Genomic DNA, 62,816 nt, shown 5'->3' with positions numbered 1-62,816 from the left:
CAGCCAACCAGGCCCCCCAGCTACTGCCGCATGCAATGGGGCAAAGCGGAGCTCACGGGCTAAGGTCTCCTCTGCGCACCAGGGGACGTGGTTACAATGCATTTAAACGCGTACGCACCGAGTCAGGAGCTAAGTTGTTTCCAAACCCAGGCTAAAGCTTTGGCCCGGCCCAATCAGTGCCTGGCTGCAGGGGTTCACCCTCACCCCCCCAGGGTAGCTGTATTGTAATACATCAGGGACAAGTCTCTTGTAACTTGGGCTCCTGCCCACGGCTTGGTCAAGGCTTCAGTGTAGACAAGGCCTCCCTCTCCTGCCGCAAGCACCGAGGCTAGGGCTGGACACTTTAAAAAGAAAAACAGCAACAGAGAGAAGAGCGCTAGGATCCTCATGGAGGAGCTGCAGGTGGAAGAAAATCAGTCACCGAAAACCACCCCGGAGACTTGCGACGAAAGGGTTAGATTAGAAGCCTGCACCTGCCTCTTACTGCGCTGGGTTCCCGAGCACCAGCAGGGGGCTGGTTGGTGGACGCCTGCCCCCTGCTGGAAGGGCTCAGGACTGTTTTGACTGTGCCCTAGGCCTAGACCCTAGCAGCTCATGGAGAGTCCTCGTCACACCAAGCAGCACAGTCTGTGTATTTGTAGTAGCAGGATCCACAATCCTCCTCCCCACTTTGTGTAACGTAGCTGCCGGGGAGGCAACACCTTCGGCACATTACAACCAGAGACCTGCACCATGGAGAAACTCAGCATTCAGCAGCAGCCGGAGCAGGGCCCTGCCTCAGAGGCGGCCTCCTGCATATGTACTTTGTGGTTTCCAGCTCTTGGGGACACGGATTTGCCTCAGCTGGTGCGGGGGCAGCGGGAGAGAGGACCTCACTCCGTAGCCCTGTGACAAACCTGTGACCGTGGGGCTGAGTGGTCCATTTCACCATGAGGGAAAACAAACCACGTAGGGGGGGAAAAGAAGAACCAGCCTCCAGGACCAACAGAGCAAAACCCCCCCCACACAAAAATCACGCTGAGGGCCCCACCTAGACTCGACAGGGCTCTGAGGACCTCTGGTGGCTTCCTCTGGTTAGGACAGACAGACATTTCTGGGGCATCTCTTGGTTCACAGCCAAAGTCCAGAGGCCCCCAGCAGTGGCCAAGACCCACAATGAGGCAACGATCCTGAGAGCTCAGTTACTCTCCTGCCTTTAAAAGAGCAGAATCTACACGCCATCCCTCCCTCGCTAGATTTCAAGGGGATTAACCAGGAAGGCAGTCTGAGGCTCTCAAGAAGAATCGCATTGTTTTCAAGAGTCTGTTGAAACTCACTGCCCCGCTGAGCTCCCTTCCATGTGCGTGGGGAAGCGGATATCCGGACACTGCAGCACTTTCTGGCTTGGCGCTGCTGTGCGTGGCGGTTCCTGGGAAGCCCTGCAGTAGACGTTCCTCAGAGCTGCCCAGAAATTCCCCGGGGGGAAGGCCTGCCCCACAAGGGAAGCTCTCCTTCAAGTTCTTCCTTAAGCAATTCCGCCGCTGTAAAGTCTCAGAGCCGGGCTGTCCGGCCTGCAGAGAGCCGAAAGAGAAAAGCCAAGCCAACAGATGAGACGCTAACAACTACCGGCAGCAGGACCTCTTCAGGTGGAGACACCCCCTTGGGACAGAGGAGAAGGTGTACCCTTCCCCCACTCCCATGCAAGAGCTGCCATGACCAGGCCCCAATCCTTCCTCTCCTGCCCCCGACGTGTTCCACCTATGTGGATCACATGCCGTTTACTGAAGCTGCATGGATGTAGACTGTTCGTATAGACTGTTCGCTGACCCCTTCAGATTAGTATGGCATGCCTTGGAGATCCATTCAGGATCTCCTCCTATGGCAGTCAGCTATACACGGGATTCATTTTGTCACACACCTAGGAATTACTGATATAAGATGTTTCTGAAGGAGGAAAGATGGCCTTTGGATTCAGTGCCTCAACTAGGACTTGGACGATCCACGTCTGAGCCCTGCTGCATGTGAACCTCAGGCAAGTCACTGGCTCTCGCTGCGTCTCCGCTCCACAGCCATAAAATGGAGACAACGCTGCCCTACTTCACAGAGATGCTAGGAGGAGAAGTTAAAGGAGGGGTATAAGGACACCCCCCCCTTGCAAGTGTGTCGGGGGGTGATTACAGAAGAGACTACCTAAAAGGGAAGTGAGGCTCTTCTAAGGAATCCTCTCAGCCCTTTCCCCAGGCCCACCAGAGTGTCCCATCGTCCTCTTTCAATGCACCCACATCCTGGACCAGTAACAATAAGGGTAGCAACTTAGAAAACAAAACACCCCCCCCCCACCCCCAAACAACAAAAACCAGAAGTTAGGCTGGAATGTCTATTCACTCTTCCCCCCCGGACCAACCCTGGTGGGCTTGATCCATCCGTTCATCCAAAAGAGCTATCTTCTTTGCCAGTCTGGATCCACTTCTCTTCCCTCCCGCTGCCTAGGAAGGGGCTCACAGCCTAGGAAGGCCCTGACCACCAAGGGCACACGCCCGCAGCTATCCCCATCCACTTTTCTCTGCCGGTGGCCTCCAGATCAGTGATAGGTTGGGACCGGTGTCATACAGAGAACCCGACAAGCACCCACACGGAGATGGAGGCAAAAGACACAAATAAACAGGACTGTAATGTTTATTTTGACAAAAAGATAAACCGGATTCAGAAAGCACCAATCCCTCACACAGCCCCCATCCTGCCGCCCCATCGCACACAGGACCCTGCAGCTGGGCAAGCCAGCCCGTCCCTCACACAGCCCCTGTCCTGCCACCCCATTACACACAGGACCCTGCAGCTGGGCAAGCCAGGGCTGGCCAGCCCCACGGACCAAGCCGGATGGACTGGGGCAGTCAGGGGAGAGAGAGAGGCACACAACAAAAGAGGCTGACAGCACGAAGCTGGTAGTTTTCAAGGAAGGAGGGTAAGAAAAGTTTGACCCATCGAGGTGCTGCAGAGCCAGACACAGTGTAACCCCTTTCCAGAGTCAAATCCTGTTACAACTGAAGGCAACAGGACATTAGCTTCTATGGGGCAGGACCCAGACACTATCAAGTGAAGTCAATCGGGCCCTTCCATTTTTTTCTGTGCATTGCAATGCCATTGGTTAGAGCAGAGGGGTAGCCGGCTTGAGAAAGATTGATTAGAGGAGGATTCCCGCAGCTGTGGCCTTTGCAGGACGAGGCCAGGTAGTAAGAAAAAAAGCCAGGAGACACCAGCAATCAAATCACACTATTTCAGTGGGCAAAGAACCAGCTTGAGTTGCCTTCTTCCAGCTTCTCTGCTCCACAAGTTTAAACCGATTACAGAACAAGAGTGGAATTAGCAGCAGTTCAGGGCCAAAACCCACAAGCAATTGTAAAACAAGGGAGGGGCTTTATTTCAAAGTTTGTCTGCAAAAGGCAGCCGGGGTGGGGGGGTGAGGGGGAATTGGGGTTCTTCGAGAGAAAAGGAGTAGGATACCTCCAGCCTTCGAGCATCACTCCGGGGTTCAGAACGGTCACTGCACACCACCAGTACAGGAGATCTGCAGCAGCCCACACTTCATCCCCAGCAACCTGCCCCCCAGACACAGGTCTCTCTCCACTTCTTGGAGACGCAGCGGCAGACACAGCACTAGGGGGACTTTCCGGGTCTCAGCAAAGTACGCTACAGAGCATTCGCTGTGGCAGAGCACAGTTAGCACTCACGGTACATACGCTGGGTCGATTTTGTGTGCGCATTTCCTTAAGCGTTTGCAAAAATCCCCCATCACCTGTGCTTGGGCTTCCCAGTTTAACCCAGTGAGGTACTGCTGTACATTTTGGGGGTGAGAAGAGAAAAAAAAGCACCAGAGGCCATCATAACCCTGCCAAAGTCAACTGGCCAAGGGAGAACGGAATGGAATAATGCAACACCCCAACATCTGCTAAGTGGGAAACCCCACTCTGACAGCAATCCCAAAAGAGGACCCCAGGTGCCTTCCTGGTTCAAAACCTCATCCCTACGGTCGAATAAATAAATAAGTTATGTAGCGTTATATGCAGGAGACTCCCTGGGGATCGGAGGCTCATCTGAGGTGGGTTTCGATCCGCAGTACAGCCAAGCTGCTTCTAATGATCACTTGGTTTTCATCACACGCGCCTTTAAAATCATCAGGCCCCTTTGACGCTCCTCCCCCTTCCCCGTTGCCACAAAATGCGGATGGCCCCAGCCACTCAGCCAGGGACCGTCCCAACGTACCTGGAAACCATGGCAGCAGAGAGGGGGATGCGCGGCGAACATCAGGCCAGCGAAGAGAGCAGAATCTTCTACAAACACCATGGGCAGCGGCAGTCCAAATGCCCCACGGGTTTGACCCATTTGACCCTTGACCTTGCAGCCAAGATGGCCAGTTGTGAGTGATGTGGACGCCAGATCTGCCAGCCAGCCAGCTTGCATAGCATGGGCCAAAACAGCCAGCAGCTGGCAAGGACTGTGGTCCAGACCTCAAGATTATTTAGATGCCTAACTCCCATTGAAACCAATGGAAGTTAGGCACTTGGTCTTGGCCCTTATCCCTGCATGCCTGGGCTGCAACCAAACCAATAATCCTACAGGTCTCGTTCCTGAGCCCCCAGCTCTCCTCGTCCCAAATTATAGTGCATTGGTGCTCTGCTCACTGCCATCTGCCTCCAGGTCTGCTGCCAGTAAATGCACTGTCTGGTTAGCTTTGGGGCTGGAAGCCAGCCCGGGGAACTGAAGTGCTGAGAGTCTGATTCCATGGAGCAGAGGCACAGGGGAGTGCCTGATCCAGGCGCCGTCTTTCCCACACTCGGAGCCAGAGCTCGAACAATTCAAAGGAGAGCTCCCGGGGTGGGGGCCTTCCCCTGCTCCTCCGCCCAAGGAGGAGGCAGCTCGAAGAGCTGCTCCTGCAAATCTGATTGGCAGGAAGGTGGTGGTGGGTGGGAAAAAAGAGAATCATCTCTATATAGGCATCGACCACAGGACGGAGACTTATTGGACTCAGATCAAACTGGAACGTGGTGGCATCACTTGCTGGGCCACTCCCAGCTCCCGCTGGCTACAGCTAGGGGGGAAAATCTACAGGCCGGGTTCACTCATCCCACCCCGCCCTGTGCGACCTCCGCACACGCAGAGGGGAGTGGAAACCCAAACCCGCCTCGTCCCTGAATGTCTTCCCTTTCCGTAGCTTCAGTCAGGCTGGCAGGGCTCAGGGTCAGAGGGGCAGCCACTCCCAGCCCGAGAGCAGCATCCCATAGCCGCTCCTCAGAGCCAGCCCAACCTCGCTCAGCGCAAGGGGGGCTGAGAGTGCCCGGCAGGGTGGGCGAGTACCACCGGGAACCAGTAGTGATCACAGCAGGACATGGCCCCCTCCAGCACACGGGGCCTGCTGCAGCAGCTGCCTGTGATGGAGTTGCTGGGCTCCCAACCCCCTTGCTGCCGTCTTCCCTTTAAGCTTTGGGCAGCAAGCGATGGGCCCACGTGCAGGCAGGGGCTGCTCTTCACACACCAAGGCAGCGTCCGCTCTGCAAGGCTCCTTCACCCCCTCTCCAGCTGGCTCCCATCTCTCTGCTCTGGCACCACGGCCACTGGGAGGCTAATCCGGGCCGCTCGCTGGCTGCCACGCATGAGCTTGCACTGGGAAGAGTCACGACATCGGTGGCCGGGCGGGGGCGCCTTGAACCCGGGTCTCCCACATGGCGCCATCCACTGATCCGTGCAGTGGGGGAGGGAGGGAAGAATTCCATTTAAAGAGACAGGCCACATTTCCCCTGATCCTTCTTCCTCCGGATGCCGTGAGCTGGGCCCAAGGCTCTGGCCCTTCCACCAGTGACATCCCCAAACCTCTCTCGAGCTGGGCTGTACCAGGTTCCTTCTCTGCCCCACAAACCAGGCAGAGGACAGGGCATTTCACCCACCTTGGCTCAGACGCCCAGGGTACCACCGGCCCAGGGCAGAGCCGTCAGAGGGGCACAGGCCCCGATGGAAAAGCCAGGCACAGGGCGAGCCAGCCACACAAGAGTTAATAAATAAAGTCTGGCCTGAGGGCATGGGCACTTCCTGGGCTACAAAATCCCCTCCCACCCCACCGTGGGGCAGAGAGAGCCTTAAAGGAGCCGGTGCATTTAAAATGCCTCCTCCTAAGGAGGGGGGCAAAGTTAGTAAAGAGTCAGTGTTAAAAAGAGAGCCCGTGTGCATGGGCGGGCGTCACATCCTACAGGGCAACGCTGCGAGGTCCCACAGCGACAGCAGCCAGTCCCCAGGCAGGGGCGGGGTCCTGTGCCCCGGTTTCCGTCCGGGGAGCACATGGGGCACAGCTGAAGTCCCTACCCCATCCCCACTGGGAGTACCCAGCCTCTACCAAGTGCTGCCCCCTCTCCTCTCTGCGTGCGGTGGTGCCGTGGAGATCTCTCCGGCTCACGTCTGCTCTGCTGCTGCCACCTGCCCGGCCACCTCCTCCTTGGCGGGGGGCTCCATGAAGATCGGGGTCACCGCAGCGGGCTTCTTCGACCTGCAGGGACCAGCCAGGAGCAGCTGGTCAGACGCGGGAGCACTTGAGGGGCTGCAACTCCCGCGCTGGGTGCTGTACAGGCCCGGGCGAAAGGGGCAGATCCCTGTAACCACAGGGAGCAGCTGGGATTCTGCTCAAGAGTGGTATTTACTGGGTTAATACGGAGCCTTCGGCTCTAAGAGGTTGGAGGGGGTTTTCCCCTCTCCCCAGGCAGGGGCCCACCAGGGTTTCCTTTGCAAGAAGACCCAGCCGCAGGCACGAGCCCTGACTCGTGCCGGGTGCAGGAGGGGAGCCCGCTAGCCCTGCGATTTCATGGGGCGCTGCAGGGATCTTGCACCCCCTCCTCCGGGCCCCTCCCCGGGGGGCGTGGCCATACTCACGAGTAAGGGGAGGCGGGCACGCCCACCACCAGGATGTGGTTCTTCTTGCGGAAGAGACGCCACAAGCCTTTGTGGTTCCCGCGGACGTCCAGGTCCCAGACGTGAAGGCACTAGGAGGGGGAGCAGTGGACAGAGAGCTGAGGACATGTACCACGGCCCACCCTGCCACGCTCCGCCTGCGGCTCTGGGCCGGTCCGGGCTGCAGATTTGCTCGGCGGAGTGATGGAAACACTGACCACGCCCTGGGCTCAAAGCGCTGCAAATCCCACTCCTTCTCCCACGGCTGCTTGGGGAGAGCCCAATGCTCCCTCCCCTTCCCCTCAGCAGCCAGCCAGTAACCCCACGGCAGGGCAGGCTCTTGGCTCCTGATGCGCGAGCCAGCCCGATTCACAGGTCGAGGGGAGACTGCAGGGCCGGGGAGCAGAAACCTGCCTCCTTCTCCCAGGGACCTGACCACACATGCTCTGGTACCTTTGGTGCACAGTCAACCCCGGAGTCACCGTGCAGGCTGGAGCCCCAGTTTAAGGCTCGGGCCCAAGTGAATCGGCCAATGGGAGTTGGCGCTAGGGGCCAGCTGAGCGCCAGACAAAAGTCGGGCATCGTAGCTTGAATCTCCGCCGCCATGAAAGCCACAGCTAAGAATGTTGGGAGGGGGCTGCAGTCACCCGGGGACCAGGCAGGGAATCACCTTGGCGAGTTGAGTCCAGGTGGTGAAGTCGGCTTCCTGCTCCATCCTGATGTACATCACGTAGGTCTTGCCCTCGGTGTCGGGCAGGAAGGAATCCTCGCACGGGTTCTTGCTGTGATCCAGAACCGCAGCCTCGCTGAAATGGGGCACAGGGCTGGTGAGTGGGCAACCAAGGGTGCCTACCCACCCCCTGGCATGCGATACACATAGGGTCCCAGCCGATGCCGGAGGAAAGGCTAGGACCACATTAGGACCCATCTGTCCCTCCAATAGGAGGCATCAGATATACCCCTGTGAATCCCAAAGCACTGGCAGGCCCTGTTACAGCCCTGATCTTTCAGGGCATGGGACGCAGAACACACTTACCCCAGGAGCCGGTGAATTTCAATCTCGTAGGCGTCCTTCTTTAAGCTGCATGGGAAAGACAGAGCGTAAAGGGCCAGCGAATGAGGAGGGAGGTTCTGTGAGATGGGCCACATGCCACGGATGGACGGCCACACACTTCATCTCCCAGCCAGGTCCAACGTCCCCAGCGTCGCAACAGGGGAGAACAGCGAGTGCCGGTGACCTGGTTCCTGCACCAAGCGTTCAGCCCCCTGGTGCTTTGGCTTAAGTGACATATGCCAGTGGGCATCTGATCCAATGCACCTTGTGTCACTCTCTGCTCGGCAGGATGGAAAGCTACTGGAACAGCTGTGGGGCACGTCCGTTCAGAACGGAGGGGCCCTGGCAGAGCTACACGCAGTGGAGAAGGGGGAGCTCGGAGCTGGAATAGGGAAGCTGCAGTGGGGTGGGATAGAATTAAGAGGTACAAGAGACAAAGCCCTTTATGGTGCAGCAGGCTCTGGGTGACCTCCAGTCGTTCCTTCGCAGTGGGCTGGCACTCACCTCTCCACGTTTTTGAGCTGCACATTCGGGACGGTGTTGAATTTGTGCTTCTTGAAATAGGCTTCCTGGGAACCAAGCGCAAAAAGGGACTTGTCAAAGGATCACCGCTCATCCAGCTCACCCGGCTCCATCCTTTGGAGCCAAGACAACGCTCTGGCTCACGCCCCTTCCCCGACTGATGCACCTCGCGAGCCCAGCGCAGAGGTCAGATAACAGCCCAAGGCAATGCCCAACGGGCAGTCTCTGCACCTCGAAGCAGGGAGGGGAGCCTGTCTACCTGCCCGCCCCCTCCCCACCTCCGCGGGAGACGGCACTTGGCATCACTCACGTGGAAGTAGCCGTTCATGTTGAGCCCCACGATGCCGAAGTGGTACGAGCGCGAGACGTCGGGGATGATGCATTCCCGGCCTTTCCGCTGCTCCGGCATCCGCATCCACATGTCCCAGTCCCACAGCTGGAGAGGGGAGAGGATGCTGCGTTAGAGTGGGAATCTGGCTGCTGCACTGGGTGCTTGTCGCTGATCACGCTGTTCCTTAAAAAAGCCCCTTAGCCCCTGGAGATGGAAATAATTCTGTGCCAAAGACTCCCTCCCCGGACCTCCATGCCTCCGGGCATGTTATTGCAGGTTGCTCGTGGACACTGGATGCTGTACGCAGGCAGCCATTGGTTATGGCCAGAGCCCACATGGCACCCCCTGGTGTTGGTTATTGTAGGGCTTCTCAGACAGATTTCTGGCAGAGATGGACGTGTTTTTAGACAGAGCACTGGCTTTACCCAGGCTCTGCAGACAGCGGGGTCGGTAACCCCTCGGAGCTGGGGGCTCGGAACGTGGACGCCGTCCCTGTATCTAAAAACCTAAGAGCAACATGCGTCGCTTGCGGGCGCCCACAGCCCGGATGCTTCACGGCGGCTCCTCTGCTAGCCGCCCACCAAGATTCACAGCCCCTGCTCCCCCCATACCCGCAGCAATAGGGGCGCCAGGGCTCCTACCAGGCAGAGCGGAGGGCACTGACCTTCTCTGGGGTTGGCCATTTCGGCTCTAGTTCGTCCTTGTAGAGGCTTTTGCTCAGCACCCAGCCCAGGCCGGGCATGGTCTCGACGCGGTACAGGAGCGAGGGGTCCTCGGCTGTGTGTTCGTAGCCCTGCGGAGCCAGAGGGCAGCGTTCAGCGCGCCCTCGCCAGGATGCCGACAGGGGGCCACGGGGACCCCGGGAGAGCAGGTACGCCAGGAGGAGGCGTTATTCCCAGCACAGGAAGGCCAGTGCTTCGCCCCTTCCTTTGGGTGGGGGTTTCCTCACCAGCCTCTGGAAGGGATTAGCACCTGCCTGCCCCACCCGCCCTGAAGCCCTTCACTTCCCCTCCCACCCCCGCCCTGAGCTCCGCAGGGTCAATTCCGGGCCCCTCAATATCAGGGGGCCGACTGGGCGAGCTGAGAGGGTCTTCTCTAGCGATGGCTGCAGCCAGTGCACATTGGCCCCCGAACCGAGCGGCGTCGTGACCTGGTGCCTGGGTGAAGGGGGCGGGGGGCGGGGGGGGGGGCGTCGCGGCCCCACTCAGGTTTGGCCCGTCTGCTCTTCCGTCTCCATCTGTGGTGGGACGGATGAACCAAACCCCCAGGGGCCAGGTCGTAACGCCTAGGGTGGGCACAGGACGGTCTCGCTCTCCCACCCAGCGGGGGTGGAGCGTGGCACAGACTCGGCGCTGGGGCCAGCGGCTGCAGGGGGGGCCATCTGGGATCTCCTCAGCTCACATGGTACGTCTCTGTACCGCGTGAAGCATTTCTGGGGCCCCCCCCAGCCACCTTTGCAGAGGGAAGAGCGTGCTGCAAACGGAGCCGGAGGCAACAATCCCCGCCAGACGGGCGGCAGGAACCAACGCCTGGAGGAGACGGAGCACAGGGACGCTGGACTGCATCGGAGCGGGTCTTGCTGTGGGGTTACAGAGGCAGGAGAAGCGAGTATCCATGAGCCTACCTGATCGTTCCAAGCCGAGATGCAGTACAGGCTGTCGTCCTCCTCCAGTAAATAGATCGACTGGCTCAGGAAGCTAGAAACGAGACAGATTACAGACAGGACTGGCCGCACCCCCGGGTGCCCAGCTCACCCTGGAAAAGGATTCTCTCCCACCCACTGCTATGAGACACAACACCTCGATCCTAAATAAGCCCCTCCGTCCTCCAGCTGGGCAGAGGAGGTAACAGACGCCTAGGAACCCCCAGTGCGCCCATCCGTCATGGAGGCTCTTTGCTCAGACCCACTAGGCAGGCAGCTCCCACCCTCACAGCCAGAGAGGATGGTGGGGAGAAGTTAAGGCAGGGGCCAGAGGAGAGGGACAGTTGCCAGCCTCAGCGCAGGGCAAAATGTGGGTCAGCTGGGGCCAGAGGATGCTCAAAGCATTTTACTACCTGCGGGAAGTCACTTAAAGCAGCCTTTGACCCAGCGATCAGGGTTCAGCAAAACAGATCAAAACGACAGTGGGCCAGATCCTCCACTGATGTAAAATCAGTGTAGCCTTGCTGCCTGCAATGGAACTACAAGTGCTTACATCAGCGGAGGATCTGGCCCAAGTTGTTTCTAGTCCCTGTAGTAATTCCTCTGCCGGCACCGGCCCTCGACAGCTCCCAGAACCAGCCTCAAATGCTCATATATTAATTAAGCTTCCGGACCCCGCTGTTAGGTAGGTACTGCAAGTAGCGAGCCCATTTTACAGACGGGCAAAACAGAGGCATGACAAATTCCAGTGATGTCCCCGCGTGAACTCCCAGTAAGTCAACAGAAGAGCCAGGAGTTCTAGCAGCACTGACCTCTCACCATCGAGGAAGCTGTCGAGCAGCTAAAACCCTAGGACGGATGGAGATTCTGACACATGCCCTCTTTGTAATCAGAGTTTGGTTGTGGATAATAGAGTCACCCCCATCCCAGCATCAGCAGGATGCTCCCACGTCTCTCAGGACCATCCTGCAGACCGTGGTGCACCAGTAGAGCGAAGAGCCACTCGTTTCTGGTCTGGCAAGATAGACGGATGTGGCTGGGCCTCCGAGACGACAAGGGAGCTGCAGGGCCAAGCAGAGGGCCTGATGTCAGCATGTTACAAGCCTCACCTGAAGAAGTCGATGGAGATGTCCAAGTCTTCTTCCAGCACTACAGCAAACTTGGCATCCTGGGAGGGAAACGAGAGACATCAGCAGGACGAAGGGGACTAAGGACAGACCAGAGACATCTCACAGCATCCCCTTGTCTACGCTACTCTCCGCGCTCGGCCCCAACAAGCCTCGCGGACGTGATTTGCACCAGGCCCGTCTCGACTCAAACCCAAAGTGGTGGTGCTTGGCCATGGATGCTATCTCACAGGCAGCCATTTTGCTTCTCAGAGGACTTCATTTCGCAGCCATCGCTCCCGTGAGACGGGCATAAGGGAAGTGGGTTCAGTGACACCAGGGAACTGCGGCGTTCCCAGCGCCAGCAGGAAGGCACCCAAGCTGCTGCCCTGAGTGGGTTTCCCTCCTTCTTCCCCGCCACGCTCCTGGATGCTGCGCCATGATGAGAATTTCTGCTCCTGTCAGCAGGCACCGCGGGCTTCGCTCTCCTGATGCGCAAGTGCCCAGCTCGTCCCCGAGTGGGTCCCCAGGCGCTCATTATGGGGAGCGGAAGTGCCTGGCGCTGAGAGCGGAGACAGTCAAGAGGAGCAGGGACTTGCTCACCGGGTGCAGGTTGAAGGTTGCAGTCAGACTGGCCTTGTAGTGCTGTGGGAAGAGACACGGGCGTTAGCAAACACCACCACCGAGGCGTCTATCCCCTCCAGACACCGATTAACGGTCGCTATCGGAGGGCGCCCCTGTGGGAAGCATGGATCCAGTCCATGTAAGAGTCTACTACTGCTGCCAGGTCCATGACCCACCCTTTCATTCAAGCAGTGGAAACTCCTGCTTTTATTGCTCTAGGTCAGGGGTGGCCAAACTGTGGCTCACAAACCCACGGTTACCATTGAAGTGTGGCTCGCGGAGCCCCCATGTTCCCCCCTCCCGCCCATTCTCCACCTACCAGACTTGGGAGGAGTTTGGGACCCCTGTCTTGCAGCAGAGTGGTAGGGTAGGGGCTTCTGCCCAGTGGGGCGGGGGGGGGGGGGGTCTCGGCGCTTCAGCAGGAGCAGGACTGAAGCCCCGAGCCCTGGCAGGTGCGTCCTGGCTCTCAAACTTCTGAAGGTTGTCGTATGCGGCTCAAAGGATCAGTAAATTTGCCCCCCCCGCCCCGCTCTAGGTCCTAGATTCAAGCCCCACTGCCGGTCTGCGTGGGACGCACGGTGCACCAGGAAGAGGGGGGAGAATTTCCCCAAGTGGGGCCAGAGAGGAAAGTAGGAAGGGTCCCTCACCTGGGACACTCGGGCATTTTTAATGCTGATCGGAGTGTGCTGGATCCCTTTCAGGCCAAACAACTCCACCACGTCCATTGGCTCCTGGAAGAGAAAGACACGAGACTCACTCACCGCACAGGCCCCAGATCTGTCTACACCTCTACGCTCAGCCCCTTCTCTAGCGCGCAGGGTTGGCAAGCCTAGAGATGGGGCAAAGTCTCTGATGGCATCTGATGCTTCAGGCAAGTGTGGGAAACACCCCACAGTGGGCTTAACTGTGCAGTGCTGCGCCATGGTGACCTAAGGAAACAGCAGGGAGGCCTGACCTCAGTGGATAATCAGCTTGTGCCCTGAAGCATGAGCATAGATAACCCCTGTAACGGTTAACCCAGCTTGTTTAACTGAAGTCCTGCTTTGAGCAGGGTGTTGGACTAGATGACCTCCTGAGGTCCCTTCCGACCCTGATATTCTATGATAAGTGGCACATTAGCCATGCTCACTCATGCAGGTGTCTAATCCTTCTTCATGTGCATGCTGTAAAGAATGGGGGGGTAGCACGTTCCATGGGTACACGCAACAGCTGTGTTTTATACACGTACACCAGAGAGAGGCTTCCTTTACCATCCGGCATGAAACCAGGTCACCTCTCCAGCTGACCAGTAATCCCATTAGAGAGCCCCTTAGTCATCCCAGGCTCTGTGCACCCAGAGTCTGGCCCCCCCTCTCCCCCGCCCGCAGCTCCCTATTGTAACCGGGGAAGGGAACTCGGATTGCATCAAGCACCAAGGGTTCATCCTCCCCCGGACACCCCAATAAAATGACAGCACGGTGCTCAGCATCTCCTGTTCCACTCATGAAAACAGGCCCAACGTTCATGCTGCTCCCTCATAGGCCAGGGAGCTGGCTTCCCATTGCCATGGCAACGGGATGCATCCAGCATTATCTGCTCTCACTTACAGAGCATTAGTCACTGTGGCAAATGTCTAAAAGAAGAGGATTCCTCCCCTCCCCCCCACCACAACTGGTTTAATTCATGTTCTTCCTCGCCAAGAAAAAGCTCTGCTCATCTCATTCCCTCACGCCGACACTAAATGGAGTGGTGCTGTCTGAACAGGAGAGACAGAATCGCTGGGTCTGATGGAGGGGGGAAAAAAAAAAAAAAAAAGATAGTCACCCTTACCCTGCAGTACAGTCCAGACCCAGTAACGGTGCTTGCAATCAACGCCCACTAGACAGCATGTCCTAAGCCCCTTAGACTACTAGCCAGGTGCCAGCCTGGGAATTGCAGGGGAGGGATCTGGGTTCTGCTCCAGGCTCAGTCATGGTGTGACTTTGGGCAACCTCTGCACCTCGGGCACCCCCCGCCCAGCTGAACCACGGGGATATAATGCAAAGCGGAGTCACCAGCAAAGCGCTTGGAGACCGAAAGAGGTGAAAAGTTCCACACAAGCATTCGGGTCATCTGGCTCTGTCCACAGCAAGGCCTCAGCTTACAGACAGGGGGAGAAGATGAGGTTTACAGGGAAAGGCCAACCGAAGGCAGGTTGTTTTAAGCGGCTGTGGGGGGGGTCTGACCACTGCCCCCCTCCCCCCACTAACGCTAGGACTATGCAGTGTGACGGCTTCAAAAGTCACATCCAGTTGCAAGTCAGAGAGTCTAACCCAGGTTCCAATCTTGAGACAGATTTGTGGGGCAGGGGGTGTTTATTTTGGCTGTGGCGCATCTGGTCAAGCCTGGACTGGAAGGGGTCTGATGGACATAGGGGTGCTTGGTGGGGAACATGGAGCTGCACCCTACAATATGGGTTATGTATAGGAATCCTGAGGTCCGGGGGAGCAGAGTTTCAGCACTCCAAACACAAGGCCCGTGACTGAAAGCCATTAAGGCTAAACAGGTCTAACTTCCAGACAATGGAGCAGCCATCATGGGGGCTTCTCCTTACCTGGCCTGGCCGGTCAAGTGGGAAAAAACAGTTGGAGAGAAATGGAAGATTGCACCCCTGGCCCTGTAAGAAAGCCATTCAGGGTGTGTCTGTTCTGCACTGTAAACCGGGTCTGTGGGAGTGTCCACACTGCATTGTAACCCCGGGTTTACAATCGCCACACCTGGGTCTCCCAGGCCTGTTAATGTGTCCGTACGGCGCTATGCAGACCTTCTGACGCAGGTCTGCGGCTGGAGCCGTGATCACGCTGCAAAACGACAGCGCTTGGACCAAAGTCTCTGTGGGACTGGGGCTCTGACCCACGCTCTCAGCAGGTTGCTAGGCCCCGGGTCCTGTGCGTGGACAGAAGTGGGGCTTGGGCTCAAACCTGAGTCAGTCTAGGATCAGCGGGCAGCGTAGACGGACTTGGACAGATGGTAAGTGGGGTCTGGCTTATGCAGGGAGGAGAGGATTTTGAGAAATGGGTTTCCCTGGGGAGGGAATCACTCTCTGGAAGGCAAACGGAGACCAGGCTGCCTCCCAAGAACTTTTGGGCTTGCCAAGAGAACACGCTGGGTCCATTCGGTTCCTCTAACTGGTGGGAAGCCCGTCTAACTGAGCTTGCAGCGAAGCCTAAGGTCAGATGGGTCTAGACGAGCGTGGCAGCTGACTGCTGTTTTAAAGTCACTGTCTCCAATGCTTCGCTCCATTTGCTAAATAAACCCACTTGATTTCAGAAGGCTGCAGGTGACCGCCGGTCGCAGGATCTCAGAGGGAAGGAGCACGAGGGAACAGGCAGGCCTGGGAATAAGTGGGGCTGGGTGACTAACTGATTCTGTGGGTCACTGACCAGTCAAAACCCAAAACAAAAAGAGGCAGTTTGGGCCGACCTGAGTCTCAACTTTTTCAGAGTTTTCAGGGAAGCAAAAAGAGTTGGCAAAAAATTTGATTCAAACAAAACAGTCAGTTTTCAGGCATTTTTAAAGGGTTAGATTAATGGGGGGAGGTGAGCAGATACAAATTCCCCCTCGGGAACAGGGATTTGAACCCAGATCTCCCCTTTTCCAGGTAAGCATTCAAATCACCAAGCCATCAGCTACCCTGAGGTGGGGCTCCTAAATTCTAATCAAACTATACAGTGGAGCAAGGACCTGAGTCTAGGCTTCCACCTCTCAGGCGAGTGCCCACCCACTGGGGGAGGACTGCCACACTGCCACCTCCTTCTCCACGGAAAGGTCCTCGCGAATCTACCGTGAGCCAGGGTTTGGGGCTGAAACTTGTTCAGTGAGTTCATGTCAAATTCGACCCAAAGTCGCGAACAGTTCCACGTCCAAGGACACTTGCGTTCGTCAGTGAATAAAGGATTCATCCAAAAAGGTTTCGCTTTCGTACAAGGTTGGGTGTCGTACCCAAGTCTTGGTCAAAGAGTGGGAGAACTATGAAATTCTACCCCAGGACAAGATCTCATGGCCGCTGTCCACGTAAAACATACTGGCCACGGTGAAGTCCCTAGTGGAATTTCTCGCTCTTTTCACAGCTCGGAAACTGGGAGAAAGATCTTCACGTTAGAGGGCGCGCTGGGTTCTCTTTCACGCCCCGAAGCTCTGCGACAATCATGGGGCGCACCCCCAACAGTCCACCCCTGAGCAGCCCCTCTCCCCCCTGGACACTTGACGCCAGACAGCACCATTCAGTTGGTTTATTTCAGCAGGAGTGGGAGGGGGGCTGCAGACAGGGGTTGGTCAGAATGTGGACTCCAGAGGGTGCCGACACCTCTTGCCCCCTCTGGTCTAGCCCCACAGCCTCAGGGCATTTTAAAGATGCAGAAAATAACTCATTTGTATCAAGAGCCCCAATCACTGACTAGGACCCTGCCGCGCTAGGTGCTGTACAAAACCCAGAACAAATACGTGGCCCATTCCCCAAAGAGCTTCTGATCTAAGCCTGAGACAAGAGATGATGGCCAGTGTGACACGCAGCCGTCTCAACACACCAGCAGCCCAACCGTCGTCAAAACGAAGACGCCCAATGGGAAACAGACCAACGAAATTGCTCTGTCCCAGTGAGCCGAGCGGGAATTTCAGAGCCTAGTGAGGAGCCTGCCCCAGGAGCTGTCCTGGGGGGTGGGCAGAGAGGGGACAAGGACAACAGCAGCTGCCCCCTCCCGCATGTTCAGAGACAGTGTGAGAAGCCCCCCGCCCCACCGCAGGGGGAGATCTTACCTCATAATATCCATCAATAAAGACCGTGATCATCTGGGGGTTGACCCCTTGAGCTGACAGCAGGGACCGCAGCATCCTGGGGGCCAGGAGAGGAGAGAGTGAAAATGTGTTTGCTTGAAAGTCTGGAGTCTCTTTAACAGACTGAATGCCATGGTAACCGGGAAGGGGGGTGCCATGCAAGAGCCTTGCACAAGTGTCTTCTCTCTCAGATGGAGGGGGAAGCGGGCCCTCTCAGACCCCAAGGTCAGGCCCCTGCTCTCTTTCCTGGGAGTGTCCAGCCCTCCTGCAGAGGGCACCGGGTGAGAGATGGTCACCTGGCGACATGCTGAGCCAGTGATGAAACTTGCGCAACAGAAGGAGGAGACGGTTCAACACTCAAGTGAGGCCTAGATCCCTTGGGTGGGGGGTGGTGAGGTCCTTGCAAACCCAGACATTGCCCCATACTCCCTTCCCATGGCGAAGCTGGGAGGGTAACGCCTATCATCACTCAGAGTTGGCCAGCAGGGATGGAGAAAAATCCCTTGAGGGCTACACAACACACTAACCTGCCCCCAGGACAAAGCCACATTCAGAATCCCACCACTACCTGCTCCCGCAGCATTTTGTGGCTGGGCTACTCACGAGTTGGCCAGTAGGAAGACACCCTTGAAGCATTCTGGGAAAGCAAAGGAGACTAGCAAGCGACTCCTCCGGCTCATGACATCAGAGAGCAGGATCCCCAAGAAGAACGGGAGTGCCTGCATTGCCCGGGTTATTCAGAGCCAGGACTGGGTACAGAAGCAGAGCTGTTCCCAGTGCTCATCTGCACTAGCTGGAGATGGAGTGATCTCATGGGGCTTCCCCAGCTTGGCTTTCTCATGGACCCTGCAAGAGAGATCCAATGCTTTCCCCGGGACATCCCTCCACAGCCCATGCAACGTCCCGCCAAGCACTCACCTGTACAGGTAATTGGGTCTGTTCCCTGCAATGACAGCCACAGGCACATTAAAGACTTTATTGTCCTTGAGCTGGAAGAGAAAAATGTTTGTGATAAGGGCTTTGGGAAGCCACTAGGAGCCACCCGCCCAGCCCCGGGCCCCGACAGCCCTGAGAGGAACCAGTGACGTCTGCAAGGTTTACGAGCCCTGCCCACAGCGAGGGGATCTCATGGGAGTCAATTCACCACCCAGCTTCCTTCCCCTTAGGGGCCGGGCTTTATTTCAAGAGGGGGGACAGCACTGTTCTCATCCAGCCTTGAAACAGAGCAGAGACCCTTTGCCCACAAGGAGAACCCTGGTGCAAGGATGATGGCCTCATTCAGTCCATCTTAGACACCTTCAGATGCCCTCCTGCCCCACCACGGCAGGCTGGGATCCGGGCAGGGCAGGGCTGGGCCTGGTCAGTACTTGGCTGCGGGACAGCTAAAGAATCCTGGGGCTGCAGGGGGGAGAAAAAAAAAAATCGCATGGTGATTGTTTCGGCAAGGTTCTCTCTTCAGGACTGATCCCAGGCCTCAGCCTGGCCTGAGAGGAATGCCAGGTGACTGGAGATGCCAGCTGTCAGGTAAGAGATGCCACAGGGGTCCTGCCCGCTTGCTGCCATTTCGGACCCAAGAGCACTTTTTGCTAGACCGTAACAGAGCCCTAGTCCAGAAGGGAGTGCCAGACCAGGAGGTCATCACTGACCACCACCCGGCCACCCCACACCAAGCCCGACAGTTACAGCCCTCAGGAGGCTGGACTGAGGTGTGCCACGGGCAGGGAACAGAAGAGACGGCAGCGTCAGGAATGCTCCAGGCCCCTGCCACGGCAGGGAATGGACGTAGCGAGATCTACCCTGGTGTGTACGAACCCTCGTGCCCTAGCTACTCTACCACAGTCGTCCCTGGCCGTTTCTGAGAGACACTGCAGCATCCTTCCCTTCCCTTCCCATAGCCAGGTGCATTCTGGGAGCCCGCTGGAGGCGGCGTGCCGCGCAGAAGCAGGCCGACGTGATTTCAGCGGGAGCCCTCTGTGCTCCGTCTATCCCGAAGCCTCCTGCAGACGTTATGCCAGGCGAGGGCCACGCACCGCTCCATGCTCAGCTGGAGGCAAGGGCTTCCCGCTCCCCTTCCTCCGCTCGCGCTTGGAGGGGAAGACGACCGCTGGCCGTTGCGCACTCACAGGATCAGGGTTGAACTCGATGGGCGTGGGGTCTTTGCAGCTGCAGACGCTGCCGTAACCTTCCACCTTGGTGCAGAACCTCCACCGGCGGCGGTTCAGCTCCGTGTCAGGCCAGCGGCACTCGGCATCTGCGGGGGAACGGGAGACTAGCCGAGTTCAGACCACTGCTCGGGGCGGGAGGGGAGAAAGCAGGCAGCTCACCCCTTTGTGCCAGGGCACAGCCCTGCTGCCCTGCCACTTCACTGCCCCCACCTGCAGCCTCAGCTGTCGCGCCATGGCTTACTGCCGTTGGTGGCCACCTGGGCCAAGCGGATGCCTTCGCAGAAGTGCAGTCAGCCTCTGTCCGCTGCCCTGGGTGGGCACCCAGGCTCAAACCCTACAGGGGCACAGAAGGCCCTGGCAGCTGGATGAGCGCAGAAGGAATGGCAGCTCTGAACGGCATGGTCCAGAGAGATTTCTTCCAACTTCTATTTTAAGACCCACCCTAGGCATTCACAAACAATCCCTTGGAAGCAGGAAAAGGAAACCCACTCCTTTATCTCCTCCCCTCCTCCTGGCAGAAGCATGCTGGTTTGTTATTGTAGGGTTGCTAAGAAAAAAGAGCGAGCACCGGATTTACAACAGAAGCACCAATTCCGTTTTAACGCCCAGTCCTGTATTAATGAGGTCGGCGGCTTTAAAAAGGAAGAGAAAAAAAAACAACCCCAAACAAACCATCACTTCCTAGCCCCCAGAAACGGCCCTGTCAGAACAATGCAGCCTGAAGTCAGCTCCCATCACCTCCCAGTGCAAATTCCTCACCAAGGGGCTTGCACACAGCTCTGCCTCACCCTCCCAGAAGAATACCATCCCTGAGATATGGGAGCACAGGTTTGAGAGAGAGACCCCAAACCTCCCCATGCCCTCCAGACCTCCCCATGCCCTCCAGAAGGCCTCACAGTGCTGGCATCTGATTACTTGTAGGCCAGCAGCACCTCCAGGCCACAGCTGAGCTCAGAACTCCATTGTGCTAGGCGCTGTACGGCCATCGTGAGAGCCAGCGCCTGCCCCACAGAGCTTACAAAGTGGGGGGCACAGAAGGGCGAGTGGATGTACACACTATCAGAGCCAGGAATAGAATACAGGTCTGAGCCGAGAGCCCCATCCACTAGGCCACACTGCCCCTCCTCCCCAATCATTTCTCATTTCCATGGGGTCAGATTTACAGCAGAATCTGGTTTCCCACCCCCCGCCAACCCCTCTCAACCCCGCCCTCCCACCCGCCCCCACTGAGAATGGGGGTTGATCTCTTCTTGAGAGGGGTTCTCCAGCTGCAGGTGCTGAGGCAGAGCCAGGGTCTCCCCGCAGCGTCCGTCTCTCTCCTGCAGCCCTCACCTCTTATCCAAGTGAGGCGTGCGATGGGGCGCCCGCCCACCCAGCGGCTCTTTGCCCCGGTCTGGAGGAGCCCCCCCCGATTCACCTACCTTCCACGGAGGTCAGCTGGACTTCGGTCTTCAGCAAGACGGGGTCCCCCCATGTGGAGAGCGCCGGAGACTTGGAATGCTTCTCGCCATACACCTCGCCTGAGGGGTGGACGTGCAGTCAGACCCAGGGTGCTGCCGAACGGCACTCAGATACCCAACCATGCCCGTCCCCCTGGCCGCTGTACAGAGCCAGCCAGAACCCACGTCATCACCGAGAGACCAGCTGGTACCTCCTACCCTCCAACAATGACAGGTGCTTGAGAAGGAGACGTGTCTCTCTCCCCCCAACACTCAACCTGCACCCAGGGCGCAGGCCCCCATGGCCAAAAGATGTCAACTCTGCTCGGACACCGCAGGGTAAGGACGGGGTTTGTGGGATTACCCCCCGTGCCCCCACTCACTGAGGGGATGCCATTTCCGTCCAGTTAGCCAGAGTCCATCCCTTCTGTCTCCCCTCCCGTCTGGCCCCGGCCGGAGCAGGGCTCTCACCTCCTTTCTTCCCCACAAAGCTCCACATGTCCCTCCAGCTGAGGGACGAGGCGACCTGGCTTCCCAAGCTCTTCAGGAGGCTCTTTGCCGAGTCTTTAAGGTGGAAGGAGCCTTCGTCCTGGAACGGAACAAAACACATCGTGAGGTGGCATCTTCCCCTGCTCTGAACCGGCAGCATCCATCTCCCACTGCAGCCAGCAGGGTGGTCTTCCCATTGTCCCCCCTCTAAATCCCACTGGAGCCTCAGCCCCAGAGAGCCACATTTCGGAGCTGGCGGTTGGAAGGCCTCTTCCACTCACTCCCCCCAGCAGAGCTCGCTGATGCGCACCGGCTGCAGGGCGATTCACCTCCCTGCGAATTGAGGGCGCTAAGCAGACCCACAGGGAAGGTCAGAGCAGCCATGCGTTTCCGACTCAGGATCGCTGCCCTTGCAAAGATCAGACAGAAAGAAAGACGTTGCCTCTAGGTCACAACGCATAGTAAGTTGCATGATGGATTAAAAAAAAGTTTATCTTAATTCCTCTGGAGAACGTATCTTCCAAGCTATTTCCCACCTGAGACAGGCGATGCCGCATGCAAGTGTCAGTCAGAAATCAGGAAATGGAACAGTTTAAATAGAAAGGCACAGGGAGTTTTGGACGTAGAGCGTTTCAGAGAAGCTGTAGCTGAAGGACGCTTTATAGGACAGAAAATGCACAAACCCCCAAGAGTGACAGAAAACAATGGGGGAGGAAGACACCCATCCAGATGCTCTTCCCACTCATGCTGGTGGGAGACAGGAGTAACCCCATTCTGCTCAACAGCGGTACCCTGCGGTCACATTTAAGTGTTTTCAAACAAACACCCTTTTGCTTTCTCCAAGTGTGGGGGGGGAGGGGGGGAAGACGGGGCTATCTGAAAACTCGCGCACGATCCTCCTTCAAAACTCCCCTTTGCCAGGATGCCTACAAAAAAAACTTGACAACGGTTCGACTGCTGGTGTGCTGAGACCACTGCCGGTCAGGCTGACCAATACGGCCACAGTTTCCTTGGGCTTCCCTGTCCATCTATATTCATTTGATACCTCGTCTTATACTTAGATTGTAAACTCCTTGGGGGCAGGCACTGTCATTTTTTTCTGCATTTGTATCGCGCACAGCAGAGTGGGGTCCTGGCCTGTGATTGGGGCTCCTAGGTGTTACTGTAATAAATAAGGTACGGATTCCCTGGCATTCCCATCATATAAATAATGAGCTGGAGGAGAATGGGGCTCACTGTCTGACATGTGTTAGAACGTGCATGAGACAAGACTGCAGGGAAGCAGAACCAGCCTGGGCCTTGCTAGAGCTTGATCCGCGTCAGTGACGTGATCTGCAGTCTCCCTCGGCGTCAGACCCACCTACCTTAATAGAGAAGATCAGGATGCGGCCACGAGCGATCATGTTGAGGAAGAGGACCATGGCTTCGTCTTCATGGGGTGAGTAGGTGTCAAACACCCTCTTGGCCATCACGTGACCCTGCAGATGTTCAAACACATGGCACACCCTGCATGATGCACGTACACCAGGCCCCCGGACACGAGCACCACCCAAAACTCCTCACTGGAGGAAATTCAGGAAGGACAAATGCCAAGTATTCCACTTATGAAGGCCCAATCAATTGCACAAGTACGAACTGGGAAAATGACTGCCTAGGAAAGAGTACTGTATAAAGGGATCTGGGGGTCGTAGTGGATCACAAGCTAAATATATGAGTCAACAGGGTAACCCTGTTGCCAAAAAAAAAAAAAAAAGCGCAAACATCATTCTGGAATGTATTAGCAGGAGTGTTGTAAGCAAGACAAGAGAAGTAATTCTTCCGTTCTACTCCGTGCTGATTAGGCTTCACCAGGAGTATTGTGTCCATTTCTGGGGGCCACATTTCAGGAAAGATGTGGACAAACTGGAGAACGTCCAGAGAAGAGCAACAAAAATGATAAAAGGTCTAGAAAACGACCTATGAGGGAAGATTGAAAAAACTGGATTTGTTTAGTCTGGAGAAGAGAAGACTGAGAGGGGACATGATAACAGTTTTCAAGTACATAAAAGGTTATTACAAGGAGGAGAGAAAAAAATTTCTTATCAACCTCTGAGGCTAGGACAAGAAGCAGGGGGTTTAAATTGCAGCAAGGGCGGTGCAGGTTGGACATTAGGAAAAACTTCCTGTCAGGGTAGTTAAGCAGCAGAACAAATTGCCTAGGGAGGTTGTGGAATCTCCATCATTGGAGATTTTTAAGAACAGGTTGGACAAACACCTGTCAGGGATGGGCTAGTTATTATGTTGTCCTGCTTTGAGCACAGGGGACCGGACTAGATGGCCTCTCGAGGTCCCTTTCTGTCCTACGATTCACCAACCTTTCACCAGCTGTAAGGGTGAGCGACAGGGGATGGGGGAGGAGTGAGTTTGGGGGTGGAGCCTCAGGGGAAGAGGGAGCATGGGGGGTAGGGCCATGGTTTGGGTGCAGGTAGCTCCCCCCCCCCTTTTAGGAACCTTCCATTGCCCCTGCATCCTGGCACTCTGGAAAGCCAAAACTAGAGTTAAGTCTGCACTACATGAGCCAAAGCCCATCAATGCCAATGGAATGACTCCCACTGAAGTCCGTGGCCCCACCTCCAACTACTTCCAACCAGGGCTTTCCCAAGGCATTTCCTTTGAGGCTGCAACTTCCCCAGGCCGAGGCACCCAGCTCCCGGGGCTGAAGCATCCAGCTCACACACGGGTTCATCTGTTGCCAGATATTCCAAGGCAGCTCCACTTTTGTGAGCTGGGCTAGCAAGGGAGAAACCCACCCAGTGCTTTTGTACCATTGCAAGAGAAGGGGTTCAGAGATTTCTCTTTGGCCTGGAGAAATGCAAGACTGGCTTACGCATGTAGCTAGCCCTCATTGAGGAACAGTGTCACTGGGCAGGAACACCAGACAGCCCTGCCCGAACACATGCAGGGACAATCGGTGCGATTTACCGTAGCCTGATTTAACACAATGATGTGGATCCCTCTGCCCTGCTCTCGAGCGTCATCTTCCAAGACCTGCGGGAGGGAGAAACGTTGTTGCAATCCGCCAGGCCTCCCCAATTCTTTCCCAGGAACTCCTCCACCCCAGTGGTGGCAGCTGGGTTTGTCACACAGCTGCTCCTACAGCGGGAGAATTCACTAAACTTCAAATTCCAGGCCCTTCGCTGGTTTCTCCAATTCGCGGCAGTGGGCCACCTGCTACCACTGTACTCAGCACAAGCCATCCTCAGAAGAAAGAAAGAGAGGGTGGAGAATTAGACGCTAAGCCTTAGTCTGATCCTAGCTCATTGAGTCAATGGGAGCTTTACCGTTGACTTCAATGGCAGCAGAAGTAGGCTTACACTCAAGCCATTCAATTGTTGAGCATGGCAAAGGCCTGAGCTGCATTCTGCTCGGACGAGGAGCTCCAGGAAGAGCTTCAGTTCAAGGTCTGGGTGACGGAGATCAGGTCTGTTCTGGTTCCACCCAAGCCAGTTCTCCCGCCCTCGGCCCACGTGGGTAACCTGCAGCCTCCTGTAGCAGCCACTCACCGTCGTCCCGTCCACAGCCACGTAGACCTTCGACCGGCTGGAGTACACCTCGATGTCCAAGACCTTCCTGGTGCTGGTGGGGCGGCGCAGGCTCTCCAGATGCTGCACACCTTCATCTAAGGAGAGAGGGGTGCCCGAAGACTCAGCCCTACCTGCCTAGTTGTGGCTCAGTGCAACGAGGACCAGCGGGTTCCCCTCAGTGGATGGGGGAGATTCCCAACCTATCAGCACAACACGTGCTTTCTTGCCACTCCCAGCAGGCTGCAGCATCTCTCTTTACAGATCTGGTGGGATGTTCCAAAACATCCTTCCACCAAGCGCAGCTGACATGGCCCCTAGTGCTTGAGAGACCAGGTGGCAAAGCTTGAGGACCTCCAGCTCTTTAATTACTCTTGATGAGGGAGAAGGGGAGGAAGTGCCAGCCTCACCCACCACCTGGCCTTTCCCAGTTGGGGTGTCAGTCCAGCCCTGGGTGGACAGAAGTCCATGTCTCCAGAACCACCGTGGCTGGCAGTCTGAACAGAGCAGTCAAGGCCGGATAAGGTGGCCATGCATGCATTCCCAGAATGCCAGACTTTCCAGTACTTCTGGGAGTAGCGTGGGCCCACCCCTGCCGGCATGACCTTGCTTGCGTGGTGCGTACAATGTCACACTGCACAGAGAATGCAATTTGGAACAGCACGCCACTCCACCCTCTGTCTGGTTTAGTCTCAACACCGGATGGGGGACAAACCACCCAAAAGAGAGGGCTATCTGGTCTAAAGCCGGATGAACGGCCTAGCAAAGGATGGAGCAGACCTAGAATGACGTATTATCTCTAGCAGCATGCAGAGGGTTCATTCAACGTCATGGCTAGGGCTGGTCAAAAGTTTTCCATCAAAAATTGTCTTTCCAGCAGATAAACGGGGGTTTCGGTTACACAATTTCCCTCCCCCTCCCCCCACAAAAAGGGTTGCTTTCTGGAAAAGATTTCAATGCTTCCCTCAAAACCACCAAAATCCTGAAAGCTGAAATATTTCAGTTTTGACATATCGCCCTAGTACCTCATGGGAGTTGTAGTCCTGTTTCCTCTCATCCCCATTCTCTTCTATAGGCTGGGCTCTCTAGACAAACTTGATGTCTAGTTGGCAGCCGGTATCAAGCAGAGTGCCCCAGGGGTCAGTCCTGGGGCTGGTTTTGTTCAACATCTTCATTAATGATCTGGCTGATGGGATGGATCACACCCTCAGCAAGTTCACGGATGACACTAAGCTGCAGGGCGTGGGTGGGTGGGGTAGATAGGCTGGAGGGTAGGGATTCCCAAACTGGCGGATTGGGTCAAAAGAAATCTGATGAGGTTCAACAAAGACAAGGGCAGAGTCCTGCACTTAGGACGGAAGAATCCCATGCACCACTACAGACTAGGGACCGAATGGCTCGGCAGCAGTTCTGCAGAAAAGGACCTGGGGATTACAATGGATGAAGCTGAATATGAGTCAGCAGTGTGCCCTTGTTCCCAATAAGGCTAACAGTAGTTAGCTGCATTAGTAGGAGCAGTGCCATCAGATCGAGGGAAGTGATTATTCCCCTCTATTCGGCACTGGTGAGGCCACATCTGGAGTGTTGCATCCGGTTTTGGGCCCCCTACTACAGAAAGGATGTGGACAAATTGGAGAGAGTCCAGCAGAGGGCACTGAAAATAATTAGGGGTCTGGGGCACAGGACTTACGAGGAGAGGCTGAGGGAACTAGATTCTTTAGTCTGCAGAAGAAAAGCGTGAGGGGGGATTTGATAGCAGCCTTCAACTACCTGGAGGGGGTTTCCAAAGAGGATGGAGCTTGACTGTTCTCAGTGGTGGCAGATGCCAGATCAAGCAGTAAGGGTCTCAAGTTGCAATGGGGGAGGTCTAGGTTGGATATTAGGAAAAACTATTTCACTAGGAGGGTGGTGAAGCACTGGAATGGGTTGCCTAGGGAGGTGATGGAATCGCCATCCTTAGAGGTTTTGAAGGCCTGGCCTGACAAAGCCCTGGCTGGGATGATTTAGTTGGGGATTGGTCCTGCTTTGAGCAGGGGGTTGGACGAGATGACCTCCTGAGGTCTCTTCCAACCCTAATCTTCTTTGATTCTATGAAACTACATCTCCCAGGATGTACCAGGTCAGGGGACTCCCCATGATGCAATCGCTGCCCTTCACCATGAGGTAAGACCATGGTGCACCATGGGAGATGTAGTCCCACAAGGAGCCTAGCCTATACAGTAGAAGAGTAAGCGCACATGGCACCTGAAATACAACTCCCATAAGGCACCACGGCAGCATTTCCAACTAAAAATATTTTTGGTTTAGATTTTGTTTGCCAAACAAAGTGGACGTTTTCCCCCCCATGGAAAGTTTTGACAAAGCCTGTTTTCTAACTAGCTCTGGTTACGGCACGGCCGCACGCATTGGCAAGGTAGCATGGGAATGCGTCGACTGCTGCCGCCTTGACCCAGGCCCCTCAGACTCACCATAGTCTTGGGCAGACTCCTCCTCCCCCTCGCTGGCAGCTCTTCTAGTGTCCAAGATCAGCTTAATATTCACAATCACAGTCACAAGCAGAAAGAGGATGGCACTCATCTGCAAGGCAAAAAGTTCTGGGTCAGTTACACGCCGCACAACAACGTGTTAGGATAAACCACAATATGATCCTCACAGAGGATCTCAGATAGCCATAGTTTTCCCTAGCACACAGAAGAAAGGGTGGTCCAGTGGCTAGGGTGTTTGTGTAGAACTTGAAACACCCAGGTTCTATTCCCAGTTCTGCCACACTCTTCCTGTATGATTTGGGCTAGTCACTTAGCCTTGCCGTGTCTCAGTTTCCCCACCTGTACCATGGGGATAACACCCCTGCCTCACAGGGGTGCGTGAGGAGAGGAAAAATCAACCACATTAGAATAGTGCAAACGTCAGGAGATTCAGAATTACACCTCTGACAGAAACCTTAACTTCCCCTGCATTACGATCTGGGCGCATGAATCGCTGCAGAGATGAGCGCAGTCAGAGGTCTAGGGGAAAGAGAGAAGAGCAGTATTTTATTTCCTCTGCCTGCCTGGAGACAGCAATGCAGTCACCTCCATGACACTGAACGCTGCAGAGAACGTCACATGGCCCAGCTGCCTGTGATGCTATCGTAATGAAAGAGCCCATCGTAAGGCAGACCTACGAGGAGACAGAGGTCTCTCCTGGAACTTCAGGGGTGAGCTTCCAGTATCAATTGCCTTCCCTACTCCAATGCAATCCTCCCCCAGTCACCTTTGGGCTGAGGATACAGCAGGAGATAGAAATGACCTTTCAGGGCTGAAACTGAGACAGAAAGGGTGGCCAGTCCCCTAACCACAGGGACTGGGGCTCTGGCGATCTGAGTTCAAATCCTGGTGTTGTCATGCTCCCTGCGTGACCTCGGACAAGTCGTAGAATGACTCTCACCATGTTAGTGTCCCTCCCATCTGTAAAAGGAGGCGGATACCCCTCATTTGGGGTAGGGACGGGTTTAGATGCTAGGGGGGCTATATACATAGTTTGAGTCACAAAAGCTGGAAGTCACTAAAGTAGCTGATCACATTCCCACTGGAAGCAATACTCCCATGCTCAAAGCCATGGGAAAGAGCAACAAACAAGAGACAAGGTTCCTTTACTCTGCTACATACTCTGGTGCCCGGCCTGCCAGCTTTAGCTCTAGTTAATACTCAGAGAGCCTTCCACCAAAGCAGCCGGCACCAGATTATTTATGACTGCAAGGTTGGAAACTGACCAATGGAGAATGCCACTTGCTCACTGGGCACCGAATACGTCTATCACACACTCAGCAGATGGGGGGGCAGGTCCACTGAGCCACATGGCCTCAGACCAGCCTGGAGTTTTGTTATTGTCTACCGCCACTTGACTTCTATTAGCAACTGCCTCATTATACCAGTGGAGCTGTGTCTAGGAGCCAGGCTATGGGGAAAGACAGCAGATAAAAAACAAGAGCCGATTAGTTGGTTAAGCCTGTTGGAGAGGAGCAATCCAGCAAAAGAAAGCCACCCTCCCAGCTACCCCTTCTGCTCCAGCTTGTCATTGAAGCACCCAGAGTTTTTCCTCTCGCTGGTGGTAGCCAGAGTAGGCAAGAGCAGGCTGGTTCCAGGGAGCTCGCTGCACAGTGCGCCAGCCCAGATTTTGTTACTGACGCCAACAGCGTCGTTACATTGGTACTGAAGAGCCTTTAGATAGCACCAGGGTCTTATACAGCTCTGCACAGAAACACGTTCCCTTCTTGTGAAGACTCACACACACACACAGCACAGAGCACAGAAAGGGCTCCCATATAGGCCACATGGGCTGGGAGGATGCCACTCTCCTGCGGAGCGGCTGCGAGGCTACCTAGACTAGCGGCCATGCAGCAAGATAGAAGGCGCATCCATGGGTTTGAATGACTGGATTTCCATTGCAATGCCCATCGAGCTAGAATATCAATCTCAAGGGCTACGGGCCACTGATTACATTCATCAGGACAGCCTAAAGGTGTGCTGCTTTTGGACAGGAGGGACAGACACAGGAGCAGATCCTGCCTGACACAGGGGTAAAGGGCTTGTTTAACAGAAGAGCAGCGCCACCAAATCAGGGTCAACAATGCACAGGTAACAGGATGGGGAAGGGGATGCAGAGCGAGCAGCCAGCACAGGCTCCGTGGGTCTCTGACACGGGAGCAATACCATCAGTTTCCACCCACCCCACTGCGAAAGTGCTTCTTAAAAAGGTCCCACCCTTGTCCAATACAAATCAGAACCCGACTGGTTCACACCTGGCCATTTGCTTTATCTACAAACTGAAGCAGCTGTAAAGCTTGCCACATGCCATATACTGAGGAGCTATTCGACTCCCAGGCCCCCTGTTTGGGTTGTTTATTAGCCAGGGCTTATCAACAGAAGCTATAAATATCCTTAGCTGGTGGTGGCAGTAGGAGCAGCTAAGGCATCGACTCTGGGTTCTGTCCCTCACTCCACCACTGACTCACTGGGTGATCTCAGACAAGTCACTTCTTTTCTCTCTTCCTGTTTCACCATCTGAAAAATGGGGCCACACCAACAGCACTAGGGGCTGGCAAAGCTTAATTTTCTATGGAGGTTTTTCAGCAGCGCCCATCACAGCAGTACTCAAGCCCCGATCAGGCCACGTCAATGTACAAAGCATAGATCATAACAGATTCTTCTCTTCACCTCTCACCAAGTTTTAGTTCATCAGAGTTACAGTTTTGCTTTGAGATCCTCAAATGGAAGCTGACAGGCAAGTCAAGTGACTATTAATTCTTGAGTAACAGGTTAATACCCCCTTTAAATTTTCCCACCCTGGCATGGGCTCATTCCCTTCACCCCTCGCCCACCACTCTCCCACAGCTAGGTCCCGAGTCTCGGTAGGACGCACACCAGGCTGGCCAGCAAGCTGCTGAACTGTGCGGCTTTCCACAGCTGCTTCTGAAGCAGCCGCCCAATGCCTCCGGCATGTCCATCCCCATCAGCTGGTCACTTCCAAAGAGACTCAACCAGATCTTCAGCTGGGGTCAAACTGGCTTCAATAGAGCAACACCAGCTGAGAATCTGGCCTTCAGCTTTCTGGAGTGCACACACACACATGCACTTGCCAGCGCTTTATTACAGGGCCTCTAAACTATTTGCTTCTGCACACGCAGAGGCAGGACGGTCTAGTGGTTACAGCCCTGGCCTAGGACTTGGGAGTCCCTGCTCTGCCACAGATTCTCTGTGTGACCCTGGGCTTAGCCTTTCAACATCCCCATTGTACAGACGGTGTCACAGCACTTTCTTAGAAAGTCAGAACGGCCAGACTGGGTCAGAGCAATGGTCCACCTAGCCCAGGATCCAGTCTTCCGACAGTGGCCAATGCCAGGTGCTTCAGAGGGAATGAACAGAACAGGCAGTCATCCATCCTCTGTGGTCCACTCCCAGCATCTGCCAGTCATAGACTGGGGGCACCCGCATCATGGGGTTGCATCTCTGACCATCTTGACTAATAGCCATTGATGGATCTATGCTCCATGAATGTATCTAATTCTTTTATGTAGAAGTTTGGCCGTCACAACATCCCCTGGCAAGGAGTTCCACAGGTTGCTTATGTCTTATGTGAAGTAATACTTCCTTTGGTGTGTTGTAAACCTGCTGCCTATTAAATTTCATTGGCTGATCTCTGGTTCTTGTGTTATTCACTCCCTCACGTAACACTTCCCTATTCACGTTCCCCACACCAGTCATGATTTTATAGACCTCTATCATATCCCCTCCCCCCCCCCCCCCCCGCCGCCGCATAATCGTCTCTTTTCCAAGCTGAGACGTCCCAGTCATTTTAATCTCTCCTCATGTGGAAGTTGTTCCATCCCTTAATCATTTTTGTTGCCTCTCTCTGTACCTTTTCTAATTCTAACTTATCTTTTTTGACATGGGACCATCTGGAACTGCACACAGTATTTAAGATGTGGGCATACCATGGATTTATACAGCGGCATTATGATATTTACTGTTTTATTACCGATCCCTTTCCTAATGGTTCCTAACATGGTTACCGTTTTTGACTGCCGCTGCACATTGAGTGGGTTTTCCGACACTATCCACAGTGACTCCAAGCTCTCTTTCCTGAGCAGTAACAGCTAATTTAGATCCCATCATTTTGTGTGTACACTTGGGATTCCCCTCCCCCCGTGCAATGTGCATTACCAGGATGTCGTGAGGACATATACAGTAATTGCAAGATGCTCAGAAAGTGTGGCGATGGGGCAGCTCCTGAAATAGACTGACAAATAAATCAAAACCATGTTCCGCTAGGAGCGAAGAAAGAGCTACCCACTCCCCCTGCAGCACGGAGACCAAGAGCATCTCTCTTGGTAGTGCACAGGGATCACACAACAAAAAATGGACTGGCTCTAGTTTCCCTGGCCAAGATCGCAGCGGAGAAGCCATATTAGTCGAAGCCTCGCAAGGATTTCCCTTTCCCCCTGGATGCCAAACCCAGAGCTAGAGTTCAAAACTAGGCCCCAAGCAAGCCCACCCTCCTCTCCTGGAAATGCTCTTTAACAGTTGTTGAGCTGTGCTTGTCCCAGTAATAAACAACATCTAACCACTGGTGAAGTCCATAAAAAAACCCTTTGTCTGCGGAAGAAAAATCTTTAACTGGCTGCAGGCACGTGCTGTAGCTAAAGGAGGGTCAGACTCATTCCATTCTGCATTTTAAGAGTACAATGTAATTCAGGTGGCTTCTGACTGGACAAGTTATTCTCTTCCACCATGTTAGGTCACAGGGGCTGCAGCCGTTTCCACCAACACAGAGACTCCATAATCCATGGGCTTTGCAAGTTTATCTTCTTTAATCCCATAGGCAGGATTCTCATTACTCCAGAGAACTCACCTGGCATAGCCGCCTGACGGCTCTCTGATTCATCAGCTTGTACTTCCAGGCGAGGTACCAGCTCCGGTTTTTCCGTGGGACAAACTGTTTGGCTGGAGCGTTGGGCTTCCACTCATCCATTATCACGGGGCGAGGAAGATGGGTGAGGGGAGCAGCCTGGGGCAGCTGTCAGGATCTGGTAGGCTCCGGTCCCATTCCTTCGAGGGTCCCTGCTGCGACAGGATCAGCAGGTGCAGAAGACCTGTGGTTGAACCAGGAAGGGATAACCTCTTCCACCCACTCCCGGCCTGACACTGGGCAGGGAAGGAAAAGAAGAGGACGTGCAGGTGCTCTGGATCAGAGTGACCCTTAGGGCACGGAGTTAGCTGCAGGGCAGACAGATGTCACCCCGAGCCAACGTCAGTGCAAAAATCAGCCCCTAGCACAATCAGGAGTGATAATTTGCTAGCAGTGTGAGCAACCCCACCCTCTCTTTCTAGGCTGAGGGGCAGGTGTCGTGATCCGCGACGCTTGGCTCAAGGGGTTGCCAGGAGCTCTGTCCCTGGGCCACCGGTTACAACCTGGCAGAGGCTGGTAGCCACCAAGAGCCATTTACTGACCTGCGTGGAGTGAGCTGGTGGCTTCAGTCCAGTTCCTAATGGAACAGGTGTCTGCAGCAGGGACAGCAGCATTGGCATGCTGCGCAGCGGGAAACCGAGCTCTGCTCTCACCCCACACTGCCCCAGACCCTGGTCCGGGCTCATTAGCTAGGGGGTGAGGGCACTCTCCTGCCGTCCCGCCCCGCGCTGTTCCAGGGGCTCCCTGAGAACGCCAGGGAAGCAGCCACGCCAAGCCAGGGGAGTCTGTAAACCCAGCGGGGTGCCATGCACACTAGACAGGATCGGGGGGAGGGGGGCACAGAACCCCCCCAAATCCCAGCTCCCCTTCCCACGACTTGCCCCGCACGCCCAACGGGAGTGCTCCAGCCGCAGGGTCACCGCCGTGCGCTGTAATATTGGGGGGGGGGGGGGGGGGCCGGGGCAGGGCGCCTGGCAGGCAGGCTGAAGTATCTCTGTGGGGCCTGGGCTCAGAGAAGGTGGGGGGAAGGGGAGTTTTAAACGCTAAGCGAGTTAGGCCGGGGGTGGGGGGTAGGAGACCAGCTCTGGGGGGAATCCACTAGCAGAGCCCCCCTATGCTGGAGGGCGGGGGGGGGGCAATTGGGGAGGGCCTTCCCCCGCCCGCATCGCTCCTCCCCCGCCCCCTCGGTTCAGCCACCGGCGCACCTGTCCCGACGGAAGCGGCGCCCGGCTTTGCAACAGTGTTGCCGGCGGGCCGGGCGGCCCCGGGGCCGGGACGGCGGGTTACGGGCTCTCCCGGCTCGGCAGCGCCCCGCCGGCGGCCCCTTGCAGCCGGGCCCCCTCCTCGCGGGGCGGGCGCTGGGCTCCGCGGAGCAGCCGCCGCCCCCGGTCGCGGAGCAGCAGCGGCGGCGGCTCGGGGGAGGCTGGACTCGGCGCGCCCGCCTGCTTCCGGCGCGGGCCGCGCAGCCAGCAGCCTGCTCTTAAAGGGGAAAGCTGGCGGGGGGGGGGGGTCCACTCCGGAGCCAGCGGCAGCTTCCCACGTGGCGTCAGGTGCCCCCCGCCCCACACACACCCACTCTCTGGGGCGGGCTTTGCAGCGCCCCGGGGGGACGGGGGGTCTGTGCTCTGCTGGGAGGCCGCCGCTCGGGCCCCTGGGCAGGGCAGGCGGGCCAGGAGACGCAGAGCGGGGCCAGGAGGCTGGCGGCTCTGCCCCTCTCCTTGCGCAGTGGCTGAGCCCGGAGGCCAGCGGGACCTCCCCGAGCCAGGAGGAAAAGGTCGAGCGGTGTGTCCTGAGCCCTGTACTGCCCGCGGAGATTTTCCTGAAGGTCGGGAATGCTTTGCGTTCCGGCCACAGCCATCGTCCAAGGCCCCCCCGGTACGGAAGTCGCATGATAACCCTATTTATTGTTTTATTAACAGACGAGGCAAACTGAGGGGCAGAGGTAGCGAGTGATCCCCCGAAGCTCACCCAGCAAGTCAGAGGAGGCCTTCAGCAGTGTTGCTAAGTCTTGGGATGTTGTTGTTGTGGTTTTTTTTTCATGAATCTGGAGATATTGGGAGGAGGGGTTCTTCAAGCCCCAGCTCTGGAGTCATGTGAGTTAGTGAGCCAGCTCAGTTTTCATTTAAGAAAATAAAGTTTCTGTCTCCTGTGGTTGCAGAATAAAGCTGGAAAATGTGAACTGAGGGCATGCTAAGGGCTCGGAAACCACAAGGCAAAAAGTACCCAACCTTTTAAATAAACATGATTTTAAAGCAAATATTAGGAATTTTTTTTGGGGGGGGGGAGGGTTTGACTCACGATTTTTGAATGATTGCGGCTTGCAGTATTCCCACGTCCTCTTCCGTCTTCTTCTCTCTCAAGCAGGAAAGTCAAATCTATTTTAGATTTTTCTACAGTGCCCACGTATGTGGTAACAAAGCACAGTGAGATTGACTGCAAGTAATTATTTGTATCACTAGAGGCCCCCAACTGAGATCAGAGCCCCATTGCATTAGCTGCTGTACATTCACATAGGTTAGGAACTAAGAGGAAAGGGATAGAGAATAAAACAGAAAATATCATAACACCACTATACAAATCCACGGCATGCCCACGCCCGCTCCTTGAATGCTGTGTGCAGTTCTGGTCACCCCGTCTCAAAAAAGATATTGGAAAAGGTACAGAGAAGAGCAATGAAAAAGTTGAGGGGTATGGAACAGCTTCCATATGAGGAGAGATTAAAAAGAGTGGGATTGTTCCCTTTAGAAAAGAGATGACTGGGGGGGATAGGACAGAGGTCTGTAAAACGATGAGTGGTGTGGCGAAAATAAATAGGGAAGCGTTATTTACCCCCTTCACATAACACAAGAACCAGGGGTTATCTAATGAAATTATGAGGCAGCATGTTTAAAAGGCAAACAAAAGGCAGTACTTCTTCACGCAACGCACATTCAACCTGTGGAACTCCTCGCCAGGGGATGTTGTGAAGGCCAAAAGTCTAACTGGGTTCAAAAAAGAACTAGATAAGTTCATGGAGGATAGGTCCATCAACAGCTATTAGCAAGATGGTCAGGGCCCCACCCCCACACTTTGGGTGTCCCTAAACCTCCAACTGCCAAAAGCTGAGACTGGATGATGGGATGGCTCACCCAAAATTGCCCTGTTCTGTTCATTCCCTCTGAAGTGTCTGGCACTGGCTGCTGTCGGAAGACAGGACACTGGGCTAGATGGACCATTGGCCTGACCCAGTATGGCCGTTCTTATGAGACAGTCTCTTCCCCAAAGAGCTTGCAGTCTAGATGGATAAGACAGAATTATTATCCCCATTGCACAGCTGGGGAAACTGAGGCACCGAGCAATGCAGTGATTTGCTGACGGTCACACAGGGAGTCTGTTGCAGAGCCAGGAACTGTACCTAGATCCCCTAAATCCCAAATCGGAGCCTTAACCACAAACCTTCCTTCCTTGCTAAACCAGTCTTGACAGACCAGGAAAAGAACTACCCCCCCAACAGTGCAGAGTCTGCAACCAGAGGTCAAACAAAATTGTCGTAGCAAAGTGGCTATGGTAAAATGGCTGTTTAAGAGAGAGGCTGGATTATGGAGGAGTACTTCGCTAGCAGTGGTACACGCCTGATCTTTCTCTGTTCTTGCCTGAGGAGTGGATGATTACTCTGGGGTTAAGAGATACCCTGAGGCCATGTCTCCTTGATATAGATCACAGCGATGTTGTCATCAGATACCTGGTGGTAAGAGAGAGCTGCCAACTGGACACAGGCATTTTAAATAACAGATGCTCGGAGCCTTTGGGAGCTCACCGAGATCTGTGCTCTGTCTGTACCAGTGAGCCGTGCCAGATCGGGTGGTGCGCTCAGCTGCTACGTTTAGGAGGGTGATTGCAGGACGGGGTATCCAGTCTCATGGGGGAAGCCAGATGTTGGGAAGGTGAAGGTCACAACATAAAGACTGCCTCCCCTCCCCGCAGCCCTCAGCCCTTTAATGGGAGGGTAGCACTGGCATGTATGAAACCAGCACTGGGGCCGGGGAGGATTAGGGGATCCATGTTCTTTTCCATTCAAGGGACTGACTCAGGCCCAGATCCTCCTACTGTGGGCACGCTCGCCCAGGATAACTTGCGGGCTCACTTTCTTTTTCTTGCCGGTAATTCGCTCTCCTCTGAACGCCGAAGTGTCAAACTTTGCACAGGAGCGGAGGAAGGAAAATGAAATTAGACGTGCGTGAAAACTCGCTCTGCTGGCATCAAAAGCGTTCTGTGGGCTGACATCCCCCCCACCCCGCTGCCTTTGTGAGGGGGCTGTTATTCCCAAGACACAGCCATCCCAAGCCCTGCTCCTGAACGGGGGATCCCTGTGGACCCCCAGAGAGCAGTTTGTAGGATCGGGGCCCTGATCATGACTGCAACATTGCTGCAGCTATTCATCAGCACCAGGTAGCAGATACTTGAAATTCCCCAGTATCCTCCTACACACTGGACAGGGTAGCTCTCTGTAAGGGACACCCCCAGGCTGGGATCACCCCACCCCCGGCATGGAGGGGGCTGCTGCACAGAAAAGTTAACTCGGTCTGGGATTATTTTTAACCTCCCAGAATATGGCCTGTGCCGGGTAGAGCAGTGGATCTCACAGACAGCCTTCCATAGCGCTCCTTGAAAGGAGAGGTTTCAGAGTAACAGCCGTGTTAGTCTGTATTCGCAAAAAGAAAAGGAGGACTTGTGGCACCTTAGAGACTAACCAATTTATTTGAGCATGAGCTTTCGTGAGCTACAGCTCACTTCATCGGATGCATACTGTGGAAAGTTTAGAAGATCTTATTATATACACACAAAGCATGAAAAAAATACCTCCTCCCACCCCACTCTCCTGCTGGTAATAGCTTATCTAAAGTGATCACTCTCCTTACAATGTGTATGATAATCAAGGTTGTAAGGAGAGTGGTCACTTTAGATAAGCTATTACCAGCAGGAGAGTGAGTTTGTGTGTGTGTGGGGGGGGGGGGGGGTGAGAAAACCTGGATTTGTGCTGGAAATGGCCCAACTTGATTATCATACACATTGTAAGGAGAGTGATCACTTTAGATAAGCTATTACCAGCAGGAGAGTGGGGTGGGAGGAGGTATTTTTTTCATGCTTTGTGTGTATATAATAAGATCTTCTAAACTTTCCACAGTATGCATCCGATGAAGTGAGCTGTAGCTCACGAAAGCTCATGCTCAAATAAATTGGGTAGTCTCTAAGGTGCCACAAGTCCTCCTTTTCTTTTTTCTTGAAAGGAGAGGGGGTGCTATGGAGGGAGCAAGGAAAATCCTTCCCATGGAAGGGCTCTATAGAAATGGCATTGACCAGAGATATCACCCTGGCCTAAAAGGCAGGAGATCACTGGTTTCCAATCCCCTGCAGCCACGTCACGGTGGATGGCATAGTTCCAGGGAGGCAGTGCAGCCTAGTAGATTATCCCTGGGACTGTGGAATTCTACGACAGACTACTTCCCATTTCAGTGCCTCAGTTTCCCCACCTTTAAAATGGGGATAATGATACTGGCCTTGTTTGCAAAGTGCTTGGGGATCTATGGATGAAGAGTGCTAGATATTCTCTCTGAGGTGCCACTGAATGGTATATCTAGACAACAATCTGCATGTTAAACCCTTTATCGGCACAAATCATTCAGTGCCTGGGTTGAGACTTGAACCCACGACCGGCCCATTGGCTCGAATATCTAGACCACAGACTTTTATGATCCCCCATTGCCCATCAAATGTCTCCAGTGCTACTGAACAACCTGACACAGGCAGGGTTGCTGAGTATGCTTGCACCTCCCCCATAGAGCTGACCCGCTGGGCTGCTGAATGGACCAGGCAGAGCACAGCTGTGTGCGCCGGATCCTTGCGGATCCATGTCCGCAACGTGGCAGCAGCTGGAAGATCTGGCAGCAGGAGAGTTATGGCCCACAGATGTTTCTAAATCATTCAGCTCCTGCGGTGCTCAGAGGGATGACAATTTGCACAGAAGAAACTTTTTGTGCACATGGCCTGTCAAAAAGTTGCACAGAAGAAATTTTTTGTGCACACGGCCTGTCAGAAATTAGAGGGAACATTGCCCGTGGGCCATCCAAGCTCTGCCTGATCTCCTCCTGCCCCAGTGGGGCCAGACGGGAAGTGCCACTCATTTCCAGCAGCTTCCCTTACTTGGGACCTTGGAGAGCCTAAGGCTGCTGCTGGAGGGGGGATGTCTTTCTCCTCTGGCCCAGATCCCTTCCACCAGGCTGCATGGTGAATCAAGATGGTCAAGACCTCTGAACTGCAGGGAAAGAAGAGCAGGGACCTGTCACTAGCAGCAGTGATGGCTGCTTGGCCGGAAAGACTGATTGTATCGCCGCACCACTAGGGGCCAGTGCAGGCTTTCTCACAGTTTACAGGCTTCTAAAGTTTGCCAGGACTTTCCCACAGCCCTGGGTCCCATGCTTGCCTGGGGTTTGGATCACAGTGGCACAGCCCTGGGACATGGGGGAGTTAAATACAGGACATCGTTAGACTTTCATCGCGTCCATCCTGACAGTCTCTGCTCTAACCCATTTGTCCTGGAGCCACTACTCCCTCGTTCACGGGCTGTCCCCTGGAGAGGCTGGTGCTTGCTCTGCCTGTCCCAGAGCTGGGGTGGGGCTGAGGGGACAGGCTTTCCCATTTCAGTGAGAGACACTGGGCCCTTCGCGCTGCAGGGGGCTAATGCATTTTGGCTTTGCGGGAGCTCAGTTCGGGACAGCATAGGCTGGTCTGCGAGTTCGAAAGCAATGCTAAGATTTCAGGATGGGCCCAGAGTGACCTTTGGGTTCCCAGTGGGCTCCTGTTTCTCTTCTATGCCCTGTGTGAACAGTACAGGTACAGCCATCTGCCTGAGGGACTCAGCTGTCACACCCCCACCCCTCCGACCCAACTTGCATATCTGAGCAGCTCATAAGAGATTTATTCTCACACAACACCCCAGCGAGGCACGGTGGAGCTGTTCTCCCCATGTTAGAGAGGGGAAACCGAGGCACAGAGAGACTTAGGGTCTTGCCCAGGGTCACCCAGGAAAGTCTGTGGCAGAGCAGGGAACAGGATCAAAGTCTCCCAGTCCCATGCTAGCACCCTGCCCACTGCACTGGCAACCCCATCGGTTGGGCCACTGCAAGCTACAGGAGCTAACGTGCTGTGAGGGAGGATCCTGCACCAGCTGGGCCTGAATTAGATCGGCCCTGAGGGGCCTTCTCCCATTGATAACTTCTAGGATTCTGCACAATTAAATAGCGAGACAGGAGCGCCTGGGACACCACCTGCCTTGGTTTTTACAGCTGCCTTGATAACAACCTCTCTAAGAGAGCCACCAGCAGGGCCTCCACCCAGGAGCTGCCGCACGGGCTTCTCCCACTTGAGCTAAAGGAAGAGCTCCATTAGCCCTGCTGGTGGTAGTAGGCTGTAATCCTCTAGTGGGCGCACGCTCAGCCAGTGTTACACCTACAGCACTTTGTCTGCCACCCCAGGAGCTGGAGAGTGGGTGCCAATGGGAGACCCCCCTCCCCTCTTTTTGCCCATCCCCATCTCTCATCCTCCTTCCCTCAGGGCAGCCCAGCCTGCACCCATATCAAGACATAGGGCCACACACAGGATCCTTGGCAGCAGCCGCCCGGCTGAGCCCACCTTTTCACGGCGTCAGGCAGTAGAGGAGTGGCAGGGCAGAGCTGGGCAGGGTCCCCCTTCGATTCCCGTCTCTGCTCAGAGCTGGCCCAAAGTCAAGCTGGGCCCCCTTCAGCAGCCTAGCTGAACCAGCGCCGGTTGGGGACTCTAGCTAGATTAGCAGCAGGCTGACTCCACCGAACAGCCGCAGGGGGAGCCTTGCTGCGTCTAGGCTGCTGTGCTAATTAAGTGTCGTGGCTATTGATGTAAACGTCACACCGAGGGGGAAGCCGGCTGTGGGTTCCCAGCCGTTATCCACTCAGCCCTGCAAGTCCAGCTGTGAGCTCTCGCAGGCACCTGGGATCAAACGGCGGCTCCAGCCTGTGCTGGAGTGAAGTGCTCTGAATAAACTACGGTCTAGGAGCCAGAGGCAGGGCCCGTGACTTGAAGGTGCAAGTTGTCCCCAAATCTGAAACGGTTGTGGGTGAGGACAAAGTCACAAAGCTCAGCTACCAGGTGTGCCGTGGCCTCATCAGGGATACTGTTCCTGACGGCTTGTAGCCCATCCTCGTGTGGACTACTGGGGTGAAGAGTTTCTACGTCCATGGTGGCCAGAATGGTGTTTTCTGGAAGATCACCAGTGTATTGTAGTTTCCTCAGGAAGTTGGTGGTGTCTCAAAGATAGCTGGGAGTGCTGGTAGCGTAGGGTCTGAGGAGAGAGTCCAAATAGCCAGACAATCCTGCTGTCAGGGTGCCAATGCCTGAGATGATGGGGCATCCAGGATTTCCAGGTTTATGGATCTTGGGTAGCAGACAGAATACCCCTGCTCGGGGCTCTAGGGATGTGTCCGTGTAGATTTGTTCCCGTGCTATAGCAGGGATTTTGTTGAGCAGATGGTGTAGTTTCTTTTGGTACTCCTCAGTGGGATCAGAGGATAGTGGCCTGTAGAATGCGGTGTTGGAGAGCTGCCTGGCAGCCTCCCGTTCATAATCCGACCTGTTCATGATGACGACAGCACCTCCTTGGTCAGCCCCTTTGATTATAATGTCAGAGGATTTTCCTTCTCTTGGTATTGACACCTCTTCATAAATTATTGGGAGTGGACCACATCCACCCTGACTGAATTTTCACTCCGTGCATCTGAAGAAGTGGGTTTTTTACCCACGAAAGCTTATGCCCAAATAAATCTGTTAGTCTTTAAGGTGCCACCGGACTCCTCGTTGTTTTGTGGATACAGACTAACACGGCTACCCCCCTGTTACTTGTAAATTCTTTGGATAAGTAACCTTGGCTGGGCCTTCCAGGTGCTACTATAATACACATAACAGCAAAGTATTCTTTCCTCTGCCACTGACTCACTGTGTGGCCCTGGGTGAGTCACTTAGGCCCAGATTTTCAAAACAGCCCAGCTCCCACGTTGGCACTACAATAAGTGACCAGATATTCAAAAGAGCGCTGCACTTCGGTCACTGAACAAGAAATCTGACTCCTGTTGTACCCATGCCTCAGTTTCCCAAAAAGTGACGTGCGGCAAGAATGACATATAAAGCATGCTATATGAGTGCTAGGCCTAATTAACTACTATGATGGCTTTGTTATATCTGTCATGCCTTGGAGCGGTCCCCTCCACATTCCTTACCAGGACTCTGGAATAACTGAAACAGAGACAGCTCCTGAGAACTGCATCTCCGGATTCTTCCCAGACTCAGCAGTCTGACGGGACCCCCTACTAGAGTGTTTAGCTTATTCTATGCAGAGTTGGAGCAAGGCTCCTAAATCAGTGGCCCTGTTTTCAAAAGTGCAGAGCAACCACCAGCTCCCATTGGCTTCATGGGTGCTCAGTGCCTCGGAGATCAACAGCTGAGAAAGTGACCCGAGGTTGGACAAGTATGTCCCTGACCTCCAAAGACGATGCTCGTGGCCAGGCAGGCTGTGAAATCTCCAGCGCTCTGGGGGAAGGGAAAAGGAAGGAAGGGTTCTCTTTTGACCTGGAGCTGCCAGCTGCGGTCGACACCCTTGCAGGGGGCGGACCGGCTAATCCCTGGGGTGCCCGCACTAGCATTATGGGTACTGCTGTGGCTGTTAACATCTCCAGAGATCCCTGGGCCACACACATCTCTGCCTGCCTGGCGGGAGCTTGTTAGTGCAGAGTCGTTTCAGAAATGGAGGCACCTCTAAGGACAACTTCCCTCCTTCCAGATCCTGAGCTGGTCTGAAGCTCCCCGTTGAAGTCAGTGGAGCTGTGCTGCGCCACTCCAGCGGTGGATCTCGCCCAAAGGTGTCTGCCGCGTGCCCCGTGGTGGGCTGCCCGGCCCCTCGTATTGGGGAACGCAGAGAGGAACATTGCGTCGTCATACAACAGCTCATGCAGGAGCAAAGATCAGGGCAAAGACCAGTCATCGGTGGGCAGCCCATTTGCCGGTGTTACTGTCAGATCTCTGCGTTTCCTCCCACCCGCCTTTCATACAAGGAGTGAGGAAGGAGGGGATAGTGGTTAGAGCTCAGGGCCTGCAGAAAACCCTGCTTCACAGCTCTGCCAGTGACTTTCAGCGCAACCTCAGGCAGCTCCCAAACAGGCTGATTCTGTGGACCCCTCAACTTCCACTGAAGCAAAGAGCATCGAAGCGGCTCTGCGCCTCGGAGGATCAGGCTCAACACTCCCAAATCTCCATGTCTCGGTTTCCCCATCTGCAAGACTGGCAGAATTTCCCCTCCCTGTTGGAAGGCTAAATTCATGTGAGGTTGTACAGCACTCGGAGAGCTGCGCATGTCAGAAGCCACAGAAGTGCGACGTATGATGATCAGAATCTCTTTACAGGGGCATAAGTGACAGCAGGCCGGCCTGCCTGACACTGATCAGCTGTTGCGGTTACGTAGGTCGGCTGGGGAAAGCGGAGCTTGCTTTTGTTGGACAGATCCTGAAAAGGGGGGTAGTGCTAATGGGAAGCAAGCTGTGTAGCTGTCCAGAACTTCCTCCCTGGCTGGAGTTAAACTGTGTTAAGCAAGAGGGGAAAGATAGCTGAATAATCAGAAGTACTGCATTCCTCACAACTCGGAGACATCTTAACGTCCTTGTGGTCATCTGTGCAGCCAGGGAGGGAGGCCAGGTTTAGAGGCAAAGCTGTTCCACCGGAGGCCCAGAGATGAGTCAGTGAAGAAGGACGCCCAGCTGAGAAAGGCTTGGCAGGGCTCCTGCCGGCTCAGTGAGGGGGCGGAAGGGAGCTATCTTGTAGGACAGCCGCCCGTGAGCCCACACAAGAGGTCTGTGTTTGGTACAGAACACACGTACATGTACACACACAGGGCGTGCAGCCACCCACCAGCGTTCTAATAAACATCGGCGTCTTGTCTAGCGCCTGGCTGCCAGCCGACAAACACACATCATTCCTGTGGTTGTTGAACTCCAGTCCTTCAGGTTCACCCCCTCTATGACCCAGTGCCATTCCCTGTGAATTACCAATAACACCAAGAGATCAGTGAGACCCACCCCTTCCCTGTGGAGGCCTCCGTCTAGGAAGGAAATGCTAATAGGAAGGGACTGGGAATCAGGAATCCTATGTCGTAATCCCTGTCCTGGCATTAAACTGCAGTGTGGTCTTGGTTAAATCATTTAGTCTATCCGTGCCTCAGTTTCCCCATCATAAAATGGGGATAATGATCCTGACCCTGCCACCCGGGACTTTTGTGAAAATTAATGCTTGTAAAGTCTTTATGTAGCCCACACTTGGAGAGCGTGGGTATTAGACTCCCTCTAGTGTTCCATGTACAAGGATAAGAGTCTACCACTGCTACCAGAGTTTCCTTTAGCTCAAGCAGTAGCTGCTCGTGCTTTGAAGGCCCAGAGTGGGTTAGATATTAAGATCCCGCAGGTGCTGTGCAAATGCAAATTATTAGTGAATTATTATTATCATGCAAATGTTATTATTCTTACACAAAGTAGAATTAGACTGTGGAACTCATTGCCACAGGATGTTGTTGAGGCCAAACATTTAGGAAGACTGGAAAAGGGATTGGATATTTGTACGGCTAACAAGAATACCCAGAGTTATAACAGTTAATGCTCACAAAATTTTGGATGGGATATAAAGCCCCAGGCTGGGTTTAATCCAATCTTTAACTGTAAGGGATTAGGACGGTAATTAATGTGTGTGGTGGGGGAGAACCCATGGCAGGGTTCTTAAACCTTTCTCTGAAGCATCCAGTGCTGGTCGCTGTCAAAGAGACAAGATACTGGGCCAGATGAACCATGGGCGCATCCACTCTGCCAGTTCCTGTGTAGGAATGCATTTTTGCCTCTTGAAAGGAGACAGTCACAAGATCAGCAACCACCTGCCAGGCTGGCCTCCTTGCTCTGCTAAGGCTGAGTGATAAAAATAATAATAACGAAGAAGACTAGAGACAAATGAGCTGATCAGAGCTTCTGCTGCATCAAAAGGGAATCCTTGGCAAGGGCGGCAGTTGAATGCTTCAGGAAGCGGCCGGCCCCGGGGACTTTAGTGCTACGCCGGTCCGGTGCTGCAGTGGGTGATGCGTGCCAACTTGCTGCTCTGGCTGCGCTTTGTAACGCTTCGGGGGGAAGCCGTTTGGTATTTCCAGCCTGAGGATCAGCAGCACAGGACCCCCTCGCACTGCCTGTGCCAAGAGCAGATGTCACCCTTCATGCGGCTCGTCAGAGCACCAACGCAAGCTTCCTCCTCCTGTAGGCCAGGCCCCTCACTGACCGACCGGCAGCCCCCTGCCAAATTTCCAGCACTAAGCCCTGGCAGTTCACTCCAACTGCAGCCCCGTGTAGTATAGAGTTTTAATCACTTGTCACCTGCCTCAGACCGATTTGCTTTTCATTCTGCTAAGCATAAAGAATGCTTTTTTTATATACTACGTACAGTTAACCTGTGGAACTCACTGCCACATGATATTACAGAGGAAATTAAGGAGAAAAATAGAATCTGCAGGTACACTAGCTCCTATAAAAATAAAAAGGGCTGTCCATACTCCAACCTCATGATAGAAGGTCTGATCCAATTACTCCCTTTAAGGTCAATAACAAGATTCCCAGGTACTTCAGTCCCATAAACTGTTCTCCATCTGGGAACAAGAAGAAATATTCCCTAGATCTAGAATATTGTACATGTTGTACAGTGCCTAGGTCCATGACTGGGGCTCATAGGCAAATACAAATACGTGATAATCTGAATTGCATGTAGGGGTTTTGCACCTACCCCTGAAGTACCCAGCATTGTTTATTATTATTTATCACTTGTATTAAGGTAGCACCTGGAGGCTCTGACCAAGATAAAGGTGTTGGGCTAGGTGCTGTACAAACACACAGCGAGAGGCAGTCCCTGCTCCAAACAGATAAGACAGACGAAGGTGGGAGGAGAAACTGAGGCACAGAGTGGGGAAAAGACGTGCCCAAGGTCACACAGGGGTCTGGAGGCTGAATGGGGAGCAGTCCTCAGGTCTCCTGAGTTCAAGCCCACACTGCCTCAGGCAGGGCTTCTGTACCAGATGGTGCAGAGGCCTGGTGCACTTCCTGCCTGGCAATTCCTACCTACCAAAGAGCCTCATTTTAATATCATTTTCTGGGGATTACAGAGCCCTGCTCTGTCGTATCCTTCCACAGCAGCGCTTGCTGTGTGCCTCCTCTGGGTTCAGTGAGCTGTTTCAAGTTCTGAAGCACACATGGTGTTCTTGGAGGCTAATTTTAGACTCGTTAGTGTCCCAGGCTGACATGGAGGGCAGGGGCAGTATTACAAAGGCAGCTATGCCTCCTCAACCCAGTGGGTTTTTTTAATGCATATAAATCAAGACACAAATTGCAGGCGAGGTTCAAAATGAAAACTGTTAAACCCCTTAGACCAAGAGAAGGCTAAGGATTTAGTCACAGCAATCGACTACCGGCATATCCATAAAGGCCTCCTGGCTTCTTGCCCAAGGATCAGTTGATCTCATGCACTTGGAGACCAATCCTGCACCTGACACTAAAGCCACATTGATGGTTTTGGCACTTATTTAGCACCGTCTGTCAGAGGATCTCAGCAGGCTTTGCAACTAGCAGGTAGGTAGTTTTCATGACACATCTGTGAGGGAGGTCAGTCCTGTTCTCACCACTGGACATATTGGGAAACTGAGTCACAGAAAGGGGCATGACTTGCCCAACATCACACAGGAGATCTGTAACAGATTTAGGACTAAAGCTCACAATCTCTTCACACCCTGTCCTGTACTGTAATCTCAAGACAATCCTTCCTACATCCGTATGGGGCCTTTTGTCCAAATAACCATTCTTGGCACTTCCCTAGAGCTTTACAGCTTCAAAACCCAGCTAAAATATTCACTACTGCATCCCAGAGCACCTTTACAAATAGATAGACAACGCTTCTCAGGGTTCGCCTTGACACTGAATTTCAGTGTGTTATTCTGTTGTGGATGCTTATCAGCGCATACCAACTCAGTGTAGGACAGGAGAGGTGAGGAACCTACAAACGGCAGGGGGAATATTAGCCGGGCAGAATCAATATGATGCTTAGGTAGCATGGCGATGGGTGCCTTAGAAATACACTTCGAGCTTGTGAATGGGATTAGCTGTCTGGACTTTGGCACAGGCTACCAGCACCCCTCACTGTTTGGAAAAGCATCACCAGCCAGATGGAAAGAGCTTCTATCTGTCCAGTCTATACTATTTCATAGATTCATTCATTGACTTTAAGACGAGAAGGACCATTGTGACTATCTACTCTGACCTCCCGTATAAGACAGGCCAGAGAACTTCATCCAGCGATTGTAGCATCAAGACCAAAACTTTTGATTGAGCCAGAGCATGTATTTTAGCAAGACACCTGGTCTTGATTTAAAGATCAGAAGGGATGAAGCATCCAGTACTCCCCTAGGTGAGTTGTTCCGATGGTTAATTACCGTCCCTGTTAATAATTATTGCCAATTATTTGTCTAGCTTCAGTTTCCAGCCATTGGATTGTCTAATGCCTTTTTCTGCTAGATAGAGGGAGTGTCTCCTCTCAGAAATCTCTTCCCCATGTTGCCTTTTGAAGGGATCTATCACAACTGCCTAGCACCAAAGCATGTCCCGGGGGTTCAAAGCACGCCAGGCCATTTTTTGTCTTTTCTATGCTGTTTGGAGTTTTATTTTCTGTCTCCTCCTGGAATCCTGTGAGCGGCAACAACATTGTCTGGGAAAAGCCTCATCCAAAATGTGGGATCTGGACACCACCTGGAGTTCCAACACTAAGGTAGGGATTTCTACACTCTACCCCAGCTCCGACACTGTTTTGCAGGGCAACCTTGGGCAAGGCACTTAAATCACCATGGATTTATCCTTACAACACCCCTCTGCCGTAGGGAAGTGCAATTATCCCCACTGTGCAGGGGGAACCACGGGAACCAGGAAAGACTAAGGCCCAGCTCTTCAAATCAATGGAAGTTAGGAGCCTACATACCTTGGACCTTAGGTCAGGCCAGGCATGTAAGGACTGCTACTGGTAAACGTAACCCAGTACAATCTGCCATGGGTCAGGCACAGGGTGACTAAACCAGAAACCCCACCGCTCCCCATGTGTGGGGCACGCCAGCTCCCCACTGGAATGAACAACACCCACAAAGGCATAACTCCAGCCAGTTCTTGGTTGAACAAAGGCTGGGGAGAAAACCCAGACCCAGATCTGCTGCAGAGAAAGCTTTGCCCTCTCCTGAGGTTGTGCTGGCTTCCAACTGGAACCCTTGGTACTGCCAAGGGGGGGCCTTATGTCCTAAGGCAAGCCTCTTTGTCTCTCTTCCCCCCGCCCCCCGACCCCCCGGCCAAGGTGTACGTGCTGAAAGTTCAGGAATGACCGTCCGACTGGAGACACTGGAGCAGGAGATAGTTACAGGTGTGCTCACACCATTGCCTGTTGAGACTGCCAGCTGCCAGCCCAGTACCAGCGAGGACCTGGGCCTAGAGAGCTTGCTTAGGTCACCCAGGAGGCTGGTGATAGAACAGGGACTTGAACCCAGGCCTGCCAAGCGCTAGGCTAATGCCCTGCCCTTTGGCCCAGCCTTCCTCTGGCCGGCAAACAGGGGAACTGGGACAACTTGCATAGTGGGGGTGCCGCGGGCCACTGAACCCAACTGTAAACTCTGTAGATGATGGAAACCACTTCAAGCCAGGGGGTGCGGCAGCCCCCCTAATTCCAGCCCCTAGGCACGCAAATACCCCCAAGGGGCCGGCTAACCTTTCCCTCCCCCGCTGGGGCTAACAGACCTGATCTTTACGAAGCCTTCCCAGTCCCGGGGATGGAAGCCAAAAAAAGAGGTGCCAGCTCTGAGGTGCCCCCCCTCCTTTAGCGTCTCCCCCATCCCCCCCGTTGCCTGCGGCGCCAAGGATTGGTCCGCAGCGGGCTCCGCCCCGCCCCCTCTTTTCGCTTGCTCTCCACTCGGAGAAATAAGGCAGCTGCGCCTGCACGCGGGGCCTTACGGCCGCGGGCGGGTGGCGAGCGGAGACTCCGCAGCGGCCGGGCGGGTTGCAGTCGGGCAGGTGGAAGAGGCGAGGCCGGGGCTGGATCCGCCGGGGCTGGGGGGGGGGGGTCGCGGGGAGCCCGGCTGCAGGGCCTCCCTCCTGCCTTTGCACCCCCAGGGTTGGTTGGGGGGGGCGGGGGATCCTGCGTGGGGCTGATGCTGCATTAAGGACGCCCCAGCCGTCGGGGGGGCCGGAGCTGGGGGGAGCCCCGCGGCGGGGGCGGGGGCGCGATGCGGGGCGCCCGGGGGCAGCCGGCGGCGTCGCGGGGGCTGCCCCCCTGCTGAGCCCGGGGACTGGGGGGGCGGGCTCCCCGCTGGGGGTTCGCCCGGCCCCGCCGCCTGCGGGATGGAGGGGCCGGGCTGCGGCGAGCCGCTGCCCCCCGACCTGAAGGAGCTGGAGAGCAAGGTGGGGCGGCGGGCCCCCGAGGGGCTGGTGCGCTGGCTGCGGGAGGACCCGGCCGCCGCGCTGCTCGGGGAGAGCCCGGCCCGGGGGCAGCGCCGGGGGCTGGCCGGGAAGATCAAGGCGCTGAAGCTGGAACTGGTGAGTGTGACGGGCCCTTTCTCGGTCCTGCCTGGCCTGCCCCCCCTCCGGGGGGTGGGGCACAGCCCCCAACTTCCCCCCCCATCCCCTGGGACCCCAATCTCCCTCCCCATTTCCCCCTGTCTTCCCCCCACCTCTGGGGGGACCCAGCCCACAACTCCCCCCCCCACCTGCTCCCTATCTCTTCTCCCCACTCCCTGGGGTGCCAACCTCTCTTCCCATCTCCCTCCCCCCTAACTGTCCCCCATCCCCTGGGGACCCAATCTCCCTCCCTATTCCCCACCACCTGCCTCCTGGGGCTACAGCCCCCCCATCTCAGGGTCTAAATGTCACTTCCCATCTCCCTCCCCCCCCCCGCCCCTTGGGGCTACAGTGTCCCCTTTTCTCTTCTCTTCCCTTCCTCTTTGGGGCCACAACCCCTCCCCCCCCTCCCTGGGGCCACAGACCCTGTTTCCCCCTGCTCTGCCCCTGGGGCCATGGCCTCCCCCTTATTCTGCTCCCTTTAGCCCCCCCCCATCTCCTCTCCTCTTCGCCCTGGGGCCACAACCCCCTCACTCCCCTTCTGCCTCTTGGCCCTCTGGGGCAATATCCTCCCCTCTTCTCTGCCCCATGGGAAGTTTGGGACAATAATCCCACTGTCTGCCCCCTGACGGGTATGTGTGATCTTCTGCTGTGCCCATCACCAGGGTGCTTAGGCCCTTCTCCTCTCTAGACCCTAGAGGCTCAGGCGGAAGGTCAGTTAGGGTGGAAGATAACCCGGTTCTGAGCTCGGAGCCTGGGGACGTTCGAGGAGATGCCAGACCCAGGCTGGAGTTCCCAGCTCCCCGGTGCAATTCTCAGCTCTTGGCTTAGATGCAGGCCCAGAGAGGCAGAAGGAGGTCGGGTGTTGTTACCCAGCCTGTGCTGTTCACACATGACCAGCGCGCTCACTTTCCGTTGGCCTTACGGGCACTCGGGATCAGGCTCCCCCTCCCAAGCTAGATTAGTGCCTTCCGGTGTTTCTGGATGGAAACACCAACTACTGTGACTAGCTGAGCCACTGATGATGAGAGCACAGGTAAGAGCTGCCTTTCCTAAGGGGATCAGTACACAGCAGCAGCTTAGAATCTCAGGGAGATCATCTAGTCCACCCCCCTGCTTAAAGCAGGGCCAATCCCCAATTTTTGCCCCAATCCCTAAATGGCCCCCTCAAGGATTGAACTCACACCCGTGGGTTTAGCAGGCTAATGCTCAAACCACTGAGCTATCCCTCCCTGGGGTCCTGCATGTCCATTAGCACCAGCTCCTGCTTTTGTGTAAGGCTTGTGAGGCATTTGATTTGATCGGTACATTGGTAACTGAACACTTTAATTGCCTGGGGAGCGGGGCCGCAAAAGCAAAAAATTTTAAAGGGGCCTCTAGATATATATTAGTGCTCTCCCTGTCATTTCAAAACTTCTCCTCCGGAAAGGAGCAAAGTCTTGTGGCTAAACCACAGGGCGGGGATTCAGGAGAGCTGGATTCCTTTCCTGGCTCGTCCACTGAATTTCTTGGACAAGTCACTTCAGCTCTTTCTGTGCCTCAGTTTCCCCACCTGCAACTCCGACCCGTGGCTCATGTTAAAGCAGAGGATTTGTGGGCTCTGTTGCCGGCTTTGCCACTTGCTTCTTGTTCAGGCAAAAGTCTCTCGTCTGGCCTGTAACTCAGTTTCCCCTGCTATAATGTGGATGCAGTCACATTCCCCTACCGCATAGCGGGCTTGGCCGGGGCTACTTTTGGCTCATGAGTGTAAAGTGCTTTGAGATCCTCGAAGACTAGAGGGCACAGAAGAGCAAAATATTATTATCCAGCCAAACCTTGGTACGCAGGTTTTTCTTCCCCAAAAGAACAGTCAAGACTGACTCGTCTTTAAAATCTCATGATGGAGAGAGAAGGGGGCTAGCGGAAATAACCTTTCTCTTTCCATGTATCGGCTGCTTTTTTGAGTCGCTTCTTTTCGCTGTCGATGATAGATGTTCTCACCCTACTTACCTCTGGGAAGGGGCAGCTGGCCTCTGTTCTACCTCCCGCATTGTCAGCTGTGTTCTGCGCACAGAACCCTAACGCTGCAAAAGGCAGGAAGGAAACAGCTGGCGAGTGACTCCCAGCTCAGCTGCTGGATGACTTAGGAGACAGTCGGCAGCGGGAGCTTAGAGGGGGGAGGGTGAATGATCCACTTTGGGTGCCATGAACTGGCCAATTTCCAACCCCCTTACTCTAGTGGAAGCTCTTTAACGATTACAAGGGGTTAGGACCTCAGGTTTGTCTCTCATCGGAAAGACGCAGCTTCCAACAATGTGCTGACCCCCACCGCCGTGCAAGAGCATCCCCTCAGCGCTCGCATAGAAGGGAAAATAGTCACCACAGCTTCCTGCAGCATCCAGAGAAGTCTCCCTTCCAAAGTACTATCCCTGGGATGTAAATGTGCTGCCTGAGAGAAATACTCCTGTTGTAAGATGTCTGGCTGCTGCTCTCCACCCCAGAAGCAGCTGCATGTGAGTGGAGTTTTAAGGCCCCAGGTTTCTGACGTGCATTGTGATAACAGCTATGTATGTTTGGTATATTAGCAGATGCGATCTGGAACCAGAAACCTGAATTTGAAACTTCTCCCCTTCATTGATCTCTGGGGAAACTTGGGATTTGGATCCAAAAGGGCCCAAGCGCTAATGATCAGTATTAAACATTCCCGCAAATGGCCTCCAATCCAAACTCCTTGTTCCTGTGCTAGCATATGAAAACTAAAAAGAAACCCTCAGGGGAAAATGTACAATATCCTTTCAGCTTTAAAAATCTAAGGTATTACTAGTAACGTGGGCGGATTTTTATGTAGCGGGCCAAATTCCTCCCTGCTGTACCAAGGAATGCTGAGGGCCTGTTTTGTTGTATCCTGGCTGATTCTCTTTCATATGCCATGTTTGTGGGGACAGACAGCCTGCTGTGGCTTTGAGAGAGCCGGGACTCTGAGTCGATAAATCTTGCCTCGCCATTATGCTGTGAAGAAACTGCCACCCTGGCTCACCCAGGCACTAAACTCCCCGTACATCAGCCCTGCTCTCCACTTCTTGTTAAAGTTGCAAACCAAAGCGGGGAGTTTGAAATGGGGTAGGAGTGTTGGGAGGGGGGAGCCAGTTGGGTCAACATGCTTAGCAGTGGGGAGCCCTCCTTGCCTTGGCAGCAGCTAACGGGAATTATGGTGTCATTTAAACATCCTTGCTGGTAGAGAGACCAAGCACTGAATGAGTTGCATGGACTGACCTATTCCACCGCCCTGGTGACGGAGGGCAGGGACGCTTCTGGGTCTGCACAGTGCCTGTCACAATAGGATCTTGAGTGCAAGACGAGGGATCTTAAGCACTAGGGGAACACCAGCATATTTTCACCTTTCACACCTTTGTTATATTTGACTGGGTTTACGTGCGGGTGGCATCTGCTCTGAACTGCTTTTAGCCTTCTGCTCAAAATGCATGCCCATTTAGCCTCCTTTCCCTGCCACTGACCGGGTGCATGGCTGGTGATAATGACAAAGTACCTCCAACCGCAGGGAAAGCCAGCTCAACTTGCTTCAAACCACTGGTTCCTCTTAAAGAGGCACCATCAACAAAAGCCCAGCTATGTTTACAAACTAATTTCCTCATCTGTGTTGCTGACAGCGCCTTGGATCATGAGAATGGAGATCTATTAAAAACCTATTTTTCACCATTGCTGCTGTTTACCAACTGGTCAGTTTCACATTTCATTTCCAGTTAGTTTCATTGCCTGTTTCTCATGCATAAACACAGTGGGATTCTGGCTACCTTTGGTACTTACTGAGCTCGCCATTGCTGCAGGATCTAGCTTTTCACCTAGCTTCACAGCCCCCCTGTGAGGTAGGGCAATTGTTATACCTATTTCTCAGGTAGGGTACTGAGACACAGGGAGAGGAAATGAATCTGGAGTAAAGCAGGGAACTGGTTTATAGCTCTGCCTTAAGGAAAAGGAATACTAGTGGCACCTTAGAGACTAACCAATTTATTTGAGCATAAGCTTTCGTGAGCTACAGCTCACTTCATCAGATGCATACTGTGGAAACTGCAGAAGACATTATATACACAGAGACCATGTTTCCACAGTATGCATCTGATGAAGTGAGCTGTAGCTCATGAAAGCTCATGCTCAAATAAATTGGTTAGTCTCTAAGGTGCCACAAGTCCTCCTTTTCTTTTTGCGGATACAGACTAACATGGCTGCTGCTCTGAAACCTGTCAGCTCTGCCTTGTAATTTTTCATTCTGCCTGATGTAACTTGCAGCTGTTGTCCAGATCCATATAAGGGTCAACTCTCTTCTTCTGAATCTGCTGAGATCCACTCTGTGCATAGACTCTGTGCATACTCGGTTTTCCCAAGCTGTTTAATCTGTTCAGTTTGATTTCTTTGCTGCGTGGATCATATCACAGCAAAATCACAGACAAAAACGTCAAGAGATGGATGAATTCCCAGAGGGGAGGGTGAATAAAGGAGCCACTGATACCTGACAGCTGATATTCAAAAGCATTCTGCCATACTTAGCAATAATCCCATGGGGGATGTTTTGCTTCACCTTGGCGAAGAATCAACATGCTCGTGTTTGGAACCCATGGCAAAGAGATCTAGTCTGCTGTGTATCGAATCTGGTGCTTGATCCAAACTGGAACGGCACGTTCTAAGACAGGGATTCATTTAGTCCCGAACCCTGCCACCACACTCCTCCACTTCGGGAAGGATTGGTGTAGATCTTCAGCATCTCACCCTTCCTCGCATGCCCTGATGACCAGTGAAATAGTCAGCAATGTTGACATGTAAATGACTAGCATGGGGTGCAGTTCACACCTCTGGGAGCCAGTGTGTCGGGCTATCTGCAAACATCACTGCAGCGCTTACACTTGGCTCCCGTTGGAAGAGTGGTCTTCACCACCATAGCAGCTAGAGACTTTGCATTTCAAGTACCAGCTGAGACTCTGGGGAACAGTAAAGAGGTCCATCTGTGCCCCTCCCCGCCTCTGCTAGCCCCCCATGCACCCCACGTCTTGGAAATCCTGCTGTATGACAGCAGCGGCTCTTTAAAGAACACCAGCTGCGGGTCTTTTAAAGGGAACAATAGGAGTCGGGTGCAATGTGCTGGAGGCCTGTGGAGAGGCCATTTGTTCTGTATTTTCTGGAGGCCTGTGAACACTTCCTGGACAATGTTTCCTTACCCCTGATTCCTCCATCTGTTACTTCCCCTTGCTGAGGTCTGTCAAGACAGGCCCTTGGGGTCAAGCACAAGCTCACTGATCAGTCATGCTGCCCCCTCCTCCACAACAGCGTGGAACGTGGAGCCCCAGGCCAGTCGTATTGAGTGCTCAAAGGAAACTCTAGTGGGACGTTTCCTACAGGATTCCCCTCGCCCCCCATTCTCCTCCTACCGGAGCTGAGGTGGACATGAGTAAGGTAGCAGCCATGTGGCTAAGCTCAGTCGCTGGAGACGAGGGGGGTCGCTCTGTTGCCAGGATGCGACCACAGTTGGCTTGTGGGCAGGGGTTGTGGTCCCAGGTGTGGGCATGAGGGTGCTGTGTTTTAGGCCACTCTTGTGGGGAGACAGTGAGAAGGGAGCGGGGAAGGAGGATGGTAAATATGGAGTCAGCAGGTACCTCTACACTGCATAGAAAATCCACTGCAGTGCAAGTCTCAGAGCCCAGGTCAGTTGCAGGAGAGGAGCTACCGGGCTGTAAAGAGCACTGTAGACCTCTCGGCCTGGGCTCCGAAACCCGGCGAGGGGGAGGGTCTTGGAGCCCAGGTTCCAGCCCAAGCTGGGACGTCTACACGGCTAATTTTAGTCCTGCAGCCCCGTGAGCCCGAGTCAGTTGGACCGGGCTCTGAGACTCGGTGCCAGGGGATTTTCTTTGCAGGGTAGACATGCCCAGAGAGGAAAAAAGATGCATTAAGTCAGCAATTCCCAAACTTGATTGGCTCACATCCCACTTGCTGAAATAATGGCTGGTTGAAGGATGACATGCGAACATCTCCTTTTAGTGTCCATTTCTTTTAGGCCTCCATAGGGTTACCTTATTTAGGGACCCCAAGATCAGTACATTTTGAATTGGGCTGGTGGAGATGTATCAGGGGAGAAATAAGAAGAGGAGCGAGGTGGGCTGGGACAGGTGGGAGGGTTGGAGGACGTGTGGCTTAGGGCTAGTTGGGAATTTTTTGACCCACCTTTTTTTGGATTTGTCAAAACCAAACCTTTTTGCAAGAATGCACCAGTTTCGCGGAACCTTTCCTTGAGAGAGATTCCTCGGGGCCAGGGTGGAGTTTCTGGTCAAACACTCTCCCCCTCCCCACCCCAGCCTGCTAGCCAGCACAGTCAGCTGGGATGTGGGCGAGCCAGGTTCAAGACCTAGGATGGTGAATATTTATACATACCAAGTGGAACAGCTTTGACAGGCAAGATTGAGAAAGGCCTACCCTGGAATCGCCAATAGCCCGATCCAGGTCTCGCACAGCCCAGTGATTTCCCCCAGCACTGGCTATTCGGGGGTGGGTGGGGGGTCTCTTGCTGGGTTTTCAAGAAAACCTTTACAAGGGCTCCAGTTTGTGCCGATGGAGAATGGGAAACTTTTTGAAGCCCCAAAAGTTTTGAGTTTGGGGAAAACCATTTCCCCTCCCCGTGATCTAATGAGAGCCGGGTCTGGCTGGAGAGCAGAGGGCTCTGGGGGTTGGGTGGGGGTGTGTGTGTCTGTGTAATGGGGCGGGGAGGGCTTAGGTGGAGTTGAGAGGTGGGGAGTTTAGGCTAGAAGGGGGGTGCTTTCCCCAGTCCCCAGGCAGCTCCAATTCACCCTCATTCCAAGGCTGTAGGTTCCCAGTTCCCGCGGAGGCAGGGAGCCCTGGCAGTCCCACCGCAGCTCTGGGAGTGGCTTTCCCACAGGTCTCCCGCCCCAGGCTCACAACTCCTTCCTCCTGGCCGAGGGATTCCCTGGCTTCCCTTTGTGCCGCTGTGTAGTGATGCAGGCAGGCTTCGCTACCCGGTGCTCCCCTGCACCCATCGTCCTCCACCTCAAGGTGCGCTCTCTGTCCTCCTGGGAGGCCCCTACCTGCTGGGTTTTCTCCTGTTCCGGAGGTAGCTCCCAGATTAACACCTGACCCCACTGAGCACCGGTGTCCTTAAATGGGGGCCGTATCGTGGAACAGGGTTGGCTGGCCCCAGGCCCTGCTCTCTTGGAAGGGGGGACAGCATCTTGAGCCAGTGCACCGCTGCATTTGTGAAGCCCTGTGTTCGCTCATCCACCCCGTCCTGATTGCCCCTTCCAGCCTGTTCCCCGAATCCCTGTGCGGCCTGGGTCCAAACGCTCCCATGATCATTATCGCGCCTGGGCTTATCCAAGCAGCTGCTAAGGAGCCGGTCCCTGCCCCAAGGACCTTACAATCTAAGGAGAAGCCGAGAGCCACCAGGTGGCTACGAGAAGGACCCGGAGACAGGGAAACCACTGCTAGCTGCAGTCCAGCACACCGCTCGCCTCGCCTGTGACTAGCTTTTGGTAGGCAGCTGGGGAGAGGAGCGTTTTAGTCTGTGTGGTGGGGTTTCCACCCGTCCCTTTAGGGCAGCGGTTCACGGCCTAATTAGCACGCAGCTGCCGCCCAGCTGTGTGCTAAAAAAAATTCAAAATTTTCCACCGGGATCTGAAAGGGGCTGGCTGAGGGGGAGATGGCGTCTGGCAGCCTGCGGGAGTGCTCCTGCCAGCAGGGGGCGGGTGAGGGGGGCAGGGGAGTGGGTCTCTGGGCAGGTTTGGGGGTGGTGGTGCTCTGGGCAGTGAGGGGGTGAGGGCGGTGAGTCATAGGGGTTGGGGGGGTGCTGCAGCACCCCCAGGTTTTAGGCTGCCTGGCCCTGCACGGCGGGCTTCGGCGTGCAGGTGCCTGGCCCCGCAGCATGGGGTGTGGGGTCTGGCCCCGCGCCCCTGGGTCTGGCTGCCTGGCTCTGGGGGGCAGACTCTGGCTGCCAGGCCCCACGCCCAGGGCTCTGCCTCTGGCCCTGCTCCATGGAGGGGTCTCTGGGCGGGGGGTGCTGGGCATAGGGGACTGTGGGGGGTGCCGTGGTTCTCAGCCTGCAGCTCAGGTAACACACCGGGGGCTGCGTATGCGGCCCACAATGATAAATAGATTGAGAACCACTGCGTTGGGGGTGCTGGGGCACAGGGGGAGGATTCATCCTTAGCCACACTTCCTTTCCTGCCTTGGCACTCACGCCCCTCCGGGCCGTGTCCAGCTTGGGTCAGTGCTCGGCCGCACCCAGCCTGATTTGATCTTCCAAGAAGGCCTCCTCAGCCAGTCCCCCCGCCCCAGACCTCTTCTCGCTTTGCTTTACCCCCCAGCCCCCCGCCCGGCCGCGGGTTTCCGGCCCACGCCAGGGAAGCAGAGCCGCGTTTGGCAGGGAGCGGGGCATACGGCCAGGAATGTCTTGGCAGGATGGGATTTCTGTCCGCGAGCCAGATGTTGTAGCAACGGTTGATGCTGCAGCGGGCCTGGCCCCAGCCCTCAATTGGCCCGCCTCAGCGATTCAAAGCACGGCCTTTCAAATAGCAGGGCGCGCCCTCCCCCAGCCCCCGCCTCGCCCTTGTCACGTCCTCTGGGTCGTACCCTGCCCCCCAGCCTCCCTCCCTCCGCTCCCGTACGCTGTTGGAAGTGTAAGGCCCTAGTTAAAATGTCATCTCCCCCCTCACACGCACAGAGCAGGGCTGTCCCCTGCAGCAGGGGGCGGTAGGGATGGACAGACAGACACCCCCGCCCCACACACACACAGCGGGGCTATCCATTCCAGCGGGGGGGTGGGAGGGGTGTAGAGACCGACATTTCCCCCCCCCCCCCCGCCACAGCTGGGTTGTCCCCTCCAGCAGGGGCCATAGGGACAGACAGGCAGAGGACCCCTCCCACACACACACACACAGCAGGGCTGTCTCCTCCAGCGGGGGGTGGGAGGGGTGTAGAGACAGACAGACCCCCCCCCACACACACAGCAGGGCTGTCTCCTCCTGCAGGGGGTGGGAGGGGTGTAGAGACAGACAGACCCCCCCCCACACACACACACAGCAGGGCTGTCTCCTCCAGCGGGGGGTGGGAGGGGTGTAGAGACAGACAGACCCCCCCACACACACACAGCAGGGCTGTCTCCTCCAGCGGGGGGTGGGAGGGGTGTAGAGACAGACAGACACCCCCGCCCCCCCCCCACACACACAGCAGGGCTGTCTCCTCCAGCGGGGGGTGGGAGGGGTGTAGAGACAGACAGACCCCCCCCCACACACACACAGCAGGGCTGTCTCCTCCAGCGGGGGGTGGGAGGGGTGTAGAGACAGACAGACCCCCCCGCCCCCCCCACACAGTAGGGCTGTCCCCTGCAGCAGGGGGCAGTAGGGACGGACACGCCCGCCCATGCCCCCCACCCGCTGCTTGGAGGAAGCTATTCCTAATGTTACATTACAGCCTAGTTGCACCAGCCAAGACCAGGGAAGTGACCAAAGCATCGCGCCCTCCTGCGGCGGGTGAGGACAGGAGGTAAAGAGGGCTAATAAGCTGATGTGGGGGGGCTAGAGGCAGGTAAAGGCCAAATAGGCCTCAACCCGTGGGGGGTGAACACCCCCATGCCCGAGTGGAAAATGCCACGGGACTCTTAGGACGGCTGCCTGTCTTCGACGTCTCTGCAAGGCAGCACGGTGCCGTCGTGGCAGGGCCTGGGCACGGCGGGATGGTGCCTGGGGTGTGCGTGTGATTGCCCCCTCCTGTCCACACACCACATGCTGCGTCTGGGGTAGCTGGCCCTATGGAAGGGGGTGCTGCTTTCACCCGGGCTGCTCCCCAACAGAGAAGGGGCCCCTGTGGGAGATGCCTCCCCCCCGCCAAAGAGGGCTTTGGGCTGGGCCAGCGTTCCCAGTTCAATGGGCTGGACTCGTGCCGCGCTCGGAGCAGTGGGGGAATCGAGCCGGGGGCCTCAAAGCTGCAGCGGGTCCCGTGTGCAGTTGTCTGCTACCCATCCGACTGGCCTCCGGCGCTGCAGACTCCGAGCGCCCCCTCCCGTCTGCGCATCCCCCCGAAAGCCAATCCGACGGCAGAGCCGGCCAGCAGGCCACTGGGGCTGATCCAGATCTGGGCGGGGGTGGGAGGCAAGCAATCCCCCCAGCCCCATTGCACACAGCTATTTGTCCGCTCCTGCAAGGCCTCCTTGCCGCCCGGCTCTTCTCTCGGCACCCCGCCTGCTCCCAAAGGGCAGCTGACCGAGCGTGCATTTATTTTCTGGTGTGTGACCATGTGGGGAGAGCCCACGCTCCCCTCCCGCCCGCCAAGCTGCGTCTTCCCCCGGCCGTCACTCCATGCCCTGCTCCCAATTGAGATGTGGGGTGGCGTGAGTGGTTCGGGGGAGGCAGGAGCCTAGCGCGTCCGAGGGGAATTATACTCTTGAGTCCAGCCAGGGTAACTCTGGAGTGACTCCCCCTGGTGCAGTTACACCAGTGTCAGAGAGCCGAATTTGGCCCCGGGGTGGCGATTTGAGGAGCAGGAGGAGGCAGGGTGCGGCTGCCCTTTGGGATTGTGGGAGACAGAGCTTGAGCTCACTAGGCCCAGGCCAGTGCTAACAGCCCTTCCTTGATTGCTCTCCGAGCCCACATCCAAAAGTGGTGATCTGTAGGAACCTGTGGGGTTTGGCAAGGCTCCTGGGGGTTGCCAGTTCCAACAGGCTGGGCCCGTCTCCACACCATCCTGCCAGCTCTGCTGGGGGCTGGAGCGGCCAAATTGCCAGCCAGGGTAACTCTGGAGTGACTCCCCCTGGTGCAGTTATACCAGTGTCAGAGAGCCGAATTTGGCCCCGGGGTGGCGATTTGAGGAGCAGGAGGAGGCAGGGTGCGGCTGCCCTTTGGGATTGTGGGAGACAGAGCTTGAGCTCACTAGGCCCAGGCCAGTGCTAACAGCCCTTCCTTGGTTGCTCTCCGAGCCCACATCCAAAAGTGGTGATCTGTAGGAACCTGTGGGGTTTGGCAAGGCTCCTGGGGGTTGCCAGTTCCAACAGGCTGGGCCCGTCTCCACACCATCCTGCCAGCTCTGCTGGGGGCTGGAGCGGCCAAATTGCCTGTGGATTCGAGAGGAGCGGGCGGAGATGGATTTAGCTGCTCTGTGTATCTATGGCTCCCATCCCTGTCATATTTGAGTGCCTCCCAGCCTGTGATGTATTTGTCCCCCTCCCAGCAGCCCTGTGAGGTAGGGCTATGCTGTTATCCCCTTTGTAGAGATGGGAAACTGAGGCACAGTAGGACGAAGTGGCTTTCAGTTGGCCATCTCTGACAATAAGCTCTCAGGGGCACGGACTGTCTTTCCTTGTGCCTTGCATGGCATGGAGGATACCCTCGATACGGGATCGATGCGAGGCCCGCCCCTCCTCGTGCTCACCCTGCCTGGATAGCCGTGTAGCCCCAGTCAAGCGGCACCCGGCTCGAGCCAGGGTGAGAGGAGGAGTGGGCCCAGTGGACAGTAACAGAGAAGGCCAGAAGAGGGGTCTGTGGGCCCCCACGAGGCTGGCACATTGTCAATCCATGCCCTGCCCCTGGAAGGGCTTTGGTGGCTCCTCCGTCTCTTCTGTTCTCTGCCGGGGGCACATCCCAGCCTAGCACCCTGAGGCCTGTAATGCTTTGCTCTAATTCCAGAGTGTGGGGGTGGCTCTCCCGGCGAGCGCCCTTGGGGAGACTCCGGGGTATAGGCTGACCCGTGTTCCCTTTGTCTCCCCACCCAGGCCTACCTGCGAGCCATCGACGTCAAGATCCTGCAGCAGCTGGTGGTGGTGAACGAGGGCATCGAGGCCGTGAAGTGGCTCCTGGAGGAGAAGGGGACCCTGACCAGCCACTGCAGCAGCTTGGCCAGCAGCCAGTACAGCTTGGTGGAGAGCCAGGAGACCTCGCGCCGGGGCAGCTGGACCAGCCTGCAGGACCCCAGTGAGAAGCTGGACAGCATCTCCGTTGGCAGCTACCTGGACACGCTAGCTGACGAGATGGACGAGTACTGCCATGGCTCCATGGAGCCTGTCCTGTCCTCCATGCCGGGCAGACCAGGCATCCCACCGGCCAGGCTGGAGCAGGACTGGTCCAGGAGCGACCCAGACAGGGGCCTGCCCAGTAAGCCAGGCAGCCCGCAGGACAAACGCAAAGCGGACCCGGAGTGGCTCCGGATGGACCATTCCTTGGCCCGGCCTGCCCAGGAGCAGAGCACCAGGGACTCAGCCAGAGCAGCAAAGCAGTCTGCTGGCCCTCAGCCACCCCAGATGGCCAACGGCTTCTTGGGCAGACAGGCTCCTGCTTTGGAACCCAGTAAAGAGGCCAAGGGGGAGAGGCTGAGCAAGAGCAGCCCGGCTCGGACGGCCTGGAGGAACGGCCAAGTCGACTATGAGCCCTGCAAGCTCAAGGGCAAACTCCACCTGGAGTACGACGCCCACTGGCACTGGGTGCAGTCGCAGGACGATGTGACCTTCTTGTAGCCTCTGGAACCCGGCTCGCGAGGGGCCGCGTGGAATCCTCCGCGCCCGCCCGGCCGATCCTCGCCCAGACGAGCAGTCAGCGTACGGAGGGGGAGACCGAACTGGCTGCATTGGGCTTCCTCAAAATTCCCCACGAGCACCGGTGGGAACAGCCTACGGAGCTCTCCACGGCGTCCCCTTTGCAAAGTGACATTTCCCTCGGGGTCGGCGTGGGACCTGCGCGATGCCAGACCGTGGCGCTGCACAGCGGGAAGTTGGACTTCTCCTGAATGGCGAAGAGGGGTGATCACACTAGGGGGGTAACAGGAGGAGCCAGGCTGCACCTCCCATAAAGGCACTTGGGGCTCACCCGGCTTTTATTAGTGTAGACGCTAGTGCAGGATAGAGACCTCTTCTCCACTGGTTCGATCCTGCGGTCAGCCGTCACCCTGGGTTTAAGGAAGGGAGGGTGGTGGAGTGATTAGAGCATGGGTCTGTTCCTGGCTCTGCCTCTGACTGGGACATTAGCCCCTTAATTTTTCCATGCCTCAGTTTACCCTTCTGCAAAATGGGGCCAATACACTACCTACCTGGCCGGAGCGGGTGTTTCCTGACGTGCCAATAGTGCTGCACCGGGGGCAGACGGAGCCCAGCCCGGGGAGCACGGAGGTCCCGCAGACAGAGCCTGTTGGAGCGGGGCATGTCAGCACTTGGGGCATTGCAGCCTTTGCCATGGCTGGGGCTGGGATGTCGCGGGCTGGGCATGACCTCACTGGAGGACTGGGCCAGGGCAGCGGAGTGGTTGTAGAGCGGGAGCCCCATGTTTCAACAACGCATCCGGGTTGTTTCTAGAGCCTCTACGCTTTCCTTTTCTACGCCTGCTGCCCCGCCCTGCTCCTATCCTCACCGCCCCACTCCTGCCCCTCGAAACCAGGTGAGAGGGCTGGGGGGGCCTAAAGGGCCCCTGAAAGCCCCAGTTGCAGTCAGGTGGGGATTTCCCCAGGGGCAGGCACTGTGGGGAACAACCGTAGGGCTGCCCTCCGAGGACTCTGCTGCAAGCCCTGGTGCAGGGGGCATGCTGGGAGGGGGGCTCAGAGTGGAGTTTGGGGGTGGACTCTAGGCAGTGCTGCAGACCATGGGACAGCCTGGGGAGGCGGCTGTAACTTAAACAGGCCCCCAGGAGTGCCTATGTTATAGGGGCCCTAGACCAGCCCAAGATAAGAATGCAGCCCGGCATATTGGGCTGCATGAGTAGGAGCATTGCCAGCAGATCGAGGGACGTGATCGTCCCCCTCTATTCAGCACTGGTGAGGCCACATCAGGAGTATTGCGTCCAGTTTTGGGCCCCCCACTGCGGAAGAGATGTGGACAAATTAGAGAGAGTCCACAACGGAAATGATGAGGGGTCTGGGGCACATGACTTATGAGGAGAGGCTGTGGGAACTGGGATTGATTAGTCTTCAGAAGAGAAGAGTGAGGGGGGATTTGATAGCAGCCTTCAACTACCTGAAGGGGGGGGGGTCCAAAGAGGATGGAGCTCGGCTGTTCTCA

General features: G+C 55.5%; 2 protein-coding genes across 3 annotated transcripts; one reads left to right on the top strand and one right to left on the bottom strand.

Moving 5' to 3' along the window:
* Positions 1-2,639: 2,639 nt before the first annotated feature.
* Positions 2,640-33,383, bottom strand: POMGNT1 (protein O-linked mannose N-acetylglucosaminyltransferase 1 (beta 1,2-)). 2 transcript variants are annotated; one of them, XM_077824364.1, is made up of 22 exons: positions 33,284-33,383; positions 32,022-32,262; positions 27,101-27,209; positions 24,615-24,730; positions 24,034-24,099; positions 22,437-22,550; positions 21,055-21,172; positions 20,566-20,664; positions 19,103-19,230; positions 17,898-17,968; positions 16,962-17,037; positions 12,836-12,919; positions 12,168-12,209; positions 11,568-11,626; positions 10,441-10,513; positions 9,481-9,609; positions 8,796-8,921; positions 8,468-8,532; positions 7,946-7,990; positions 7,580-7,715; positions 6,892-7,001; positions 2,640-6,511 (listed from the first exon to the last, which is right to left on the bottom strand). In XM_077824364.1, the coding sequence occupies exons 2-22, from the start codon at positions 32,139-32,141 to the stop codon at positions 6,418-6,420; spliced, it is 1,980 nt and encodes a 659-aa protein (XP_077680490.1). In that variant the 5' UTR covers positions 32,142-32,262; positions 33,284-33,383; the 3' UTR covers positions 2,640-6,417. The 2 variants fall into 2 exon arrangements, with proteins under 2 accessions (XP_077680490.1, XP_077680491.1); XM_077824365.1 differs by having other exon boundaries at positions 32,022-32,230; positions 33,284-33,317.
* A 15,194-nt stretch (positions 33,384-48,577) lies between these two features.
* LURAP1 (leucine rich adaptor protein 1) lies at positions 48,578-61,286 on the top strand. Its single transcript, XM_077823716.1, has 2 exons — positions 48,578-48,772; positions 60,549-61,286. Exons 1-2 carry the CDS (start codon positions 48,578-48,580, stop codon positions 61,284-61,286), a joined length of 933 nt encoding a protein of 310 aa, XP_077679842.1.
* The last annotated feature ends 1,530 nt before the right edge of the window (positions 61,287-62,816 follow it).

The sequence above is a fragment of the Eretmochelys imbricata genome, chromosome 8 (genome assembly GCF_965152235.1).
Source record: "Eretmochelys imbricata isolate rEreImb1 chromosome 8, rEreImb1.hap1, whole genome shotgun sequence".
Lineage (NCBI taxonomy): Eukaryota > Metazoa > Chordata > Testudines > Cheloniidae > Eretmochelys > Eretmochelys imbricata.
Note: the sequence above shows the minus strand (reverse complement) of the source record. Positions and strands in the feature narration are given on the sequence as shown.

What these genes read in the sequence shown, in the direction of transcription:
- POMGNT1 (XM_077824364.1), bottom strand. Translation starts at nt 32,141, where the DNA reads ATGGATGAGTGGAAGCCCAACGCTCCAGCCAAACAGTTTGTCCCACGG. An exon ending in TCGAGTTCAACCCTGATCCT is followed by an intron (nt 17,969 to 19,102) that starts GTGAGTGCGCAA and finishes TTTCTCTTCCAG; the next exon opens with CTCAAGGACAATAAAGTCTT. An exon ending in TTATTGATGGATATTATGAG is followed by an intron (nt 12,920 to 16,961) that starts GTAAGATCTCCC and finishes TTTCTCTTCCAG; the next exon opens with GAGCCAATGGACGTGGTGGA.
- LURAP1 (XM_077823716.1), top strand. Translation starts at nt 48,578, where the DNA reads ATGGAGGGGCCGGGCTGCGGCGAGCCGCTGCCCCCCGACCTGAAGGAG. An exon ending in AGGCGCTGAAGCTGGAACTG is followed by an intron (nt 48,773 to 60,548) that starts GTGAGTGTGACG and finishes CTCCCCACCCAG; the next exon opens with GCCTACCTGCGAGCCATCGA.